This window comes from Dreissena polymorpha, chromosome 9 (assembly GCF_020536995.1).
Source record: "Dreissena polymorpha isolate Duluth1 chromosome 9, UMN_Dpol_1.0, whole genome shotgun sequence".
NCBI classification, from domain to species: Eukaryota; Metazoa; Mollusca; class Bivalvia; order Myida; family Dreissenidae; genus Dreissena; species Dreissena polymorpha.
The window spans coordinates 70,534,057-70,606,145 of NC_068363.1; the positions used below are offsets into that span (position 1 = coordinate 70,534,057).

Consider the following 72,089-nt stretch of genomic DNA (forward strand, 5'->3'; position numbering starts at 1 on the left):
ATATAATTACAATCAAATAAACTGGGAATGCAATGTTAATTCAATAAATCGCGCTCTTTGAAAATCTGAGTTTTTGTTTGGTATCGTCCCAGATTAGCACGTGTAATACGAATTTAATGATTGTTATAACTTAAGAGTTGTTTTGTTTTTATATTAGCTTAATAATTTGCTACTTCTAACATTTGCCTCAGACGGCGCGGGCATCTTTAACGACGTTTATACTATCACATTCGGATAGAGCATATACGACGTTGACAAGTCACAATTTAGATTAAAACGATAATCTTGATACCATTGAGATTGTGTTTCATTTTTCCGAGCAATAATTATTGTACATGGGTAAATAAAACTTATTTGAATAATGACGTTAACACGTTTAAATGGAATTTTTATAGACTTTTATATGCTTTGAAATTTGTCATTAAATATTTTAAATTGATAAATGTAAACATTGAGACTAAAACGCTTCAATCTATTTTAAGATTTTAAATGAAGAAAAAAAGAAGGTGTCCACACCTGAGCTCAAACAAATGACCCTTAGATAAAATTCTATCGCTGAAACCTCTCGGCCAATATCTCTTAAATGTATTCCGTATTAGATACTTTACATAAGCACTGCAAGTAAGGTCAACGAAGATAACGATAAAATCAGAACTCTCGAAATTATCAACCGTTTCGCGTTTGTAAAGGTTAATAGCTATTTTAGAGCATCGTTAATATTATGTATTGTTGTTTCCTCACAAATAACATAACTACAAGGAAAATGTGCAAATCTGTAACTTTTAGTTCAATTTCGTCAGGTTACCCAACCTGTGAAAAGGTCCCTTCTAGAATATCTTCAACACAGAGGTGAGATTATTTGCCAGTAAACACGCAGCTACACAGTGCGCGTGACTTCATAAAGTGAAATATGTTTCTATTTGACGTCACAGGTGTTTAGTGTTTGGCTATGATATTAATTTGTAAAAACATACTTTTGAATGAAAAAGAATCGAATTATAACGCAAAATCAACTTCCCTGAAAAAAAAACAATCGCTATAAAATATATATATATATAAAAGGTATTAAACTCAAAATCACCCGAAAACAGGGTGCATCGCTTTAAACAGCAAGAACTTCATCAATTGCGCAGCGATTTCAACGAACTTGCCCTTATTCAACGCAGAAATGAATTTCCTTTCTGGAAATGTACATATCTTGCAATATCCTGTAAATGCTGTGTCAAATTTTAAGAAATAACACAATACACAACTCGCGTGACCTAGTCGTCATCGATTAGACCCGATCGAAGACTGAAATCTTTACGGAGTAAAGGGCATTTTCCCTGCAAAATTTTACGGACCTAGGTACCATAATTCAATGAAACGTATGAAAAAAACATTCTTACCGATCTTGCCGTAACATTATACATGAAAACTTAGTGTCCAGCGCCTTTTGAAATCTGTGTTTACATACATATAAACTGGCCGAAACTTAACAGACGAGTGATTTCATTGGTCCAATGCGAATGTGTGTCTTTACTCCTGAAGATTTCATTTATTAATCGGGTCTAATCGCTGACGAGTAGGTCACTCGAGTTGTGTACTAGTATATATTTAATATTCCAATTTAATATAAGTAAAACATATAACGGATGGAGCGCTTTTCTTATTTGATTACAAGGACCAATCGACAAGTACATGTACATTTAAATTCAGATAAAATGAAGCATGTAGAATGTTAAAAAGGGGATAATTTTATCTCTTCCTTGTCAAAAACACTAAAATTAGAGTATATCCAAAAGTATCTTCAGTCTTAAAATCGGCTGTAAAACAGTTAAGCATCGTCTTTGTTTCTTCCTATTTTTAGAATAAAAAACACAACACTTCAATTTGGATTTTGTTGTCAGAGTTGGATAAACATTTGCATATTTGGCATTCGGAACGTGTCCAACTATCTGTCCCGTGAGAGAAGTACAAAAGGCCTGACACTTCTGCTAATGATGGTGAACATTAGTTTTAAGGTGTTTCAAAATGTAATTATGAATGGCAACGTTAAATTCCGAAAAAAAATCCTCTTAAGTAAATCAAGCGTCCGCACACGCAAACACACAAGATCATTGTGACTGATGTATCTATTTTTCCGCAAGGAGACTTAAGATAAAAAAGACGAGCCGTGAAACCAACTAGCATATAACAAATTCAAAGGGTTTGAAAGATATATGTGCAATTCTTTGTAACAAGTATTCGCGGAATTCGAACCCGTTATATTGCTACGTTTCGGCATGATTTAAGTTCCGTATAAAGTAAACATTTGACACATGTACGACTTACTGCGACTAAGATGCTGCCACTGTCCGTGTCTCATTAAAAATTAAAACCACGTGATACCCTTTTGGGTCTTTAAATAACAACGCGAGCGTTTGTGTTGCATTAGCTAAATAAACGGCATCGTCTGCAAGGAGTGAAATGAATACTTTTTGTTTTTTGATGACGGACATTCCGTCTTTGTGGTTTTGTTTGTATTGGAAGTTGAAATCTCTGATCATCTTGTATTTGCAATAATGTTGAAATCTTAAAGAAAAACACTGCCGTTAATTATAACTCACGCTTGTGTTCATATACTTCGAACTACGCTAACAAAACGGAAGCCAATATGTCCCTTCAGAAAGCAATGTGCGACACTATTTTTGTAGTTTGAAGTACTCGCGAGTTACAATAAATTCACGGAGACATAACTATGTTACGATGAGTAATACACTTATATTTTAACGTGACAAGCGTATAAATTAACAAACGAAAGTCGGACACTCTTTAATTGCGACGAATCGTATATTTGCAGAGCGTTTTTATCTTTAAGAATTAACAATCTGATTATTGACCGATGTGAATATGATACAATATTATCATAAAAAATGCTACAAATGGTTAAAACTTAAGATTTATTCTTAAGTGAGAATCATTTGCTTATTTTTAATTTTCTTTTATCCGTTATATAATGCTTTCTTCTACCATAAAAACAGGCACACGGTCCAATTTGGCCATTAAAGGTTGAATACATAACTTACACAACGTGTTCTATGTGAAACAGATAAGTGTCTTACACATTTTCGTGGATGGAATCAATAGTGTATTTTACACGGCCGATTGTGCTTGTGTGTCAGATCAAAATACTGCAGAAAGGTCTTATTGTAAGTCATTATGGTTTCCAGAAACAGGTCTCATTCCTTCCCACATAGATGCAAAATTAACGACAATTAGTTAACGCGTATCGATTTATCAAATTCTTTGTTGTAGGGTTGTTCATACCGTTCAAGAATCATACCACCGAGGTTCATAAGCTTTTTATTTCGGGACCTGATGTTTAGCCTGAGTTGCAGCCCCTTCGACTGAAACCACGGCAATCAGCTTCATCGTAACATCAGCCACTGTCGACTTGACCATTATCAACAGCAAAGCTGACACAACACTGAAGTGTAATTTCTGTTCGTACATATCTTCGCCAAGAAATGACTTCCAAGTGTATGTACCCATTGCGAAATTGGTATTTTGAAATGGTATTCTAAAACATTGGATAAATCAGTGTAACTACATTTGTACAATAATCGTATAACAATGTTTAATGTTGTTATATGTTTCTGCTTAACACGTGTCGTACTAAAAAAAATGTATTTCCCAGCAAAAATAAGTTTGAACCACGGAAAAAGCCATCATCAGCTAGAAATCACGCATTGGTTACATAACATGGATTATTCTTACGTGCATACTGTGTCTACGATGCGTTCGAATCTCTCGATATTTCGTTCGGCAGAAAAACAAACGTATTACTATTTATAATCATCTTGAATATCGATCATTGTAGAATTTCAACTCAGCACACGTGTTTGGGAATAGAAGTTTCATTATCTTAATACACAATGTCCATTTAAATCGATCGAAGTGTGAAACCATACATGTAGTTCCTCTGCGGCGTGCCTTGTGTATTGAATATTAACATATCTACGGAAACATTGCGACCAGGCTAGCGCAAACTTACAAAACAAAAATAAATAAACAAATTTGCAAATTTTAACTGGAACTTTTTACGATTTTTATTCGTTGCGCTGTACCTTAAATGTTGGAACAATACTCAACGGTGCTTTTCCAAGCGATCAGACGATGCTATGTGATATGATTTATGGTCTACAGGTTGCAATACTGTTATGTTTCGTTCAATACGTTTTATTTTCCTCGTCAAAGAGTGTGTGAGGTTCGAGGGCATCCCACTCCACACCGTACAGAGCTTACAAGCAAATGTATGCATATTAGATTACTTTTCATACTAATTAAAATTAACAGCATTACATTACAATATAAACAATATTTTTTAAGTAAATATTCGACATTGCATAACTTCCTTTGCCTCTGATCATAAGTACTTGAAAAAAAGTAACAATAGTTCTCATAATTTTATTTATCTCATATTATCCTGTGGTCATGTCTGGGGCATAGGTGGCCGATCAGCTTCATTCAGCCGTCTCGGTTCTTGGCGAGACTCTTCAGCTGCCTCCACATCCTGCCATCTTAGCATCTGCATCCATGTAACGGTGTTTTTTGCCGACCTCTATTCCTTTTGACTTGGGGGTTCCAGGTGAGGGATTGCCTTTTCGAATTGCAGGCTTGCGAAAGGTGCGGCCTTTCCGACGCCAAAGTCTCTGTAGGAGGTCTTCTTAAACGGGCTGCTGTTTTTTTATATATAATTATTCGTTTACGTTCTTGTCTGGCAAGCGGATCTTGAGGATCTTCCTCAGGCAGGTGTTTATAAAGACCTGGATTTTCTTTATGATGGTGGCAGTGGTTCTCCATGTCGTTGCTCCATAGCGGAGTTTTGGCTTCACGATGGAATTGATGTGAATAATCTTGGTGGTGAATCCGATTGCGTTAGATCCCCCGATATTCTGCAGCTTTATGGACGGCTGCTCGTGCTTTGCCGATACGGGTTCTAATATCTGTATTCGGTCCTCCATGGATGGACAGAGCGCTTCCGAGATAGGTGAAGCTGTAAACCTTTTCCAGCGTCCCGTCCCGGAATGTTATTGATGTATCGTTGGATACGTTGGTCTCGAACGCATTGTTTTTGTCTCTGTTGCTGGTGAGGACCAGTCTAGCTGAGCTATCCGATACTATGTTTGTCTTTTCTGTCAACGGTTGCTGTGTGTTGGAGAGGGGAGCCAGACCGTCTGCAAAGTCGAGGTAGACTTTATGTAAACTAAAAAATTGATCCAGTTCTGAATATGCGGTATATCGAATGCTTGACTGGTGCAGATGTGTTTATTTTGTCGCGAGGACTGTAAGTAAGTTTGACTAATCGGTCTTGGTAAAGCGAAAACCACATCCTAGCTACACAAAAAGGGATGTGAACTGCAAAAAACGTTATAAGCATAAATATTTATATGATTGTAATTTTTGTCAGCTCTAGAAATTTCTTGTCAATTGTATCATACCACAGCATTGATGTCTGCCTGACATAACGTTGCCTGATATATTTTATTATACCATGGTCAACAGGAAGTTCTTATATCAGTCAATATTTGGAGTTACGTGGGATATGCAACAAAGTCGACGACAATTTCTATCAACATGAATCAGGTTCAACAAAACAAACAATTTGATACCAAGAACGTACCTATTTTATTCTAGTTTAAAGTCATAAATCACAAAAACGTTTATTTTTTAAATATCACCACATCCCGCACTTCATAAGTTAAATGACGTCATCAATTGGACAATATCTTAAATATCGTTATAGTCATTGCACTCGCAAGTGTTTCGCTGAAATTCAAGACAAATGACTAGAAATGGCGCGGCAGAGGCCGACGCGCATCCCCACGCCGCATGTTTGACCCAGGGGCGCCCCATGGTTGGTAATGGGTCCATGCATAGTTGAGATTGACCGTATTGTCATACGAAAAGTTCAGTATCAATTAGAAGTGAATCGGTGTAGAAATGAAGAAATTATAGTAAAAGACAATTTTGGGTGGGTGTGGCCTATTATGGGCGGGGCGCCCCAGGGTTGGTAATGGGGCCATACATAGTTGAGATTGACCGCATTGTCATAAGAGATGTTCAGTATCAATTTGAAGTAAATCGGTATAGAAATGAAGAAATTATAGTAAAAGGCAATTGTGGGTGGGCGTGGCCTATGTGGGCGGGGCGCCCCAGGGTTGGTAATGACGCCATGCATAGTTGAGATTGACTGTATTGTCATAAAAGAGGTTCAGTATCAAATAGAAGTGAATCGGTGTAGAAATGAAGAGATTATAGTAAAAGGCAATTTTGAGTGGGCGTTGCCTATGTGGGCGGGGCCTATATGGGCGGGGCGCCCCAGGGTTGGTAATGGGGCCATGCATAGCTGAGATTGACCGTATTGTCATAAGAGAGGTTCAGTATCAATTTGAAGTGAATCGGTGTAGAAATGAAGAAATTATAGTAAATGGCAATTTTGGGTGGGCGTGGCCTATGTGGGCGGGATGCCCTAGGGTTGGTAATGGGGTCATGCATAGCTGAGATTGACCGTATTGTCATAAGAGAGGTTCAGTATAAATTTGAAGTGAATCGGTGTAGAAATGAAGAAATTATATTAAAAAAGGCAATTTTGGGTGGGCGTGGCATATGTGGCCGGGGCGCCCCAGGGTTGGTAATGGGGCCATGCATAGTTGAGATTGACCTTATTGTCATAAGAGAGGCTCAGTTTCAATTTGAAGTAAATCGGTACAGAAATGAAGAAGTTAATGTGAATTAACATCAAAAATGAGTAAAAATCTCTGACCCGGCCCCGCCCCAACCCCCATTACTTTTGACCCATGGGTCAGATAAAAATTCCGTCACTGTCAAGGTCGCACATATGCTCATAGCTACCATGTATGTAAGTTTCAAGGTTCTAGTGCTAATAGTGTAGGAGGAGCAGGTGGCCAGGACGGACGGACAGACGCACATCAATACAATATCCCCACTTTTTCTCCGAAAAACGTGGGGATAATATCTGTATGCTAATCCTCAACTATTTAAACAAACGATGTAACACGTTTATGTCAACATTGACACCATCATCAAAATGTCAATTTCAATCAACATCTCCAAAATGGCGTCTCCAAACTATTCGGTGAAGTGTGTTGGGGCCTTTTCACAGATTTTGGCATGTTTTGAAGTTTGTCATTAAAATCTTTATATTGATAATTGTTAACCTTAAATCTTAAAAGCTGCAGTGAAAAATTAAAAATAAAATTTAAAAAAGGAAAAAAAGTAGCCCGCAGCAGGGCTCGAACCAGTGACCGCCGGAATCCTGAAGTAAAAACGTATAAGCCAACTGAGCTATCCTGCCAAGCATAAATGACATGTGTATTTTATACGTTATGTTAGCAATTTTCGTAGTTTCACAAATTAAAACGACAACAACAGAACTCTCCAAATTATTCAATCGTTTCGCGTTGCAACGCTTTGTAATTTTTAGGATTTTAAATCGTCAAAAGATGCATATAATGGCTATATTAGACCATGGCAAATGTTCAGTAATACTGTTTCCTCACAAATATCATAACTAAACCGAAAATTTGCGAATCTTAAACAACTTTTTTCAATTTTGTCAATTTACAAAACCGTGAAAAGAACCCTTTAAAGCGGGTGTACTCTTCCCATTCGTAGTGCAAACAACTGTTTTTCTCGATACGATGTTTGAAATAAGCGATTATTCGTGTCGTCTTTTCGAACGCCGTTGCTACATGTATGTCAACGTGTAAAAGCCGGATAAGCAAAATCAGCGGGGATCCGTACATTTTAAATATGAAAAAATACATTGTTTTGCAGATTTTTAGAAAAAATGTGGTATGATAAACAGAAACACAGGTTACTGTCCCATCGTTTTGTAATATATCAGGCTCGGCACGAATAAAATAACAGCTTGGCAAGCCACGCCATTATATTATCCTACGCCTCGCCTGATATATTACAAAACGATGGGACAGTAACCTGTTATTCTCTATATATTCTGGTATGATATCTTGTTCAGTCTTTTTTTGTCTGATTTGCAACTTTGAAATATAATTACGCCGTCCCATATAAGCACACCGACACGAGGCACTAATACGTAGTAAATGCTTTCCGTATAGTGCCAAATGTAAAACAAATCAAATACCGCATATTATTGTGGTCGCTTTTCCATTTGGAATCCTTATTGTTGATATTTCCGTTAAGTGTGGTTGTATGCGCAGTAACAGAAACGCAAGAAATCACTGTACTGTTTCAATTAAAAAACTCACTAATCTCAATTGAGAACAGCACAGCGCGCATCCTTTTTACAGTTCACGACACGGACCTATGATTCGAAAACAGCAATAATGATCTTTTCCAATAATCAAACTTCCGTTACATATTTTATTTCAAATACGTTTTCAAATTTGCAAGATAATATTATTTGAATATCATGAGTACAACGAACATGTCACTAAACCAAAAGATATTTAGTAATGTAGTTTGAAAATACTTTATGTTTTTAACTAGTCCACCTGTCATAGGATTTGTAGTGAACCCATATACATCAGACGAATTAATTGACTTGTTCATAATAAACATAAACAAGTTTAAACGATTCATATATGGTTACGCGAAACCTCATTCATGTGAATGATAAGTACTTAAACACATTTCATCCGAGCAGTATGTCGAATATTGTTCATAGGACATTTGTGTAGTGTATGGTTGCTATATTCTGAAGTGTGTTTGTGTATTTTGGTGCATTGAATTGTTTTTTTTAGATATGTCCTGAATCGTCGATGATTGCTCATTGCCATACACACTTACATACACCCAAATAAGTGCGTACACATAATTGAAAGCACTATGATACACTATGAATGCGCCTTCATTTCCATTCCTGAAATGATAAACATACTGTGTACACAAAATCATCATGTCCATCTGTACGGTCAGCCACACAGTTATAATGCATTTAAACACAAAGTCGAATCCTTTATTCGGCACACAATAATACATGAAAACCAATTTGAATCGAGTTCATAATAAGTTGTTATACATAAGGTCGTTAAAGAAAATAATGTATAATATTATATATTATGCATCCAGGCTATATACATGTATTTGTGTTGTCTTTAAATAAAATCAATTATAAAATCAAAATACACCATATATTATGAAAAAGTTTATATTGGTCCATTTGAGCTCATTTCGTAATAATTATGCTCAAATACATGTAACTAGGTTTTCGCATTCTTGAAACGAACATTTGTGTGTGTTTCATTAAGCAGTTAGTTTTAACTGAATTCCTTGATAAATATACTATACCCACTTACCGAATAATTCATCCTTTAACATGTTCGCAGAGAATGATAAAACATGGGAATGCATTCTCGTTTTATAGGGATCCATCGATTGATATTTATCGACATACCGAACGATGACGTATTCTTGTTTGTTTATACAAAATAGGCCATTCCTAGCAAAGCGACATTTTTTATGAAATTGCGATTCTTACGAACGGACGCTATTGAGCCAATAATGACGAACATTTTATGAACAGATTGGCAATATGTAAGAATACCTACGTTTAATTATAACATACAACGAACCTGCCTTCTTTTATTGAAGGTTTCAAACGAAGTGACAATATAATTTGGCGCCATGTGTCAAATATTATACGAAAACAAAACGAAAACTAGCAGGAAACGAATGAAGCTTAAAACACAAGCATATACATTATTAATTTGAATAAAATATATCATTGATTTCCCATCGATCCAGTAACATTATATAAATGTCTCTTCACCTTTAATATTAAGAAAAGGTGTTCATTTGTGTCACCATAAAACCATAATTTAAAAAATCCCAATATTAACGTCATAGCATGAAAACCTGATAACACATACTGAATAAACCGTGAAAATATTCATATAAATTAAAGTCATATATAACTCATATTTCTATAAATGCAGTTATTTGCTTGTACAAAGTTTGCAATTATTGACAAAAATACAAAACCCATTTACATGTACCCTCAGCATGTGTCTGCAAATTGAGATCGGTGCTGTCGATTCAACAATAACATCCAGTGTTAGTAATTACTTATTTGATGTTGTTTGCAGATTTCCCTTTTTCTCAGTTTACTTTTGTACATATAAAGTTCTATATGTTCAAGTATAATAATACCTGGTGTAAACAAACGTAAACTGAAATTTAATAAAAGTAACGTAACGGAAAAACTCTATAAAATAATGGAGACAGCCATATAGGTGAGACAAAGTACTGTAAGCGTTTATTGTTACTGACTTAGGCTTTGACCATCAAAGTTAAGTAAACAATTTGTAAGTGTGAGTTATAATGTTTTCCGACGCTTCACGCATTAGCACTAATAATTAACAAAAAACGCATGAACATGAATTCCGATAAATTAAAGGCACAATTGTTTCAAATGTATGTTGAAAACAGGTAATGCTGTTTTCAAGTGCGGCAGTAAATGAAATCAGTTTAAATAAAACTAAATATCGCAATATCCTTAGTAGATTAAATGTTAACCAATTATAAATACAGTGTGTTTGCTTGTTATATGAACCATATATTTTCCTTCATTGACTGCGGCTGTTTAATGTGACGATTTCATGTTCATCACTTAATTCTTATCATTTTTGAAATTTATTAAATTGTAAGCATGCGCGTTGTGAGAGCTGTTGAACATTTAAGACATACGATTGTCAGAGGAATTGTATGTTTGCATTAATAATTTAAGCCCTTTCAAATACAAGCACAAACTCCTTATTTGTCTTCGTGTAATTATGTATAAGAAAAGACATGAGCGATGATAATAATGATGGTTTTGTTGATGATGGTGCTTTTTTCTATGGAATCATTTAAAGCACGTATTCACATAGTAATTTTTATTTAAGGAAAATGCTTTACCAACAACAGTATAATATTTGACATAGATGAAAAATGATTATACAATCAATGAAACAGAATCTTTATCTGAAAAATGATCTGAAAGCAAAATATGACATTGTCATGCTTAATAAACTGTTGAGGCTTTTAAAATCTAAAGTGATGTTACACGTTTAATAGGCAAATCATCGATGAAAGGCATCGTTTGTCAGAATGTGATTACTTAATACTTACCATTTTAAATCGACAAGACATGTTAACTCTTTTCTCAGTCAGAAGTATTTGTTTGCTTGTCCTTAACATAACATGTTTTGTAAGGACGACTGTTGTTGAAAAGTTGTATTTTTATTTTCAAAAAATAAATAAATCCATTTTACAGATTGATACACACACATTTTCACATATGTAGAGTTAAAGCTTCATTGAAAGCATTTTATAACTATTTGGACGATAATACCCGGTATTGCTTCACTGGGGTTACATTTTTCCCATAAGTGATGTAGTGTTTATATACATGTGTAGTTATATTTATAACGATAAATATTTATTATTTTAAAATAAAAAATGTTTTAATGAAAAATGAAAGCTTATTAAACAATCAACTTGGGTAAGTATTTGCATATAATGTAGATAATGGTATTTAATTAATGATAGCATCATTAAGGTATTTGTACTTTTAGTAACTGTTTGCACTAACTTTGAATTTAAAAAAAGTAAATTAATATAGCTTGCTCTTTAAAAGTGTCCGAAGTATTGATATGTGTGAGTGATCAGAACTTAACAACTTGCGACAAATTTTGATCAGTTCGTTGTTTTTGTTTTTGTTTTTACCAGAATAATTCAACATATATGCTCTTCTCTTTATGCTTATTTATCATTTCATATATGTTTTTAGTATTTGTTTTCTTTTTAAATCTTTTAACATCATTCATTACTTATAACAGAACACACACTTTTCTCACTGATAGAAATGTTACAAACCAAAGTCTAAACAATTTTTACGCATTTTTCTGTATAATTTGTTAAAACCATTTTGTTTGCAAATGAAACACATGCATGTATACAATTTATGTTTTAAAATGAATAAAAAAACGGAAGTTATAAAGAATGCTCACATGCCTATTTGTGTATATCATTTTCATGACAATGTATAATAGTATTATGCCTATTCGTATGATAAGAGAAAAGGGCTAATCCGTTGACATGTATAAATGAGTAAGTACACATCCTGCATTTATACCTGCATATACGGATACTATATTTTAATTATTTACATGTTCAAATGAGGGACTGAATAGATAAATATTATAAAGTATGCTCTGAATGCCTGTTTCCAAACTTCTTGCTTTTCTAAGCTGCTGTGAAGATATTTATTATATTGAAAAGGTATTGTTCAGAGATTTGCAAATGGGCAGTGGATTTGCCATATATTCTTAAATGAATTGATGTATTATATTCAACCAAACAAACTGAAACTAATGATTAAGACAAATAATCAAATATTATCGACACAATATCAAAAACGAGAACTATATGCAGAGCATTTCAATTACCATTTTAAATAAAAAGCCTGACTAGTATAGTTAGTGTAGATTCTTTCTAAATTGTACGACGATTATTAAACTGCAAAAACATGTGATGCTATATCCCGAAAGCTTTTTTTTAAGAAAATGTAGATTTTACTCGTTATGGTTTCACGTCAATGTGTCTCAGAAAGTTACGGCTCTGATACTCTGGTCTGTATATAATTATTGATTGTTAAATAATATAAATAAATAATAATATTCGAACTGAAACAAATCCGCTTGCATTTGTTTTTTATGTTAAAATTGATGCTAAAATGTTAATTTGTTTATACACTTTAATGTTTAATGACAGACCATTTTTTGGCCAAGGGTGAGATTTGAAGCTCCGTAAGACCGTTTTAAAGCCCCAGTGCTCTTCTATCGACCGTTACTATGCAGTGACCCCAGGTCTGATCTTGATAATGCGTGTGTTATGTGCATGCGGGAAACGGTTTGACTTAACTTTGCCACATATTGAGCTGAAATTCGTTGATAATCGTATTTTAAAGCCAATAGCGTATGTTTGGCTGACTCTATGCTCGATTTATACATTTTTAAATATAACTTTTTTTTACACACGATATTTTCTTGAATATGGATTTGACGATTTGGATTGGGGCAGACTTTTATAGCTGAGTCGACACAATGACATTCAGAACTCAATACATATACTTATACATAACCACTCGTCAATCAAAGTGCGAGGTTTCTGATATGCAACTGTTTATCGCTTATACGAGAGCAAATGTTTTCATCAAATCCTCTTTTGTGTCGTTTTTTCGAATAATTGGCGAAATGAAGGTCAGGTTTAACCCGTCTGTTATAGTCTTCTATCACAATTTGGACATTAAGAAATAAAGCGTGTGAAAGCTTTGAATCGATAATTCGGAAAACGTATCTATAAAATACAATTTAAAATAACCCATGATATCAACAGCCTTAATTTGAAATTGGATGCAAGAAAACACATTTTTTTTTCCCTAATATTTCAGTTTGTTATAAAATGTTGTTCTGTTTAATTTACAAAATTCGAAAATCTGATAAAAGGTTCCGTTAATAAACCATTTTCTTATTCAGTGAAGTACTGAAATAAACGACAATTACGAACATCTTATACCCATTTTCATCGGTAACCTTAAGTATTTATTAAACATTTGGTTCATTGGCATTCACTGAAACTTGTTGAATGCACTTATACATTTCACGTACTCAACGATAAAACAAAGACAATATTATACGCTCAGGCAAAATGCTATGATCTACGCTAAAAACCATGCAACCTTACTGTTCAAACGATACACATCGGCAGATATACCTTACGCCTTTGTCAATAAATACATGACTAAATGAACATATGCCACTTAGCTGTCATTAAAATTATAAAAAATATGGTCTGCATATACAAAGAAAGGTGGCCGATCAACACAAATTTACCCTAAAAACCGTGTATTGTTGTTAATTGGACATAGGGCAAGTACGTTGCATTAGGGTGTATTAGGCCATTTACAAATAAATGAGATTCTAGTAGTTCAGAATCCCATCACGTCATATATTCCATAATATTAATTAAAATATGTAAGGGATTTATAAAATGCAAACGCTGTAATATAGAATGAATATAAGCATTTTATTGTTAACATAGGTGGTAAGTTTCCTATCATAAAATACCATAGGACAATATGTTATCCTCCGATAATGTTACTGGACTTTCACTTTTTCAATACATTTTATGTATAAAGTTCCGCTTATATTGTTAGTTTTATTAAAATGTGTGAGCAACAACCTAATTAAAAAGGACTCGGACTCTACGAATATACAAATGTGTCGTATCGAAAGTCACACCGTATAATCTGATTTTTAATTTCAGAAAACTCATGGATATCTGCCTTTTAATGCAAACGTACCAATAAGTGTATACCATTGTATCGATTTAATTGTTTAATGTACATACATTACACAAGTGAATTGTTACACCTAAATCTAAACACATTGTAAACTATAATATGTGAACGCTCTGGGTAGTATATGAAAAACTTATATTGAATATACGTTACATCCTATACATCTGCGGATTGAATATTTTTGCAAAGTGTTTTGTTAGCATTAAATAACTGACTGTCCATGGCATGTTCATGTGCGTTATGTCAGATTCGGTTCGAAAACTGACATCTCTTAGCCTTCTTTGTCTTATTACTTATCAAAGTAAGCCATAATTGTGATTATGGGTGGTATTACGGGATTGTCATTAAAGTTCATAAATAATATTTCATGACATGGAAGTGTTCAGTACCTGTACACTATTAACCTTATTTATGAGATACTTAAATGGAGTGTACTTAATCTGGTAACTTGGTAACGTGAACCTTTAATACAATATTCATGGCATGCAACGTCTAATACATCGTATATTGGTGTTCAAGATTTAAATAATCAGTACCTTCGCGTAACCCTCATGCAAACATACGGGCCGGAGTTCAAGGGCTAATGTTATATAAATATATATAAATATGAATACATATATAAATTAATCTACGAATATCTTTAAACAAATCAATAACTCTTTAAATACGGTCAATTTTGAAAACTCGATTTGTTTCAAAACAGGGTTTGCATATAACCATTGAAAAGTTAAATCGGCATTACAATGTAATCTCTTTTATTGATTTCAATGTGTTTTTGGATGCAATGATGTTTATTTTTATGTGCAAGTATTTGTTTAATACATAACTGTGGGCCAAGAGTGCAAATTGGAGCTCCATGTTTTGCATTGAACATTTCAATGCGGGGACTCCAATTGTATTAATGTTTTAATGTGTGTGTTATGCGTGTCTTGATCATGTGTTAAAGTATAAGCTCCTTTGTCATATGTAAAAGTCCGTTTGCTTTAATAAGGTTTATCTCCTGCTGGTGAAGCTGAAGTTTCAACTTTTGTGTATTTAAAATGTACTGTATTTGTATACAAGTACTTCCATACAATTTCTATCAAATGTATAGCGAAGTTTGGTTTTAAACGTGTATTAACACTGCAACAAACTATGTACGATGTCGCCATGTTATCGGTGAATATCAAAATTTAAGCCTTTATCTTGTCCTTCTATGCAACAACTTGGAACACAAGTCAGTACAGTGCTTCGCATATAGTTTTTAATAATGATACCGACTTTATTAAGTTGACATGATCTTTTTGATATCACGTTTAATTATTTAGACGATGTCGTCATGTATGCAAGAGACTTGAATATTTACCTTACATGACAAGTGTCTCTTTGAATATAGCTTCAGAGTGTTTCCGTTCCTTTAAAACTCGTTTAATGGATATCTGCGTCGTCGATGGTCCTTTTATAAACTGTTAACATATTAATGCACGCGATTGATTTGATTTACAATACACGGCATGCAAAATGTAACATTTAAATTGAAAGTACAAAACACGTTTGGTAGACAAAAGAACCACACAGCTCCCATGAGTATTCCCTTTTTCGGTAAAATATGTACACTTCGAAATACTTCTAATTTAGACGTTTAGACAATCTGACGTTAATGTATGGTCAGCTTGTGGAAAATGTTCATAATGCTTGAGTATTGTATAATTGTTATCAATGACCGTGGCAATACAGATATGATTCCAATTAAGCGTTGTGTGAAAAGCAACAAGGCACATGCTCACATTGGCTATTTAAATGTTTTTAATTGTGTAATATATTTAACTGACTATCTGGTCAATCGAGGAGTTGTCATAAATAAATCTATAAGGAAAACAAGTGTGAGTATTTAGACTAAGCTTCGTCACGCATTACGGAAATGTATCACCTTTTTTAAATCAAAACAAATGCATATAGTATGTTTATATTATCTGTTTGAAACACATATGTACACATAAGCCTTATCTCATTTATTTCGTTACCAAATCTGTACATACTGTTGTTGTAAATTTCTTACTTAACGTACACCTTTGGTTTAACTGTTTTTGATTCAATAACAAACAATTATTGCAGACTTTCATTTTGTGTCACTTAATGTGGTTACTTTGTGTGTCTTTTTATTTATTCCTATTATAGGTCAGAGATTTTTCAAATAGCCCTTAGACTTGCTAAAATATAATTAAGGGTATTCCGGTGATTGTTCAAGAAAAACAATTATATATAATAGGTATATATTTATTTTTAATATTTAACCAATTAACATTGTTGCAGAAAAAACTTTGTCAAATATTATAATCATAACGGTATAATTGTTATGCAATTGTTCTGTTGTCATTACAACCGAATAATATATATATATATATATATATATATATATATATATATATATATATATATATATATATATATATATATATATATATATATACCAATACATAGTGCCAGTTACGCGGTCTCTGTAGTTTTCAGACTGTACTTACGAGGTCAATATAAAAAACGGGGTCTATATACAACCCCGCAATCTAGGCTCCTTTAATTACTATGAGGGGGGTGTAGGGGAGGTAATGCAATCAAATCTCACAATAAGGTCTTAAATCGAAAACCACAATCAGGTCTGAAATTGAAATTGTATATACCTCGCAAATAAGTTCGCTATATATTTCCTTGTATAAGACGTTAAATAAATGACGTATTTATATACAATAATAATAGTAGGTACCCCTATATACCTTAATTCGTGTTTATATCGGATAAAAAAGGGTATGGAGATACATGTATTTAAAGTGGGAACCCCATAACCTATTTCTAAATCAGAGACCCCGTAACTGGCCATATGTGTGAATATATATATATATATATATATATAACTGTTCCAACGTTGGAGATGTGTTGCGGTGTAAGTGTGGGGTATATAACTGTGAATGAAGCATCTTTTTGGGGATGGGGATTTCACAGTATGTCTCTGCAGTCTCCAATAGGAAGGAATATGTATGTCTGTTTGTATGTCTGTGTATCTGGTTGTTCACACATATCTTTCTCCATATATATATGGATCGGTTAATGATGTGTTTCTTTTTAAGTTGTGATAGTATTCATATGGTTATGGTAATATGTTTTCCCATTTGAGTTCGTGATTTATCGAGCAATTTTGCGTGCACCAATCTAGCTGATCGCCACTCAACCCAACATGAACTATAGGGGTGGGTGGATAATATGAGGAAGGAAAACTTATGCTCTATAAATACACGTTCTGAATAAACGTGTTTGAAAGTTTAAATTAATGATACAAATTAAGGACTGTCTAGTGAATGATACAATGCATTACTAGGCAGTCCTTAATGTTTAAGTATTTTGCTCTAAGATGTTATATTTTAGGATTCGATAAAAGGAAAGAACGACTTGCACCAACCAAAATAATATCGGACGCGATGGTGTATGTTCAGCAAGGCATTTCGAAAAAAAAAACAGGCGTTCAAATAGCACAACACATCGCCAAGCCTTATTGAAGCAAATATACGTAAAATTATATAAACGTAAGTTTATGTTAACGTGCGACCGGTTAATGCTTACATCAAAGTGACCGGAAGTTAAGTGTATGCTGGACATGATATTCTCGTTGGGATTTCGGATTGATAAGTGTTTTTCACATTTTAATTGTTTTACATTAATGTTTTTTTCCAAACTGTGAAAAACAGTGTAAGTAGAAACAATGATATCAATTGAAGTTTAAACGATAATGATCGATCTTATGCTAATGTTTAATTCAGTTTGTAACACTTTATTACTTTACTAAACAGGTTTAAGAGATGTATATTCGAATATTTAAATATAATACTTATAATTAAGTAAGCCAAACTATATATAATGTGTGTACTCTTCTTGAACAATGCGTGTAAATCCAAATTGCTTTAAGTCTTATAGATAGATGTCGATGTGTAAAATCAATGGATGTTTTCGTAATTCCTTATTGATGACATATAACTTGCAGTCATTATACAGTTTATAACTTTTTGAAATCAAATCATTTCGCTACGTAGAGTTGAAGACACGGGAAAATAGCATACGATTCCCAACTGTGTTATCCTGCTATTCCTACAGAGTGTGGTATTTTGTTATCATGTTGCACGGTTTAAGATATATCGTTAACACACACATTAATTCCCGTTGCTACAAACGAGAAGAATATAACTATGTCGCAATCTCAAAGAGTATTAAGAGTCATGTCATATTTCTCAAAAAGTGATCAGCTCTCAATATGATGAGTGCCTGTATCTTTCTAAATAAACAAAACCCCAGATAGAGTTTAAAGATACAAAAAAGAAACACGAACATCCCTTCAACAATAATTATTCTTCATCAGACAGACATTTTTTTTAATTCAATAAACAATGAGTGTTTACAAAGAAATGCTATAAGTATTTAAGTATCTAAGATATGCAATGCCAATTCGTGTGTGTATTGCCCACACACAATATTGCACAAATAGTTGTATTTGATCATGATGGGCTCCTCGTTTCATAATACAACTTATGTGTTATGAAAACATGAATACACTATTATAATGCGTAACTTGACCGTATTTATGCATCCAATAAATACACTATTTCCAATGTCTGCTGTTGTAAACGCTTTCAATAATGTAAGGGAAGTTATTCAGAACTGGTTCTCATTGAAAGGAAGCCTTGACTTGTCTCCCTTTTCTTGGTTGAGGAGGTCGGAAGTTGTCCTGCATGGGATTGTCATCTGAATCAATGAGACTACGAAGAGCGTTCAGCTGAAAGGCAGATTAAAGTGTGTAATTTCTAGAAAAAACGAAAATTAAACGACTCGCGTATATGTTGTTTTCAAACAATTGCCTTGGTTTGCAACTGAGTTCAAAAGCAATGAATATATATATATATATATATATACCATCTGTTATTGATCCTTTAACCATTAAAGGTTTGAGGCTCTATCATAAATGGAATTTTGAATGTTTCAGAACATGGGAGTTTATTTAAAGGAAACTTAATATCCAAGTCAGATCATATTATAATATATATATATATATATATATATATATATATATATATATAGGCTGCATAATGAGAGGGGCAGGAGTTTCCCAGCACTTCTACATAATAAACTTACTAAACCCACTTAAGTTGGAATCAAGCTTAAGATCATTGATTCAAATACAGCTATAGATGCATACCTGATCGTGAGAGAATTCCACGGGTTCCTTGAACACAATCCACCGGACACTTTCATAGAGTGGCGGGATTGGAACGGAGCCCTCGTACGTCCAGTAGTCGTCGATGTTGTCTGCAATACCGACGTAACGTAACGTGTGATAACGACGTCGTTTTAAAATATCTTACGTACACCGCACAAATGATACCACAGATAATAATAATAAGAAAAAATGATGTGTACTAGAAAGACAAAGGAGGCGAGGAATGAGAGTAATAAGAGAACAAGAAGACGAATAAAACGAAGGTAAAGACAATGATGATGCAAAAGAAAAAACTATTTCTTAGAGATGGATGATGATGAGGAAGAAAGAGAAGAGAGAGTCCAAAATAGTAATCGGAAGATACAGAAAGAGAAGAGGTGAAATACGAGAATATATACCGTACATGAAAAGGTGAGGTGATTGTGGGGTCATATGTAAACAATATGTGAAGGAGAAGGAAAAAAGACAAAGGAAAGACACAAAATTCCATTGTGAATTCGCCTGGTACTGGCTTACCTGGCAACAGGTCGGTAGGGTCAAGGGAGCTGGAGATGGTGTCCGTGCTACCAGGTTGGATTAACCCGTCTAAGTTGTCCGACACGACGGAGAAGCCGGGATGCACGTCACCGGACTGAAATGATGAGGAGGTAGCGTCAATTTAATTACCGGTGTGCTTGGAAAAGTAGTTTTTTCTACAACTGCATGCAACGGAAAGTACACTTAAGTTCAATAATAAATTGCTCGATATAATTAAATAACTTTAATTAAAGAATACAAGCATAACGCATATTTTTTATGTGTGTCCCGGTTTATTAAATTAGTTTTAATACTCTTAACAGATATCTACTTACCGCCCACCACTTTTTTTTTTACCTAGCAAAGTTATTGTTCTTACAAATGTTGGTATCATGAGCAATTTCATATTGTTATTAAAGATACACTGAATATTTTCTGTCACTTGAATTGGTTGAACAACATAACATTATATAGCATACAATAGTCAATACAATAGTATTTAAGAATATAAATACAATTTAACACAATCGATTGCAAGAACACATTGTTCTATCGGGGCGCTAATAAAATGTATTAAACAGTATTTTTTAGGATCGTATTTCTTATAACAAAAAGCTTCTTTTATAATTGCACATACATTCAAAATCACTGATTTGTCACCAACAACTAATAACTTGTGGAATTGAAATACAGATTGGTAAATATAAAATAAATACACAGTTAGAAACGCGCTTTAATTGCCGGCCACCACACCGGCTTCTCGTGCGCCACGTGCTACCTCGATCATAATTCCGAGAACGGCGAGTCCGTCGCTCTTGTCCACAGCCGCCGCGAAGCTGCCATACGTAGTGTTCCAGTGGACAATGTGAAGCTGCAATGGTGAACATATTTCGGAAATATTATGTGGTCCCATATTTTTATGAGAACCATGCTAATGCCACCAATTCCTGTTATATAACGTTCAAGTTAGTAATGTAATCAAATAATTGTGCAATACTAAGACAGGTCTGCATATAAGCTCTATACACAAATTTCAGCGTAATATCTCCAACCTACAGTAATTTGGCATTTCTTTATATTGTTTAATAGCAGTTATCTCGGTCTTGTCACAACGGACTCACAATATATAACAAAGTTCAAAGCTAATCTGCTGGTAAGTTACCAATATACAGCATTCAAAACAATGCCAAGCCCTCACCCCGAAACACAGCAAAAAAACAAGCCTCAAGTTATAGAGCGGGATTATTTTTTTTTTCGTAGCAGTAAAATTAACATTGAACTAGTTGATCAAAAGTCAATTTCAACCTTCGTATACATTTAACCGACATACATTTCAGCACAATATCCCTAACTTAACTGAAGTTACTACTCAGAAACTACATAGCTACATAATACCTTACATATACACAAATATTCAGTGTTAAAAACTCCGTCTAACCTAACGTTATTGACATTACCGCCCTACAATATCTAATCCAACAAAAAACTGGTTAAAATATCACGCCCAACGTACAATAACCATGAGTATACACAAGAGAAATCGGCAGATTAGTGAAACGATATAAAACCACGCCAAACATACAAAAAGTAATTAAGCAAAATAATTGTTGCTTAGTTTTTGTATGTTAACAGTAGTATTTTGGAAAAAGCCTAATTAAGATTCGTTAAGATTAACGATTCATGCAAGAAATATGTCGGCGAGTTTATAGTTCGGGATTCAAGTCACTGATTGTATTTCTATTTCGCTAATGTGCTTATGTACATAATCATTTTTTCAAGTAAGCTTGTATATTCAAATCACTAACGTTACATTAAAATGTTCTGTTTTCAAATATGTTTTATCACACAATTAAGTTTTGTAAAAGTATTATACGTATTCCTTGAAGACTTCGAGACAAACGGTTTCACAGATGTACCTCGGCTGCGAACGCTTCCCCGTCAATCGTATGCTCCGATCCCCGGGTGTCGTCTGCTCCCCAGTGCAGGTGGAATTGCGCCAACCTGAACTGCTGGTTGCCTACGGGACCACCGGTCAAAACTGGGGTTAGAAGGTAGGACAATTATGAACATCAATGACATAATAATAGCATCGACATGCACATTGATTATATTATATTCTGTGTATACATAACACTTCATGCGTACAATGTCAGAATAGTAATTTTGAACTTAAATACATGTAGTAATTTATGTTCACTAACCAAAGACCAATAACACAAGCCAAAGTCTCAATTTGTATACAAAAAAACCCGAAACGACCCCACTTAAGTTGAGTGAAACGTTCGCCATATATACGATTGTTACGTTAAACATGGCTACGCGCTTACACCCTGGCTGGGTTATCTGAATGTCTATGGTGTGCCCGTTGTTCTTCAGCTTGACCTCGTCTTCCGGTAAGTATTCGATGTTTAATGGTTTGAGATCAGAGTCGTATTCCGCCTTACGACTAACGATATTGATCGGCGATTGTCGGCGGCCCGTTACGGCGATCGGATAATCCTTTTTCCAGGTTTTGGGTCCTGAGTTGGAAAGTAAATTGGGGTATGAATTATTAAAAATGTACAAATTCCACAATAATTTGCTGTCAGATGAAAAGTAACATGCATTTTTCAGGAAGCAATATTCGGTAAAGGGGCGCTTGATATGAAAATTAAATTATATGCATGTCACATCGCAATGATTTGAAATAATTTTGTGTACACACTCAACACAATTACCAATATATAGAAGACATTTAGAACTTAAGAAAACACATTAACTGTGTGTATTACACAGATCATAAACATGCATCGTGTCTTAAAGAAATTAATGTAAGAAAACATACCATTTTCCTCGGTGTATCCCCAGTCTGGAATTTGCAAAAATCGAAATAATCATATACATGTATATGTAGTTTCAATCTTTAGAAATAATATACCGTTGCGCATTGTATGTTGACTTACGTAAACAATAATTATACAATAGAGGGATGTTTGATCAGTCTAAGCTAAGTCAGACGACTGTATCGACTCCTCGCAACAACGTTTAACTGCTGTTAAATGAAATATTACTACATAAATGTCAGAATTGCATCTAAATAACGCGTGTATTGTCAGAGCAGGACTAAATTAAATCCATGCGTCATAATATCAAACTATAAAATATTTCGTAAAATATATAAGGAACGAACGGTCACTATTACTTTTATGCTAGAGTTTGTTTAAAAAGAACAACACGAAACTACGGCAGGATGTATTTGATTTTTGTTGCGCTATACTGTCTAATATACACATGAAAATAGGTCACCCTTTGAAGGTAATATATTCGCCCAACTCGACAAGTATTTTATCTGGCTTTTGTAATACAGTTAATACATATATGATTTACTCGCATTTCTTCCGGACAATAAAGGAAATAACCTATTAAAATGAATCTAAGTAAACACGATTTACTGACCTTGGTGAAATCCATATTTTTGGGTAAAAGTAGGTAACATAACTAACCTTTGAGTAAAGATATCCAATGAGGACATAACTTGGCTGTGCTAATTACTCCATAGCCATATTGGTACGATTAATTACTCATCAAATTAATGTCACCTCTGTTGTATCGCAAAAAAGAACGTACGCTATCACTTTCCATACATTCTGATAACAGATTCAAACACATATAAATACTTTAAAACACATCCATAACAAAATATAAATCTCTTAGCGCTGCTTGAGAATTAAAAGCAATTGGTTTTATTGGGATAACGTTTTTGTTTTTTTTAATGTGGATAACTATATTTAAACGATTAAAATGTTCGACGACGCAAACATTATATACAATACAATCAGTATTGTCTTTTCAAAAAGCTGGCTGAACTTTAAATGTGCATTTTTAATAAAACAGCATACATTTCATAATATGTTTCAGTTACAACAACAGCTTGCATTGGTAACCAACACAAGACATAGTGTCTGGCGTTGAAGATGATGACAAGCATTGACGGCTTTAATGTTATTGGTGGTGCCGTATTTGTTTTATACATTCATGTATTTATTTATTTATGTATTCATTTATGTATTCATTTATTTATTCATTCATGTATATATTCATTCATTTTTGTATTTATTTATATATTTAAATATTTATTTGTGCATTTTAGTGTTTTCAATTTATGGATTTATTTCATTATTATCATTGTTATCATTATTATTATTATTATTATTATTATTATTATTATTATTATTATTATTATTATTATTACTTTTATATTTAATTGTTATTATCATGATTTTTTTATTACCATTTTCCGTAACGAAAAACTAATATTTTATAATCCCAATTATTAGTTTTATTAGTATTTTGATTTTATGCAATTTATGAAAATGATGACGAAGATTATAATTATAATTACCAGACGCCCAAACTCGACAGGAAACAAGCATATGCCCTAACATCTGGAAATAAATTTATAGGAATAATGTAGTAGACGTAGAAGTAATAGTAGAATAGTAGAAGTAGTGGTAGTGGTGGTGGTTTTGTTTTTGGTGGTGGTAGTGGTAGTGGTAGTAGTAGTAGTAGAAGTATAGTAATAGTAGAAGTAGTAGTAGTAGTAGCAGTAGTAGTAGTAGTAGTAGTAGTAGTAGTAGTAGTAGTAGTAGTAGTAGTAGTAGTTGTAGTAGCAGTAGTAGTAGTAGTAGTAATAGTAGTAGTAGTAGTAGTAGTAGTAGTAGTAGTAGTAGTAGTAGTAGTAGTAGTAGTAGTAGTAGTAGTAGTAGTAGTAGTAGTACAACTAGAAGTAGTAGTAGTAGTAGTAGTAGAAGTAGTAGTAGTAGTAGAAGTAGTAGTAGTAGTAGTAGAAGTAGTAGTAGTAGTAGTAGTAGTAGTAGTAGTAGTAGTAGTAGTAGTAGTAGTAGTAGTAGTAGTAGTAGTAATAGTAGTAGTTGTAGTAGTAGTAGTAGTAGTAGTAGTAGTAGTAGTAAAAGTAGAAGTAGTAGTTGTAGTAGTAGTAGTAGTAGTAGTAATTGTAGTAGAAGTAGTAGTACTTACATTAATTTCTTATTTAAACATTATAACGATAACATTTGGAGAGTCATTATCGACTATGAACCAATATTAAACTAACTTACCAGGTACGTTGGTAACTTCATTCCGAATTGTTCGTCGACTTGTGGCTTAAGCATAACAATTCTGAATTATACTATCCTTCTGCTCTGCATTTATATACTCACATCCAGTGTAATACGTCACAGTTTGTTATTCATCGTACTTTTTTCTACGAATACCGCCTATAACATTAACAAACAGTCACAGATGTGTTACATGTGATACTGTGGTGATCGGAAACCCGCGTTTTGCAAGCTTCACATTTACTGTTCATTACCATATTTTGTTTGACAAATAAAATGTAAACAATATCCAATTTTACTTTAAAAGTATTTCAATTTATTCGGATTCAATTTTAACGAGATTTCGGCTTTTATTTAAATAGCTTTATATTATCGCCATTGATGATGATGCATAAAAAACAATGGCGTTTACAAAGCCTGCGACTGAAACAGAGGGTTTTTTCCAAAAACGCACGACGCAATGATATGCTAGCTTTCAAATTAACTTTATAATATAAATCGATGAGTTATTATTTACTGTTCAAGTGTAATTATACAAAATTTAAAAATTAAAAACAACCTGTAATTAAACTATACAATCGTTTACACGACAGTGATGGCTAAATAAGAGTTTAATGGGGTTTGTTCTGAAATGTTATCAATGGAAGCATTTGTCTGTCTTTAAAATCATTTTCTGTCTGGTCGTACCACATTATAAAACCAATCATCAGCTTCATTGCAAATGTACATGCACATGTTTCATCATTGGAATAGAGATCCCAGATGACGCTCAGCTCATTATTAACATAAACTGACGTATTTAATTAAACGGTTTGTCGATATATTGACACATATTGTTTTTCAAATTCAACAATTGTATAACTTTGTATATTCATGAAATATCATTGTGCTTGAATATGGCTAGAAGTGCTTGAACATATAAATCTAAAAAAGTTAGATATAATTTAAAATAAAGCGAAAAAGCTCCCTAAAATATAATCAATAAGCAGATGTAAAAAAAAAGTTTGATTCGTACTCTGTAAAAAAATTTGATATTCGTCCCCAAGTTTGTTTCCACATTTTTGACCATTAGCCGAACACATTTTGTGTGACATAAATCGCTACTAGACATTTTGTGACATTGGTGACAACTATGTGATAATATCACAATTTCCTTGCCTTGGCAGAACAATTGGTGTTTATTATTGTTGAAGACAGTGATGCGCATAGTCCATTACAAGTATATCTCTGTTATAAGTTTGTTATACCACTTATACTATGTTTCATATGATTTTTTTACCGCCATACAAATAGTCTACGTGTAGTTTTAGACATCATACTTGTATTGCACGAGTTTGATTTTTACGCACTAGATTGCATGTAGAGAAAGTTTGTATTTTGAATGCATTTACATGTCATGATGACTTTGTTAAAGTTCCAGGAATATTGGAACGTGTTTCGACAAAAATTATGGCATTGTTATGTTTTTGCATACATGAACGTTTCATCGTGACGTTGTTGACTTTACATGAATATGCATACATGTACAGTCAAGCATGTAGTAGAGGCTTGTTTTTGCATACACGAACATGTCATCGTGACTTTGTTTAAGTTCATGGAATATTGAAACGTGCAGAGTCGAGCATGTTGCCATTGTATGTTTTAGCAGCCACAAACGATGTCATCGTGACTTTGTTTACGTTCCTGGAATATTGAAACGTGTATAGTCGAGCATGTTGCCAAGTTAGTTTTTTGCAAACACTCACGATGTCACTGTGACTTTGTTAACGTCTCTGGAATATTGAAGCGTGAATAGTCGAGAATGTTGCCAAGTTGTGTTTTTGCAGACACTCACGATGTCACTGTGACTTTGTTTACGTCTCTGGGATATTGAAAAGTGTATAGTCGAACAATTTTGCCAAGTAATGATTTTGCAGACATTCAGGATGTCATCGTGACTTTGTTGACGTTCCAAGAAGACTGAAGCGTGTATATATAAGCAGTCATCAAAATCTGGTCCAAACTGGCTTGTAACTTTAATTGGCATTAATCGTTAACTAGTAGTGCTGCAACAATACGCCAAAAACCGTATTGCAATATATTGTCAGTTCAAAAACCCGTATTGCAATATATCACAATATATTGCTAACTTGCACCAAAATTATAACTTGCCAATTACCAGATAATCCCGTATATTCCAGTTTTAAAGCAAATTCTGGTATATATTTACAATAAATGTGCTCAAGAATAACAAGAAACACAAACATTCCCAAATTTTCTTAAGTATCAAATACATTTTGGCAGTCGTTACTATTTAAAGATGTGATGAAATAACGTCCAACCGGGGCGTTTTTTTCCACTGAACACGCGTAATTCACCTGACGTGATGTTCCCGTTTTCATACAACACAAAATACACCCATACTTTCCATGCGACGTTCTACATGTCGGTATAATTTTCGCGTGCTTCTTATTGAGACAAAGGATAAAGCACTTTTTATTTGACGCTAGAATTTTTATTGTCGCATTAGCATTAAAAGGAAGCGTTTTTCCGAAATTCGGATTACAAATTTAATAATGCTCAATTCAGAATCGAACAAAACATTTACAGCTGTGCGCAATTAATTCAACGATAATCTGTTCAAAAGCATCGAACAAATGCTCCGATGTAACAACGCTTCTCCGTATAATACACTTTCAGAATACTATTTTACGAAAAAAAATATTTACATTGCTTTGTTTTGTTTACCTTGTTATCATTATTTCGGATGGATTTTCTGGACATAATGTGAATGAATTTTTGTAAAATTTTCGTACCGGTATGATAAAAATTGTATCGCAATACAATATGCGGATTGTGTATTGCGATATATACCGATAAACCGGTATATTGTTGCAGCACTATTAACTAGTACCCATCCGAATGATTTAATGAATGGACAGTTATCATTCAAAGATACAGACGTTACTTGGAGTCGACAGGTAACAGCAAAAATGAAAATGAGGATTCCATCGTGTCTTGTTAATTTTGTTTAATTATTGTAATTATTATGGTAATTATTGTTAAAGTATCAAGTAATAGGAAGTTGATATCATCGATGACATAATCAATCATACACATACCCCCACGCAGCATACAACGTACTTCATGTGATGTTATTAAAGGGGCTTGTTCACACTTAAATTGCATTTTTTGAAGTTTTTCATTTTATGCTTTAAATTCATAAATTTAAACATCGCAAATAACGTGCTCCAGTATAAATCAAAAATAAAGTTAAAATAAGAAAGAAAAAAGTAAGCCGCACCAAGGCTCGAACCACTGACCCTTGGATCGGTTTTTCCCCGACTAAATATAGATTTTAAATGTAAATTTAAATATAAACACGCAATGTGACAACAACAACAACAACAACAAATATGGCGGAATCTGTATTGTCAAACACGGAAGAAGAAGGTAAAATATGTTTTATATTGTAAAACTCAATAGTGCGTATGATTTTCTTTGTATAAAAGTAGATTAAAATAGTATAACTGATCAAATGATTCGTTTTCGTTACATAAGTATATGCATATACATCACAGAACGCGTAAATACTGATTCTCTCGTTTACACTTGAGTTACAGACAGAGACTAAAATTAAAAGCCAAGTTGAATACAGAATTAACTTTAGTATTCGCGCAAATAAATTAAATTTATCATTAGCCTTGGAGTACTGAGATTATTTAAACAGTACAGTATCTTTTTCTTTCCTCATAACTGACAGTGACAACATTATTTGTTGGCAGGCAATTCAAGATGCTGTGCATTAATTGACATTTTCATTATTGTGTGTTATATGACAATGACATTTATTACTAAGTAAAATGCATTTGAATGGTACTGGTAGTTTATTAATTTAAACCCAAAACTCATAGTTAACCCTTTAAGCGCTGGAACCAAATTTTGAAGGCCTTTGCAAACAGTTTGGTTCCAGATGAGACGCCACAGTGGCGTCTCATCAGGATCCAAACTGTTTGCTATTCTGATAGTATTCTTTGAAAAAAAATCGAAGAAATGGCTAATTTTAGAAATTCAGCGGATGACATTTAGCAGATGACAAATTTCCCAGCATGCAAAGGGTTAATGTATTTATATCAGTTTCTTCTGCACAGCTATTTTATAAATAAACTGAATAACCAAAATATTTTTGAAAATAGTAACACAGTTTAGTAATTCATGGCATCAAATGCATGTATCTGGCGCCAGACAACTCGCCCCAATACCAACTTGCCCCAAAACAAACTCGCATCAAAGATATGGTCACTCGCTCCAACCAAGAGACAACTCGCCCCAATTTATTTTCGTGCATCTTATTGTTTCTTTATTTAAAGTATTTTATCTTTATATTCTTTGTTAATTTAGCAAAGCACCTATATATTTTGATAAATGTGTATTTCAACAGTACATAGTATTTTGAATAAATCAAAGACAGGTCATCTGAAATGCATGTATCATTATATTTGTAAAAGCCAAGAATATTCTGGATATTCCTCTTTTTTAAATTGTTTTGAATATCCTCAAGATTTGATTTCCTGAATGTTGAAGAAAACTTATAAGATAATAATACCACATATTTACAACTAACTTTTTTAATAGAGATCATAAATAGTTTTAAAAAGTGGTTTAAATTGTGTATTTACTTTTTCAATAGGATACAAACATAATTAAACCAAGAAGTTTATGAAGAAGGGATCACTGGATTTTGTCACTTTGGTACAAGAAACAGAAAAGGTATACTTATTTAGCTGCATTTTTTTTCTGTTGATTTCATTTTAGAATATTGAAATAATTTGTAGATAATGTTTTCAGATATTCAGGCAAGCTGAGATTTCATTAATTTTTTTTATGTAATTTCACAATATTCTTGAATGGAAACAGAAAAAAACACAGTTCAACGCACTAATTGTTGATATATAAAACATAGTCTTTGGATGTAAAACTGTGTTGCTACATGAGCAAAGAATTTAAAAAATGATCCTACACTACACTATGTGAATATTGAAATTTTACAAAAAAATCTGACAGGAATGTAAAAAAATGGTGTCATGAAAAATAAAAAATTCTATATGTACATGTAGCTACATCTTGTGTCAAATTCTTAGCTTTATGTTCAAAACATTTATTGTTAAATGCAGAAATGTCTTTTCAAGGATATCATAGACCACCTTACTTATACGGAAGCATAGGAGCTGTTGAAGGAAATTGCTGCCAGACAGTCAACAGTTATCACTGACAGCCTGTCCTGGCCCAGCTGGGACCATCCTCAAGCTAACCATGATGATGTGTTTGCAAGAATTGTCCATTTGGTAGAACATGATGAAGACGAGCTTTGTTGTGGCATGGCCTGACAATACTGTACAAGCCAGAGACCAGTATGTTTACTGTTGTTGAATATGACCCATTTTTCATGTTTATTTTTCTGTGGGCCTGTTTCTCTGAATTAATAATGCACTTTATCTATTTCAAATATGTTATTTTTCTGTGGACTGTTTAACGGAATTATTAATGCATTTTATCTTTATCAAATATTTTATTTGTCTGTGGGCCTGTTTTACCGAATTAGTAATGCATTTTATCTTTATCAATTATTGTTGCTTGTAATATGAATATAGAAAACGTAAAACTACTCATGTAATTGTCTCAGCTTAAAATTAAAAGTGTAGAAAATTTAACTCATTTACTGTCGAAACAGTGGCCATTATGTTCCTGCATCTTAAAAGTTGGACAATAACAGCTAATATATATATATATATATATATATATATATATATATATATATATATATATATATATATATATATATAGATAGATAGATTTAGCAAGGGGTTTTGAGTTTTTTATGTGTTCATATTTTTCAGAAAAAGGGTTAAGTGGTGACTGATCCTCTCACCCTCCTTATCCAGGAAACGTTCCGGAACAACGTGTTGGCACTGAAGATGTGGAGGACACAGATTGATCACAGTACATCCTTTGGATACATGAACACCTTCAACGGGACGACAACAAAACTGTACCTGCCTTTTTTTTGAAAGGAAGTAGTTAATAAAATTATTGTTAACAGCTTTTTTAGTCTTGTTGTTTAAGAATGCTTGCAACATTTAAGTGGATAAACGGTTGTTTTAAATTTGAAGCTTCAGTAATGCATTCTTTATTAAATGATGTAATCTTATTGCTTTCAATATAGTGTAAATAATAAGAACATAATTATCCTTTGTATACAAAATGAAAACCAAGTTTACTGTTCTTTTAATCATTATTTATTTATCTTGTTCTTTTGTCAGAAATATTACAGGGGCATACATACAGTATTCCTTAAATAAAAGGGGCAGTTCTTAGAAAATTAACATGTATTTTAGCAATTCATATTCAAACTTTTTCCACATTTATAACCAGCAACAATATGTAAGTATTATAATGTAACACAAATTAATACTATGAATTTACTACTGATTTTGCAGTGCCTTTCATCAAATAAACATGTTTTACTGAAAGTTTCTTAAAAGATGTTATGTGGAATACTTAATCAATCATTTAATAAATATTTGAGCCTCGCTCTTGGAAAAGGGGGTTTAATGCATGTACTTAAGGTTGTCCAAGATTAGGCTGTGCAGACTGCATAAGCTAATCAGGGGCAACACTATCCGCCTTATCTGGATTTTCTCTCTCCCTTTCAACAAAAAATACAATAAAGCAGCAATTGTCTGCCTGATTGGTATGATCAGCTAATGTTAATCTCGTACGACAATTTACGCACATGCATTAAGCCCCATTTTCCCAGGGCAAGGCTCACCTATGAAGGTTTTAGCTGTCTATATGCTCTTTAACTTTTGAATCATGATGCAGTTTCATATAATAATGTATTATGAGTCGTTTTTAATTGATGCATATTCTTGTGTTCAGTGTTGAACTCAACATGTATTATAATAAGGTGTTCACTTAACATTCTTGCAGTAATGTTTTGCTGTGTAAAATACATGTAATAATAAATCAAAATTGAACAAACTAGCTTCTTATTTCTTCATGTTATTTATTAAAACATTTTAAAACAAAACAACGAAATCCATAACATAATGAACACAAAATATAATACTCTATATTCATGAAACAAAACTATAATTGATAACATTTTGAATAACTGTTTCCAACTTTCAACATTTGACAGATCAAATTATTACTGAATTCCACCAATTTTTTATTTATGGATAAACAGCACTTTATCATCTTTATGACAGTTTATGTAAGGCTATTACAATAAATGGTTGTTTATAGACTGATAAACAATGAAAAACAATACATAATCTATATAGCATTGTGCTTTGATGTAATTGTTAATGGAACATAAACAAATGTGGTGTGCAGCACGCACTCAACATTGACTATGGTAGCTTATACCTAAAAGAGTCAATAATTCCTTTTCATAGTCTTTACTTGTGACAAAAAATCAGGAAAATGCTGAGCCCAGTGTTTATTTAGCTATTTGCCAGACAAGGTTTTCACAAATTATTCTGTTTCAGAGTGACCTATGATCAAATACTTTGGATCCTCTATTGTAATAACAAAACAATTAATTCACCATGTTTGATCATGGGTCTCCCATAAAAAACTTAACACAAATCATGATACATAACACCTATAAGAGTCAACAATTTCTGTTAATGGTCTTGACTTGTGACAAAAAAATCTGGAACTTGGCCCATTGTTTATGTAGTTATTTGCCAGACAAGTTTTTTACTTATTCTTCTTTTTCAGAGTAATCTATGATTGAATACTTTGGATCCTATATTTTTATAACAAAACAATTAACAAAATTCACAATACTGTACACACTTTAAACTCAAATACATATTCTCATGGCATTTCAGGGCACTTGTATGCTATGTTCATCAGTATTTTATCAATGATATTTCTGCCCTATGTTTATAAGCAGTTCATTTATTAAAATCACATTTTATCACCATGATGATCACAGGACAGTCGACCATAATGTCACACATTTGGTCACGCCTTCATATTACACAAATAAATTCAAGCATCATTTCAAATACTAAAGTCATCTTCTGACTGAAAAAACAGCAAGGGTTACACATGCACTTTTATACTCAATGGTATACATCCTAGAAAACCATGCTGCCAAATTCACACAACATGTTCCTACCCATAATCATTTATCATTGATTTCAGCTTTGTCAATTTTTTAATTCATAATAATGGTATGTTGAAGTTAGTTAAAACAACATAGTTACATACACCATGTATCAATTTGTATGAGTAAATCTTCATATTGTTTCCGGGTTGCTTGCCCTTGACCTATTGGATATTGCAGCTCCTCATTAGCCGCAGGTGGATATATAAGGGGCAATTGTAGAGGCAATCAGCTTTGGATAAGCTGAATCAAAAAGGAACTTTGATTGAAGGGTTTTTTCCTTGATGATCTCTGTGTACTCAGTGCATGTACGTGTATCCCTTCTTTTCATTGATTGGCACCACCGTCCAATTGTTGGCTGCCTTCAATTTACTCTGAAATAACATATAAGCATATTTGTAATTTTGAAATGTACACTAAAACTTATCATGAAATTTGTTTGCTATTTTAAACATTATTTTATTCATATCATGCCAATCAGGTAACATACCAATACTTTTCTGGGCTACTTGATTCACCAGTATTGACTTATGAACCTACCAATACTTTTCTGGGCTACTTGATTCACCAGTATTAACTTTTGAACCTATCAATACTTTTCTGGGCTACTTGATTCACCAGTATAAACTTATGAACCTACCAATACTTTTCTTGGCTTCTTGATTCACCAGTATGAGCTTATTATATGATGAAGTTATCATACTTGAGTCACTAACTGACAATTACTGTACAACTAGAGATTGGAGGAGAATGGCATTGAAATAATTTCATGACCAATCACCATGCAAGTTATCTGAACGGTTCAGAAAACAAACCAGCTATCGGATATCCTCTGGTTTTCATAACATACAAAGTTTCTGGTAAAAAAATGATAAAGCAATTATATTACCAATGAACTTTAGGAAGCACATAGAATCTTATTGAATATAAATATATTATTTATCAATTAAAATATGCTTAGACAGGGTTGTTTGCATACTCTAAGTAAGCTGTTATCTCTCCAATTCCTGACACATGACCAGGTGTGGTACTTCCTTGTGACACAAATGACAGGCCAGGCGGGGGCTGATGACCGTGCATAGGTGAAGAGTTTGTTGTTCTAACATTATGCTGAACAGTCAAACTTGCAATAGTTTGGCCGGCACGTCTTCCTAAATACCTTAAAAAGAAGGTTTGTATTAGATGATAAAATTGATCACATATCAATTTAAAGAAAAAACAAAATTGATGTTAAAATCAGGGAATAAACTGTATAATCATATAATCATATCATGATAATTGATTACATAATATAACATATACATTTGCATACCAGTATATTTTATAATATAATATATACCGAGTAAATAAATCATTCATCATTTATTTCATGCTTCATTTGACTCGTGTTGGAGTGTTCCTTATAAGTTATAACGAATTCATTAAATTGATACGAACATCTTGGCATAGGGGCATAAAGGCTTATTTTAAAACGTGCAATGAACAAATTATGTTATCAGTGCGTATCTGGTTTCCTTGCAGAGTAAAATATCCATACAATAAAACTAAATACCTATCCAAACTTTTGCTAAAATTCTTTTGTAAACAGGCAACACTTGCCAAAAACTAATCGTAGCTTCTAAAATATGACTTACAATTCGTGTGTTTAAGCCATTACCCTGTCTTCGTCTCTTCCAACGAAACTCCTATGGTTCTGCAAACACTCAGTCTTGTCGCCTAGATTGAATAAATTCGAGCGATGTCGCTGGCTCCTGCTTTTGTTTCTCTTTTTTTATATTTTCGATCACAGAAATGAGATGCATTGTTTGTAAACCAAAAGCGGATAAGCGCAGCGCGCATGCGCAGGCTGCATTCTGGTATACTAGTTGGGATCCCATTCACAATTTCTGACTAAAAATAACTGATTTCGCGTCTGAGACGCTTTATAATTTTCAGGTTTTCAAATCGTCAAAAGTTGCATTTAATGGACATTTTAGAGCATGGAAACAATTTGGTATTTTTTTTAAAGCAAATATCATAACTACAATGAAAATTTGCAAATCCGAAACAATTTTTTTCAATTTTGTCAATTTATCAAAGTGTGAACAAGCCCCTTTAAAACACAGTAAAAGTAAACTATTATGTAATAAATTGATATAACTAGGGTTAAGACAATAATTATAATGATATTATGAGCAAATATTTGGCAACATAAAGACACCGTTTTTCATTAACTAAAAGGATACGTAAAAGGATATTTCTGCAGTCTGGCTGTCGGATCCCACAGCTTTTAGTCACCTGTCACCCTTAAGGACACTTCTTTTGGGTTTTAACCTTATTTGAACTATCGTGACTACAAGTCACAAATAGACTGACCAAGTGTGACTACAAGACACAACTTGAAGGTTAAAATTACAGTGTGACTATAAGACACAACTAGAGGGCCTAAGCGTGATTAAAAGACAGCTGGTTGATGTAACTCAATCATTGAACAAAGAAGGTTCAAGCCCTAATGATTCTTTGTTACCAGTCACTTGTACAGTAAATATCCTTTTCGAGCAGAGAAGCCCGCACAATTCTTTAATTTCTTGGTCCTCCGAGTCCTAGTGACAAATAGGCCCGTAAAACTGAGTCTCGATTTTTTTTAATCACAGGTATTCAAATTAAAACAGGTTGTAAAGTCTCTGAAGAGTAATGTTTTTAAATTCCTTTTGAAAATGTCTATTGAGGCGGAAGTCCGGATGCTTGATGGAAGGCCATTCCACAGTTTCGGACCAACAACTCCGAAACTCCTGTCCAAGAATGTTTCTCTTTGTGCGTTTCACATCATAACATCCGTTATACAAGACGGTAGATCGTAGGTTACGTGCTGGTACTTTTTCTTTTAAAAGTTCTGTAAGGTATTTTGGCGCGTGACCAACAGAACAATTATACATGAAGGCCAGTAATTCGAATGTTATCCTTGCCTTTACTGGTAGCCAATGAAGTTCATATAAAACATCTTTTAAACTGTCATATTTCTTTCGGCCGAGTACCAATTTGGCACACATGTTTTGGATACGTTGCATTTTGTTTATTTCGCATTGAGCTGTTCCATACAAGATCAGATTACAATAATCCAGATGGGATATTACCAAAGACATAACAAGTATTCCTGTTGCTTCTTTTGTTAAGTATTTCCTTATGTTTTTGATTTCAAGGTAGTTGTACATAGCTGTACGACACTTAATTTTGATGTGTTCTTTAAATTTTAGTGTTTCGTCTAAATATATACCCAAATACCTTATGCATTTTTCTGCTTTAACAGTGTCACCAGCAATATCTATTTCTTTAGATTGACATTTATTTAATTGGGGTCTACTACCGAACATGACGAATTCCGTTTTTGATGCGCGTTCATTTTCAGTTTATTCTCATTCATCCAGTTGTTAATAACGAGTGCACATGCACAACTTTCAAGTTTTTGAATGGCAGTTCTTTCAACAGAAGAAGATGTAGGTTTGAATCGCTTGTTGTCGGTGTGGTCGTCTGCAAAACCGTAGACTATGATGGAGGGAGGAACGACATCAAACAGTGTTCCAGCGTACGTCAGGTAGAGCCATGGGCCAAGACAACTACCCTGGGGGACACTACACTCCAAAGAACGTGCCGCCGATAAAGCTGAACTAACACTTATGCGACAGCTTCTTGAACGAAGATACGAGTCTATCCAGTTTAGTGCCGTGCCACATGCACCGTATTGTTTTTGCAACACGTCTAGTAGAATGTCATGTTCGACTGTATCGAAGGCAGCACTTAAATAAATGGCGATAAGTGCTGTAACCTCTTGTTCCTCCATACCTTCGAGTATATCATTAACTAGTCTAAGTAAGGCAGATTCACAAGAATGGAATTGTCTGTAGGCTGACTGATTTTTTGGAAGGAGATTGTTTTCATTTACGTGTATATTAAGTCTAAACAGAGCAGCCTTTTCAATCACTTTCGATAGAAATGATAATACCTGACGGTATTAAAATTAGCGCTATCAATTTGGATTTAAATGATTGAAGAAAAACACTGTTTTCGTATAGCAGGACGTCGGTATTACTTAAACTTTGTGCAAAATATATAATAGTATGGAATGCAAAACATATTATAATTTCACACTGTAAATAAATATTTTCTAACCGTATTTTAAGGTAAATCCGACATAAGGGCTAAGGGCGTTTCTGCGTTCATGATTTCTGACTGACGACTCCCTTCCAATCGACGTGGATATATATATATATATATATCAGGTTTCGACAATAGAATAAATATGCATGCTTATTTATTTTATCTGCCTTTTATGAGCCACACTTTACAATGAGACCTAGTATGTCCTTTGTATTTTTTGTGCAGTGGTCAAATGACATCATCATTTTGTTTTGATTCAAGCAAATGTATTATTCATTATTCAAAAGAGAATGTATAAACACATGAAATGTGTTACATCAACTTCATCGTATCATAGTGAAAACTCCTGATCTTTTAGGAAATAGCCTTTAAGGAATTTAAACATTCTTAAATGTCGAACAAGACGTACAAACTATTAATGTAGAAATTGTTTGCTTTCCATATAAGATACATTTAGTTTAGCATAGCTTTTAGTTATTAAAAAGGGCACGAACAGAAAAATGAAAAAATAAGTGAATATATTTGTCTAAGTTTGTTGTTCGATGTTTTCATATTAAACCTTAAATTAAACATTTTGTCAAATAAGAATGCATGCAATTAATTATTTTCAGGGGACAGGGGCTTTACCCGTTAGTCGTTCATGAAGTGGTGTTTCCTTTTCAAGAAAACCTGACAATGTTTTATGCATGTTGACAACTATTTTCTATCAACAGTTTTAATATAACTAAACTTATTTCTTCTGATCACATAGACACCACTGAAATAAAGTTTTGAAATATAGGCAAACCATTGTTCTTCATGTTTAATAAAAACACACCTGGCAACATGCTTGTTTATTACTGTTTTAAAACATCATTAGGCATGCTTTGCGCGCAATCTTAAATTCTCTCTATTCATTCGATAACAAGAACGTCAAACATTTGTAACTATAATGACTTAATAAATTCAAACAAAATGATTGTATCAATTCTACAAAAAGGATTAACAGTGTTTTACGATTATAGTATCATTCATGATCATTTTAAAATCATTATAATCTTACGTTTGTTGCTGTAAATCAATTTAAAACTGAATGGTTAGGTGCTTTACTCGGAATCAATAAATTTGTAGCATGTTGCCTTTGTTTTCGAATCTGTAAAATATGCTTTAAATTCGATGTATGTGATTGTTTGCTTATGTGCTTATATCAGTTACACGCCATTGTTTTTTGTAAACCTACCCAATGGAACAAAACATGTTTTAGACATGTCATTTCATGTTAAAGTATAATTAACATTTAGAAATAATCAAACTCAAGAGGGATTATAATGCGATAGTGGATTGTTACCATCAGCCAGTATAATAACTATATCAATATGAACCGCGTTCTAGGAAAACTGGACTTAATGCATGTGCGGAAAGTGACATCACAGAGAAGCGTGTAGTTCACACAGGCTGATAAGAGACGACGTTTCCCACTAGACTGGACTTTTGTTTAAAAACAATACTTCCTGTAAACGACAAATTATATAAAAGCTTTCCCTGATTATCCTGTGCGATCTGTATAGGCAAATCATGGATGATACTTTAGGCGCATATATTAAGTCAACCTTTTCCAGAATGCGGTTTATATGATTTATAAAGCACAAACATAAACCCTTACACTTAGCTTACCAGTAAGCATCTGTTCATATGCTGATGTTTTTGTTGCATTTTTGTCAATTATGCACCATCCGAAATATCTAATTTGTGTGTGATAATCACAAATGTGCTTGTGGTAAAATGAATGAAATCTAAGCATTTCATTATACAAAATCAAATGTGCCATATAAATATAAATAGCCCAGATGTGATTGCTTATAAAATATGATCAAGAAATAATGTATAACAGATAATGTTAGCAACTTCTTGATGCAATTGCATTGAAGTAGGGTGGTTCAGTACGGAATACCCTGAGGACCAACGTGGTTGCACATTACAATCCAGAGTGCGACAATGCGATAGTGCGATAGTATGAGGGCGACAATGCGGTAGTGCGATGGCGCCAATGCGATAGTACGATGACGACATTGCGAAAACGCGAAAGTACGATGGCGAAAATGCGATAGTACGATGGCGACAATCCGACAACGCGATAGTACGATGTCGCCATCGTACTATTGATTTGTCGCCATCGTACACTCGCACTGTCGCCATCTTATTGTGGCTTTGTCGTCATCGTATTGACGCACTGTCGCATTTTCGCATTGTCGCCATCGAACAATCGCACTGTCGCCTTCGTACTGTCGCTATCGCACTATCACATGGTCGCCATCGTAATATCGCGTTGTCGCATTGTCACCATCGTACTATCGCATTGTCGCCATCGTACTATCGCATTGTAACCATCGTTCTATCGCGCTATCGCATTGTCGCCCACTGGATTTTAATGTCTAACCACGATTGCCCTTACGATCTTCCGTAGTTCTCTCAAAACGTACCTTATCTACATATAACGTTTTATAATGACCACACATTTAATTATAATACAAATAAATAAAAATATTAATATAAAAATAAAGTAGGTATACAGTATTTGTCTGATATATAAAAAAAAACTGAGATGTACCGTAGCGGTAGTGTTGCATAGAATAGATATATGCATGCCTTTCAGGATAACATATTCTATAAACAAAATATTAGAGATATTAAATCGACGTATATCGGCTGTATTATCGATTTAGAGCAAATAATACTTTTCTTGTTCGAATACATGTTTGGTTTTTTAATAATACTAATTGCGAATAATCAAAATTGGTATTATAATTTTCTTTTGCCAAATGTCATGGAATTCATACGTTTCAGTTCTTGGCAACATTATACGTAAATATTTACGTAATTCTATAAATCTCTACTTCTAACATGGTTTCAAAATGCTTACGTTTGCAAAAATCGTTTCAATGGACATCTTACAGAATAAAATAAAAATAAAAAAGCAAATGTCAAATAATTACGATTTGTTATTTGCAAGTTAACAGTTTCTTATCATTCGATGTCTGGTGATCATACTTAAGAACATCGAGTGAGTAAACTAAATTTGTACCAAGCGTACCGCAAAATGTTTATTCTATAATAACCATGCTCGATTATATAAATAATTATATGCATGTCTTCTGAATGAGTCCTCAGTGGACCAATCATTTACAGTCGTTACAAAATATTGCCTTGTAAAACTGCCTAGTAAATGATGCGGCTTTTCATTATTCCCACAAAGTGCACTTGACGTAGTCTATACGCAAAACCCATATCGTCGTAAATTTCATGTTAGCACGTAAGGCAGTGAAGAAACAATACCATGGATAATAAAGAGTTCGTCCATACGAATTACCAAATGTGAATGTGATGTGGGTTGCTTGGGCGTAACTGTACACCCATGTGGTTACCACTTAACCGCAGAAATGCCATTTGTTTGTTCATGTGTCGAACGAAACTTGATTGAGCTGTAATCTGCAAATGCAATCTTGACTCAGTATCATGTATAACGGACACGTCGAAAGTCGGGCAATTTTTCGCAAACAAAACTTGATTCGCGAAATTATATCAAAGGCTTGCAGTATACAATAATACTAGTCAACGTTAAACACATTCATATTCAATCACTCTAATGATGTTTAATAACATCTAAAGGCCTTTAATGTTTTTATTTTTTGTTCAATTGTAAATGAAATAATATTTATATTTTAAAAACGAGTTTTCATTTGATGTTTTGTCAGGCGAATTCAACATAAACATTCTTGTTCACAACATGAAGCAAAAATTGTGTTTGATGATTGACTGTTGGTATACTGCTCGTAAGAAACTTGTTTTTGCCCGTCATGTTAAGAATGGCTGTCGAATCATGGCAGCATTTGATGAACTTAAATCATGGTATATCGAATTCCATACAGATGTTTAAGAATTTAATGACAGAGATGAGACAATAGTTAAAGTCGTTATTGACATTCAGTAATTCTCGGTTGTCACTTTCGATAGATACTGTTTAGCAATAACAGGTTGCATTACAAAAAAAAAATCCGTGACGCACAATAATAATTCTTATGCTTTAATTAATTATTGATTCTCTCAGTGCGAGTTTTTAACATTCCGTGAAGCGCGCTAGCGCTTCTCTGTAAATTTTCAATACTCGCCCTGATCGTTCATTCTGCATAAAAGCCCGAAAAATAATAATCAATCCTTATGTTTATATTGGTTCTTTGATTAGGAACAATAAAAACATATCCGAGCATAAAAAACAACTCAGAATTGTATGCTTTAAGGGAGAAAACACCAGTTGTAATCTTAGTTTCGGGAACAGCTACTACCCGCCCCTTTAGGTTGTGTTATTCATTATTCCTGCGCGAAGAAAAGCAGTTCTGGTGTTGTACTATTTACATGTTTCTTTGAACGTTTAGTATCGAGCTGTTTAAAGATAAATGTTATTTTTTATTGTAGTTCGTTACACAGATAAAATGGAATTCAACAATTTCATAGATCATTATTACTGTTAATAATAGTCGAGCTTCAAACACGCGACAAGAAGGTCACGGTCACTTGACATCAGCTTGAGAAGTTGAGTGGAAAGAGGTTTATATTTTACATTTTAAAGCATAATCCAATCATTGTGTATTCGCGAATTAAGGTGACAATTGGAGCGTTGATTAAAAGTAACTCAGGCCAAGGATGTTAATTATTTCAACTGCAATTTATTACAGATGTATTTATTCAAGACATTAAACAAGTTTAAGGAACTCATTTTAAATTTTAAAACAATTGAACAAGTTTATTCAACTTTTAACTTGCTAGTTACAAGTTTATCCAACTTTTAATTGACCTTTCGACAGCCGATTGATTGACAGGCTTATTAACCAATCAGATTACAGCATAGATTAGGCCCGTTACTATCCGCCATTTTGTCCGTCAAACTCGCCGTTGTCCGACACATAAGCTTATACGTAATTCTGTGTTTTAAACAAAGAAAATGGTTAAAAGGTGCTGTTATGGCACTTGTTATTCAGACACAAGGTATCCAGAACGGTTAAAAGATGGAAGTACGTTTTTTCCGTTCCCTCAACCGGGTACTAATCTTGAAAAATTCAAACGTTGGATTCGTCTTTGTGGTCGTCCACACGAACAGCTTAATCTCAACATATTAAGCGATCGCCCGAAAGCAAAACACAGTCGTTATAATAAGATACTACGCGAAAATAGAAAATGTAAGTTTTGCAACGGACATGTTATAAAAAAAAGAGTATAACTTTGTACTTGTTTATCCTCTATATAGACAAATTAGAAAGGAACATTTAAAACCATTTTTCAAAGGTGGCCAACGTTAAATAAATTTGACATTTTAATGCAGTCGGCAAATAAATAAGACATTATAAACTTTGCTAGATTTTTTTAATGCTAATGAAATGCGTAATAATAAAGACAATCAGTTATTATTTTTAATAATATCACATAGAATAAAACATTTTTTATTTCTTTCGGTTTAAGTCTTCCAAATTTAATGTAAGTTAAGAAACTATTTTAAAATGCGCAAGTAATTATCAATAGGGGCCAATAAGTGTCATTTTACACCATATGTGGGCTTTCTACTAATCCGTTATCAAAACAGATGCCGCAAACTGTGAATGACCCTTTGAAAACCCGGTCTGATTAGCGAGTTTTTTTGTACATGAAAATTCTTTCAACTTTTTATATTTTAAATATTGCAGAAGATAGTTTACGAGGAAATAATAATATATAATAATATATTGTGTATGTTACTTTTTTGACGACTTTGACTATGTTTTACGATTATAACAATGCTCATGGGTCATTTTGACCAAACGCATTGTAGATATGTGTTATATCGGATTTTAATAAAAACGTTCTTCGTCTTCTATTATAATAAATTTACTTACCTGTGCCACATTTGCGATGTTGCCATCGGTTGCAAAAATTAACGGCTTTTAATTAAAAAACTGAAACATCTATTACTCAAGGAAAAATATTGTGACTAACGAACAATTCATACTGTATGCGATAATTGGCGATAATTTTGCCGACTTTGATGATAAATTTAACGGCTTTTAAGTAGACTAATAAAAAAGTTTTGACTATTTAATAGATATGATAATTATATTCAGCACCACTATTCAATGATAATAAAAACTATTGTATGGCCTTTCTGGTATACCATGAGGCCTTTTTGGTTCACTTATGCGGCCGATTCGCGTAGCCATTTTTATGACGGACTTCGGCGGAGTGACCCCCCTTGAAATCGGTGGGCGTGGCTTCACTCTAGCTGTCGAAAGGTCAATTCGCTGGTAACTGTCAAGTTCAAAAACTTAAATTGTTCAACTTTAAATTTGTTTTAGATCTAATTGCTTTTATATTCAACTTCTAGATCTAATAGTCAACATTTTCTAGGGATAACATATTGTGTTTATTATAATGTGACTTTGTAATGTTAATATTGCAATTGCTCAATGAAGCTCCCATAACGAGTTCCATGCTGCAAATATTTTGTTCATAGCATTGCACTAATTGAGAAATTGCAGACATTATATCCCCGTCGTGCAAGTCCTGTAACTGCATTTCTAGGATTGGTCTCACGGTTTGCTCGCTCGAATATGTGGCTGATTTACACTTGCAAGTTGTTTTGCTGATTTACGAGAAGGTTCTTTTAGAGCTGACAGTGTGTTGCCCATCGACTTCTTCTGTGTAATATTGCAGCCACGGTTGTATGAACGAATGGAGGCCTCGTTTCGGTGACCACTCATGAACATGACGAGACGAGCTTCATTACCGGCATCAGGCATGGCTTGGATCGCTGTCGCTCGCCGTGTACCATGTAGTTGATGATTCTGGGTGAAGAATGGCGTTGTTGTCAAATTGATTGAAGAGCATGGATGCATTAGGACTTTGTTTTTCAATAAATAATTTCAGTATCTTCACTGGACACAAACATTCACCTGTTGCATAGATTCGCTTTTCAGACATGGGATTCGTTGAGTTTGCTCCACAATGGTGTTTTATTCTGTTTGATTTCTTGGTTTAAGACTATATACTGCGAGTCTGAATCCCCTTTGAAGTCAATGCTATTTTTCCTCAGTTGATGGTGCAATTCCATTGTCCTAGTAATAACATGCACTGAACTGCGAATACGTACCAGGCTGCTTCTCGTAATAAAACTGGAGAGTTTTCATACTTCTGAAGATAGGCTGCTGTTTTCGCCAGGTCTTCTTTTGTATTTCTTTATGCTGTGTAGGCCCAGCTTCTGTCCTTCTTTTTAGAAACCCGACAAAAGTGCGATTGCTCCGTACAAACTATATATCTCAAACTATATCAATGTTTCTGCAGATATCCTTAAGATACCTGTAAATGGCGCTTCTGATATTGACCAATGTGTTCCTGTGGTATTCATATCTGTGGTGCTCTGGTAGTGACTGATCTCTTTCTTTTTTCGTTGGGTTTAGGCGTGGCCTCGCAACTTGCGCAGTTTTTCAGCCGATTCTTCTTTTCCCACTGTCTCGAAATCTAAGTTCACGCCATATACAACCTGATTCCAGTCTGAAAAAATAGACACTATAATAATATTTATTTCATATCAAAATTAGGAAATTATTTCTTTTAAACACACACTGTGGTTGCATTCCCGACAGGTCTTAAAAGTAATTTTTTATCTATGAATTATTTTTTTTAAATGCTCTATTTGATACTGAACCAATTACTGTCAGATTAAAGGGGCAAATTGATGCTTCCTTTATAACGGTATTTTATTCTCAGAACCAACTTATTAGATGAGTTCTTATATCACGAACCATGTTTTTATGAATATTCTGTAAACTATTTATTTTGATAGCTGAAATTGAAAAAAGGACTGTTTGCACTTGTATGATGTTGACCAGTCTTCTTGTTAAACTATTGAAAATACATTTTGATAATTATATTGGTGCATAATTATAATCACCAATTTCCCTGAAACGGATTGATATTGAACGGACGGTTTCAGTTAAGTTTGATTTTTTATTTTAAAATTATTAAAACTTGTTATATTAACCTTGAAACAACTTAATGCTCCAGTGTGTGGTTTTCTTAGTAGCTGTTTTTTTTGTCTCTAAGCTATCAATATTCGCCTCTGCCAGACACTTGAACCTTTTTTCTGATGTTCATAATTAGATTCAGTCTCATTTTTTACACACTTAATGTCCTGTTTATGTATCTCAGTCTCTGATTTGCTGGTTTCTTTATTATTTGAATTAGATAAAGAATCATCAAACGATCCAAAATCGAAGTTTTCGTAGTTTGCATTAAATTCCGTCATTCGTATTCCTGCAAATTTTGAAACTTGCTGCAGACGAACGATTTAATTTCGGTTTTGCAAATGACCTGTATGTTTTGAATGATTATATATGTATTTATAGGTTTAATTTGATGTCGTTGTTTATAAATTTATTTTTTCTTCAATTTTGCTTTTGTTTAAATTAAACATCAAAGAAACACAAGTAAACAAACGGTTAATGATTATTCATGTTTGTTACTTTATTTCCAAATAAGTGCGGTCACGGTACTGGGTATTGTATAACTACGCGTCAGCGTCTTGAAACCATTGGTCCGATTTTAGAAGCTTCGCCTTCGAAGGCGGTATCGCCGCTTATGGGTTAAGCAAAATGAACTCGTTCCTTTGTCTACAAATTTTTTTAGAGTGAATGTAAATATTTCGGATATAATACTAGTATGAACTGTACTTTTTTACATTTATATTTATGTAGCGCAGTTACATACTTTTATTCAAGCCTTGAATGCATTTACATTTCCCTCCTATTAACACTGCACGTTATCAGTAAATCAGTCGGCAAGGATGCCCATTTTGTTTCACATGTCACCTCAACAAAACTGCTTATACTTAATGTATATATTTAATTTACTTCGAAAACACTAGATGGTGCGCATTATGTGTAACTTAAATAGCACATATCTCCCTGTGTATGTGACTTGATTTGAACACTCAATTTGGTCCTGAACGTGTAAACACCAACTGCTACAGGATGATAGCGGAAATACTATAAAGGTACACATTTTCTACTAATAACTGAACAAATAGTGAAAACCAGAGGTAAACATTGTGCATTTGATGTCAATATATGACATCATATAGTACTTTTGGTTTTAATTTCATATATATTTCCTTGTTAAAATCACCGGGATTTAAAAATAGGTTATATTATTATGTATGTGGTATTGTCACATTATGGTTAGAAATTATGGGTGGAATATATGGATTTACCTCATATAAAAAATATTGAAAATTTTATCAAAATGGCCAGTAAACATGACAGTCACAAAGTGCACATATGTTCAAATAAGCTTATCGATGAGGGAGAGATTAAAGAATAGTATAGTTGACACAAGGCCAGGTATGTTTGTATTGGTCAGGCAATAGTGTTTATTCAGTTAAATCTCTCATCAAAAGGTTGGATAAAGCTTGTAAATATTTTAGTGGTTTGTTTATCCCGTTCCCAGGGCTTCATTGATTCAGTATCTTAAGTAATGTATCCAATAAGAAACAACCACGCATAGAACACTGACCAATGGAATTCATAACTGAGTTTCACGGGCCGGATGTTAGAGGGAAACAAAAGGGAGTTAGCGTTTAGACTTGGAGGTGTACGGATCGAGAAAGATACGATCATGTAGCTATCAGACTGTATTTGTATAACCGAAAATATTAAGTATGTTAGACATTAAATTGGACTAGAAACTGATACATGGTGTTGTTGAATATTTTATCATGTATTATGCAGAGAAATTAACATAAATAGATAGAATAGACTTGTCCCACGCGCGGCACGAGAAAATGGGAGTTAATGCAAAACTCGTCATCTTGGCAATTCGCGCATGACGAGATATCGAATGATAGGCTACATACCGGTAATTTAAGAGTAATGAACATTGTTAGTAACTACGTGTCACCTATGAACTATGAACGATTACGGGACACAGGACGTTAAATGGTGCTCGTGAACCAAGGATTCGAACAAAGAAATACTACCACTTACGATTACGAAACCATGAAAAACAATGCGAAGAAACTCCGTTTCGGCAACTTCTGTAACCAGTAACAACAACCGTGAGCCGGGAACAACGACATCAGACCGCACATATTCTGCAACTTCCGGTGAGTGACTGTTTTATTTCCTAACGCTTGTATCAAAATGGCAAATCAAATAATCCCTGAATTATTTCAAAATTTAAATGAACAAATTAAAGATGTTAAAACGGCCATAAGCACTCAGACTATTTCACAGGTGGTACAATCATTTGATGGAAATTCAAAAGAATTTAAAAATTGGATTAAAAATGTAGAAAAATATGGAACACTTACCAATTTAGATGAGAATAAATTAAAATTTGTTGCTTACCAATCTAGTAAAGGGCTTGTTAGTGATTACATACAACGCTTTTTGACTGATGATCCGATAGGGACATGGACTGATTTAAAGGAACAGCTTAAATTAAGATTTGCAGAAATTCAAGACCCACAATACGCTTTCTCATTATTAAAGACGACTAAACAAAAGACCGACGAAAATGTTCAAATATACGCTGAGCGACTTTTATCTCTCGCGACTGACGCATACGAAAATATTGAAGGAAATTTAGACTATATTGAAAAACAGTTAGTAGAAATTTTTATCGACGGATTATCGCACGATTATTTGAGACTTAAATTAATGCGCGAAAATCATGCAACGTTATCAAATGCTTTAAAAAGCGCTATACATGAGCAAAGTGTCAGAGCTAGGTTTGAGTTACGATCACAAATAAATGGACTTGATAACATTACGACCGATAATATTCAGACAGATATCGATTATATTAGGTCATCTATCGTTTGCACATATTGCAAGAAACACGGTCATTCTATTGAAATCTGTCGCCGTAGGCAACGCGAGATAAGTGCATATACGGTAGGGCGGAAGGGTCATACGATAGATCAAAACAATAACAGGCACAAGAACGAATATGACAAAAATTGGAAAGATAAAATTGATTGTTGGAATTGTGGTAAATTAGGACACTTTAGTAGAGAATGTACTCAAAGAAAAACGTACATTAATCGAAAAAACTAGGAAATTCTTACCAAAAAGGGGTCTATGGTAAGAATGAAAAAGTCGAGACATATAATATCGCTTTGTGTGGTAGTCCAAATTCTTGTGTTATTTCAACAGGTGGTTATCAATTTAGGAGCTTGATAGACTCGGGCGCTCAAGTCAGCATCGTGAGTAAACGTACTTATGATATGTTAAAACAAAAACCCGCACTGATATTTCAAAAAGTAAATCTAAAGTCGGTAAATGGAAATTCATTACATGTCCACGGAAGTGTAAAATTGAGATTCAAAATAGGGAGCATATATAAAGAGCACATGTTTTTTGTAGTAAGTAACGTTAATAGAAATGTTATTTTAGGAAGAGACTTTTTACAAGATAATGGTGTCCGTTTATACTTTGATTTAGGATGTTTGAGGATTGATAACTGTTATGTACCTCTAGAAGAAGATGTACATCTTTCAACGATAGCGAGATTAACTAGGCATACTGTGTTAAAACCACAAACTGCATATAGACTCTTTGCTCAAGCTAAAAGAAAATGCATACGTTCGAATACGAATTATGAATTCAATGGAATAAGCAATTCTTTCTTTGATAATGAACCCGGTTTAACAATTGTTAATTCAGTCGTCAAGACAACGCGTGATAGACAATTTCCCATTTTAATTATAAACAATACGCACAAAACAATAAGGCTTAGACGACACTGTGCCATAGGGCGAATAAAATCGGTAAATGATAATGAAATATGCTCAGTACAAGAAGTTATTAAAAATAATCAGCCGAAATCAGGTTTATCTAAAGATGAAATCTTATCAGATTTACGTGTAGATGAAAATCAAAAAGAAAATATTCTACCGATACTCTTAAAACACAGAACTCTCTTCGCAAGAAATAATTTAGAATTAACACAAACTTCAGCAATAGAATTTACCATAGACACAGGGGATCATCCACCCATTAAATTAAGGCCGTATCGAACACCATTAAACAATAAGGTATTCATAGATAAAGCCATCGACGAAATGCTAGACGCAAACATAATAAGTCCGTCAAGAAGTCCGTGGAGCTTCCCTATTGTTTTAGTAGATAAAAAGAAAAATAACCATGACTCAAACAAAGATAATAAAGACGAGAAAAGGTTTTGTGTTGATTTTAGACAATTAAACAAAATTACAAAACCAATTGCCTATCCATTACCATTAATAGATGATATATTGGCGTTATTAGGTAAAAGTAAATATTTCACCAGTTTAGATTTGATATCGGGATATTGGCAAATACCTATAAAGGAAGAGGACAGAGAAAAAACGGCTTTCGCTTCGGGATTCAGGGGTCTATTTCAATTTAATGTTATGCCCTTCGGTGCCTCCTCCGCCGGTGCTATATTTCAAGAATTGGCTAATAAAGTACTTAAAGGTTGTGAGAGCTTCGCTGTGGCGTATCTAGACGATATTCTAATATTTTCACCTGACTTGCAATCTCATTTATCACACGTAGATACAGTACTACAGAGTCTCAGTAAACATAACCTAAAGCTAAAACTATCAAAATGTCAATTCTTACAAAGAGAGACTAGATACCTAGGCTTCATCATAGATCAAAATGGTATAAGGCCGGATCCGTTAAAAGTGGAAGCGATCCGACAATTCCCTAGGCCAAAGTGCGTGCGCGATGTACGATCCATCTTAGGTGCTGCAGGATTTTATAGGAGATTCTGTCCGTCGTATTCAGAAGTAGTCGAGCCTCTCATTAATCTAACGAGAAAGAATGTCCCATTTAAATGGTCGAAACAATGCGAAGATAGTTTCATACAATTAAAAGACTCATTTACGCAAATCCCTTATCTTTCATACCCTGATCCAAAAAAAGGTTATATACTGTATACTGATGCATCCGATAAATGCATAGGATCTTGCTTAACTCAAAAATGCGACAATAACGAGACCGGGGATTATGTGGGCGAAAAGCCGATATTTTTCATATCGCACAGATTAAGCCCCACGCAATGCAAATATAGTACTATTGAAAAAGAATGTTACAGCATATTTTACAGTCTAAGTAAATTGCACCATTATTTACACAACGCCGAATTTGTTATAAAGAGTGATCACAAGCCGCTTAAGTATTTATTGGAAAGTCCGATGCAAAACAAGAAAATACAATTATGGGCCTTAAGTATAGCGGGTTATAACTGCAAAATTGAATATATACCGGGAAAAAAGAATATTATTGCTGACTTTCTAAGCCGACCTCCAAAAACCAAAATAAAGAATAATCAATGCGATCAAACAGAACTAGAATTAGATATTAACGATAAACATTTGACGATCAGTTCGGAAATAAATGGACAAAACCAGACGCGCGAAATTAATGTAATTGACTCTACGCATATCAATCACAGGCAAATAATTGATAATATTATTACCCCGCAACCAATCCCAGTCGACGACACAGCGTCGAACAATAATATATCAGGGCTTAATATGCAAATAGAACAAGAAAAAGACCCTCATATATCTGAGATTAAAGCTAGATTAAGATTAGGGAAACAGAACAAGAGTGAAGATGATAGATATTTAACGGTTGATGACATACTGTACTACATATCAAACGTAGATGAGGAACCTACCCTCAGGCTGTTTGTACCTAAACACCTGACTGATTCAGTTGTCAAGCAATACCATGATGAAAACGGACATCCTGGGTCTCAAAGGCTTTTTCAGACACTAAAAGAGAAATATTACTGGCCTAAAATGTTCAAAGAATTGAATGATTATGTATCTAAGTGCATTATATGTCAAAGTAGAAACTTAAAAGCAATCAAAGCTCCCATATCGTCGGATACCTCAATACCGCCGTTTCCGTTTTCAGTTGTTTCCATAGATATATGCGGTCCATATCCGAAAACGCTTTCCGGAAATAGATATATAATATGTTTCGTGGATCAATTTTCAGGATATATAGAGGCATTTCCGTCGCCGGATAAATCGTCTGATAGCGTAATACACCTGTTAATGAACGAGATTTATTGCCGTCATAGTTGTCCTATAAGAATTATAACTGATAACGGAAAAGAATTCACAAGCACAGCTTTCACGGAAACATTAAAATCAATGAACATTGACCACGTAAAGACGACAATATATCACCCCGCGTCTAATGGCATGAACGAGCGTTCACATGGGACTATGAACAATATACTATCAAAACGGGTTCAAGAAAATGTACAACAATGGGACGTACATTTAAACATGTCTTTAGCGGCAATGAGATTTTGTACATCCGAGACTTCGAAGCACACACCGTTCTTCTTACTTTTTAATAGAGACCCTATTCTTCCAATAGACAACTTGTTAAAGCCTAGACGTAAATATCACGGTGAAGATTATCATAAAATAATATTAGAAGAACAACACAAATCATTTAAAAAGGTATGTGCCCAAATTCAAAAATCGAAACGTAGACAAGCTGATTATGCGAATAAAAATACGAAAGATATTAAATTCGAAATCAATGACCCCGTTTACTACAAAAACTTTCAACGAACAAATAAATTAGACAGTAAATGGAGGCCATATTATCGTATAATCGAACAAAAGTCGCCGTTAACATACGTAATAAAAAATCAGTTAGACAACTCAACTATTAAAGTTCACGCTGATCAAATAAGACACGCAAATATCGATGAATGGCCAGTGATAAATCAACCGTTAGCGCGCCCGATTAGAAAAGCAAATTTAGCCTTTGCGGACGACACATTATCTTCTGATAGCGATTCAAATACGTCAGTACATGGGTTACCTGTAATTACGCAACAGACCCGACAGATTAGAGATAACACGGATGACGAGGAAAACATACCGCTCGCTGAATTGCAAAAACATTTGAGAAACAAACAATTCGCGGATATACAGTCAAACTCCAGTGAATCAGATACGATGCATTACAATAACGGTAATTCACAAAACTCACCTGTACGTAGGTTTGAAAATGATTCTTCAGACGATCAGATGCAAATTGACGCGGTAGCGTTAAAACACAAAAAACGAAAATTGACAAAAAAGACTTCACGTTCAAATAACGCAATGAAGAAAGCAATTTTCACGTGCCTTCAGACAATGGCTGAACACATGTGAATGAATGGACTACAAAATAAAGCGAGATAGATGTCGAGACTTAAAGACCCCCAAAATTTTGTATATAGAGAAATATGTTTTGAATGTATATGTAGTATGTATGTAAAAACAGGATTATAGAGGACGGTATCGTCCGATTTTGATAATGTATCGTCATTAGCATGGATATACGGGTTTAGAATGAAATGAAAATGTCATACTTTAGTATACGGGTGAAATACCACTTATCCGTGCGCAATAGCAACCAGCTCTGAAACGTAATAAAACTTTTGGGAGATATTTACATAGACTAAGATCCGATTTAAGATTTATTTCAAGTATGAACACGAATACATTTACACCCAGGGTGGGATAAATAAATTGAAAAGTTCAATACCATACGTTAAGATTAGGAAATTGAAGGATTATATAACTGACAGACGGTTGATTAACGGAACAGGTCAACCTATTGACATATAGGATTGTTATTACATCATTTATCGTTGTAACAGTAAATATGAAAGAGGTCAACAGAAAATCTTATTGCCATATAAAATTAGTCAAAGGCAAGCACAACTTAAAGTTTTATGTCACACCGAATAATGAAGTTTGAATAATTTATTGTACAAATATGGTTTCATTTCTCCAATGTAATTCAATTATCGGGAACATCTGTTGATACGGTCATAGTTCTATATAAACAATTAGGCTCGTAGGTCAACGTTACTTCAAACTAATGAAATTTAAATAATTGATTATATAAGTGTGATTCCAATTTCTCAAGGTAAATAACGATACAAGTTCGGATTGAATGTATATCGGGATCTGCATAATTGATTATAAGAGTGTTCGGTATCGTTCCAAACGACGCACAATACCTGTATCGTATATCGACCTAATCTTATTGACCGACGCTTTCGTATGTTTGCACATAAGACATTATACAAATATACGCGTATCAGACAAGCTTATGACAACGCACTTGACAACGACATTAACCAACGCTAGCTTATGCCCTACAGCGCTCAGGTAAACAACATTTTAGGCATACATAACATTTTAATACAGTTTGTAAATATCCTTAAAAGCAAAGCAGTGTACCTTTTATTAGTATAATGTAAAAGATACAACTATATTGCTATGATTCATTACAAATTTGATACTGATCGAATATGTAGTTTATTCTTTTCGTTTCTTTATAAGAATACCTACATTAAGACAAGGGATTTTGTTTGTAAATTTTTGTTCTTAAGTAAATAAAACATAATAAAGCACAATGCATTTCATTGAACAGACAAACGCGTATAGTTAAAATAAAACATCATAAATTTGTGTCATGAGAATCGCGTTTCTTTAGCACATTAATTTTATTTGGGTATATCTTATCATAGGTGTGAATAGTAATCTGAGTGCTTATATAGCAAATTCCATTAATATGTAAATAAAAGGCCCGTTTATCATTTCATGTAATTGACCCTATAAGATTTGCCAATGCGATACAAGTTAAGGAGAAAAACAGCGCTCCTAACATAGTTGGCGTGGTTTGCCTGCAGCAACATGCGTTCATAACGCATTTGAGATCGTGATCAGATCTTAACACCCCGACAAAGAAGAAGAATATGTCATCGACATACCGATATCTTCGACGACGATGTATCCGTCGAGAATCAGATGACGTAACAGACGACTTCAATTAGGATCCAACATTGTCGACATGGATCCAAATTGTGAACCAGCATCAGTACCATACAACGAGTGGACTGTTAATGGACATTTCACGCGTCGTCGAAAATGATTTTTAAAGATACGATGATATGAATGGACTTGATGATGAAAAATCGCGCGTACTTTGTACATATATTAGGTGAACATTTTATCGTCTATGAACTTATATATATATGTGTGTTACCTTTATTACATGTACATAAACACTAATTATAATACTACAGTCATGAATGCAGACATTCTCCAGAACTAGATATAATAAACGTTTGAAGTATTCTAAATCGTGCAACAGCCGAGGACCAACAGCTTCTCCGACCGACCATCATCGTCTTCATTCGGAAGCCGTCGTTTCAATCGACTGCATGTTACCATCTACAACCAGATGTCAAATACTCTCCAACCGGACGTCTCATCTCTTCACCTAGACGCCACATCGCCTCCAGCAAAGATGTCAAAAAATGGACACTATTCGTATCGGATTTCCCAAATCAGTGACGCATTCCACGTCATTGTGATTGACATTGACTATTTAAATATTCCGACGTTTTATTATTTCAGCAGAAACATTCGATAAAAATTTAATTAATAATATGCAGATTTTCATCATATATATGTTTTCATGTTTGCGTGTTTGATTTTTTCATCGTATGTGTTAATATGTTTTCGTTTACTTCCATACTTAAATTCTTAAAGATTTTTCTGTATCCTAAAATACATAAAAATCAAATTGAGGGGATAAGTTGTGTCACATTATGGTTAGAAATTATGGGTGGAATATATGGATTTACCTCATATAAAAAATATTGAAAATTTTATCAAAATGGCCAGTAAACATGACAGTCACAAAGTGCACATATGTTCAAATAAGCTTATCGATGAGGGAGAGATTAAAGAATAGTATAGTTGACACAAGGCCAGGTATGTTTGTATTGGTCAGGCAATAGTGTTTATTCAGTTAAATCTCTCATCAAAAGGTTGGATAAAGCTTGTAAATATTTTAGTGGTTTGTTTATCCCGTTCCCAGGGCTTCATTGATTCAGTATCTTAAGTAATGTATCCAATAAGAAACAACCACGCATAGAACACTGACCAATGGAATTCATAACTGAGTTTCACGGGCCGGATGTTAGAGGGAAACAAAAGGGAGTTAGCGTTTAGACTTGGAGGTGTACGGATCGAGAAAGATACGATCATGTAGCTATCAGACTGTATTTGTATAACCGAAAATATTAAGTATGTTAGACATTAAATTGGACTAGAAACTGATACATGGTGTTGTTGAATATTTTATCATGTATTATGCAGAGAAATTAACATAAATAGATAGAATAGACTTGTCCCACGCGCGGCACGAGAAAATGGGAGTTAATGCAAAACTCGTCATCTTGGCAATTCGCGCATGACGAGATATCGAATGATAGGCTACATACCGGTAATTTAAGAGTAATGAACATTGTTAGTAACTATGTGTCGTCCATGAACTATGAACGATTATGGGACAGTATTACATGAGCCTATGTGTACTCCCAACATTTACCAGTTTCAAAATTACATTTAAAACAAAAATCAATATTTCTGTTTGTCGTAAATGGTATGTCGTTAAAATGATTAAATTATGCAACGTCATTTTGACCGAAACGAAATAAATGCTCATTCTCAACAACATGAAATGAAGACTTTCTGAATGTCCTCAACTAGTTCACGCCGGGTATGCGAATACTTCGTTGACGGATGGCACTTCACTAACAGAGAACAACAAACGTCACGCGCGAGAGGTAAGTTCCTCTGTTTTATTTGAAGTTATACCCTAAAGATTAGTTTTTTCAGACAAGATACATGGTCGAGTTGATAAATGGTGTATCCTTTTGTATTGGGAATACACAATTTCACGGAAGAATGGTACAGTTTTGCCCAAAAATAGAAAATTCGATCGGAAAACAGAATAAACTGGATGAACAGTAAACATTTTAACAAAATAAAACTACTTAGAATTATTGCAAGAAATTGATTGCTATTCCAGCATGTAGAGTAATCACTGTGCTTCAAATACTGAAATTTTGATAGTATTCAATGAAATATAAACAAAGATAGTGCATGTTGTAATAGGTGGCATACATAAAGTTGCAGGCACTTTGTTTACCGATAAAGGGCACTTCAGATTACGGAGACTTTCAACAAAGCGGGCACTCTAATAACTGAGTTTTATCTTCTACCTTAAATGCATTTATTTATATTATGGCTATTCATACGAAACATTTTGAAAATATATTTTTCAAAAATCACATTGCTATTAATTTATACTGTGTTTATTATAATTGCAATTTTCAAATAAGATAATATTTATTATTAAATAAATGTGTACATAATGAACTTGTTTTTTTATTGGTAACTTGAGATTCAGAGAAATGAAAATACAACTGATAATGCGGATCAACACAATCGTGTTTAATTTTACTTATAGCAGGGCTCTAGATAACGGTAGTGAAGGGGTCTTTATGAGGAAAATACACATTTGTTCTTCATAAAATCCTATGTCGGTTGTGCTTATTTGAATCGCATCATCAAGACGATACTTATGCGTAGCAACAAAATTAAAAAGAGAATGGTAAAACACCCTTAATTTTGAGCCCTGCTTATAGGGAGCACTTCCCTTTACGCAACGCTAACGTTTGCTCGAAGTGCGATTCACCTGACCCTAAATCACTGTATTGGTTGAGTTTTAAGAAACACGGGTAAAATTAAATCGTAAAAACAACTGATTCTGGAAAAAAGGAATGCGTACATAAAATGTTTAAATGTCATATTATGGAGTCAGTACTTAGTATACCCCCACAAACGAAGTAACTTAATGTCCAACAACGAACCGTCGGCGGCATTCATAAGCTTCGATTCACTCATCCTGTAATAAATAATTGTGTCACTTATATGCAACTTCATATGCAGCATGTGTTGTGTTCATATTAAAAACAAAGACGGATATGCATAACTTTTTACACCACCGTCGTGTGATTAAATCGACCCCGCCCGTTCTTTTATTGCTATTTTCGTTTACTGGCATTGAGCCAAAAAGTTCGAATAGAATTTCGGACCTGCATCGCTGCTGATATTAATCTCTGAGAGGCAGTTTAAGCAGAGAGATTATTCATGACATGCTATCTAATATATAAGTAAATAGCCTTATTACCTTCATTTGGACATAAAGATAAATGCTTTAGATCAACCGTTTAGAACGTAATTTAAAATATATGGGTATATAGATTTTACTCATTAGACATATCCAATTTGTTTAACATTTATCTTTCATATTTATACCAAATCATTATCATATTTCAAAGGGATAAGAACATGCTTCGGTAATTCATTTTTTATTTGCGTACTAAGTCAATACATTTTTATTTATTGCCTGCTTACTTAAACAGTATTCCACAGCGAATTCTGCATTTTTTATTCACAAAAAAAACGAGTGTGTTATATCTGGAAAAAAGTGTCTAGATGTCGGGAAACGAAGTGCCCTTGTTTTTTAGATGATCGGTAAACGAAGTGCAGATGAAAAATGTGCATGCGACTCTTAAAACATTTGAATTTTCTCAAAAACATTAGTAAACTAAAATGTAACATGTTGTAACATTACTGAATATATTGATCTTTTATTTCGAATAGTAAGCACGTTCTTGATTTATTTCCAAGTATGTTTATTTTGTTAAAATATGTACTGATCATTCAATTCATGCTGATTATCGATGGAATTTTATCGTTTTTTTTTTAATAATTCACCGTTTTCCCGCGAATTTCTTTCTTCGCATTACGAAGTGCTATACCATTAATCACCCAAACAATGTTCTGTGTCTAAAAACCAAATAAACAGAACATAAAAACAAAAAAAGCTGAAGAACTCACCTCTCGCGCGTGGCGTTTGTTGTTCTCTGTTAGTGAAGTGCCATCCGTCAACGAAGTATTCGCATACCCGGCGTGTAGTTTGCCTGGTTTTTAAATCAAAATATGCTTTATTCGTTTTGCAAGGCCACATGCACATTTAATGTTCCGTCGCGAAGTTTGAAAACAATAAACTGTTGTCTCTTGTATAATACTACGTCAAATAAAATTTACTAAATCGTGTCAATAGACGGATCAATAAATAAGATAACTGAGCACTATAATATAAATGATGGTTTTCTTCAACTACACAAACATTTAGTTTCTCTGCAGCAAACACTCCTATTGACGTTGCCATTATTTTGCTTACATTACACGTCTCGAATATCATCATGTGTTCAGTAATAAAAGCGGGGATTTCATCTTGTGCTGTTGTCGGAGGCAGTCATATTTATTCCCATATGTTGTCAATTCTTAACAACACTATTTTCACAATATTTAATAAATATTAAGTTGAAGGGTACTTATATGCTTCATGCAATTTAAGGTATTTCGTCCATTCTTGCAAATCGCCAGCTTCCTTACTGTTTTATTCCAACCCCATTAGCTATTGGTAAATGTCACTATGCAGCCCAATTGTTTTAGCTTAACATTATTTGTACACACATACCATCACAGTATAAATATTTAATATGGTGATTATGTTACCAAGAAGAATGTCAAACAATTGTGTCAAGAGTAGGTAGTTATCTCCCTTTGACCATACTGAAAAATGCTACAGTCTTAAACAATATGTGACATGTTCTTTCTTTTTTAATGAAATATTGGTCCTTCAAAAATATGTTAACAAGGTAATCTCCACCGATCTACGTAAATGAGTATGCATTTAATATTTAGTAATCCGACACAATCAAAACGGTGCGGCGAACGATCCATCTGAAAAAAAAACTAAACGAAAACGTATCATAGTTAATAAACATCTAGTTGCCTGCAATCTACAACGGATAGGATGCTGAAACAACAAGAAAGTAGGTACTCATGATAATTGTTTTGAATGTTTAATTATGATTCATTCATCATTTTGGATCTATGTTAATGTAGTTCATCATTGCCATTTTGCAAATCTGTTCATAAAGCCCGTTTTAACTAAAATCCAAAAAGGACTGTCATTATTCTATACTTTATAATAATATATTTAATAGAATGAAGATTTCAACTTTTACCATGTATACATAATAAAATCTTTCGACCTATTAACATTGGTTAAATACATGTTTTTAAATGAACTGCATTACTTATGAAAAAGGTATCTGAAAGGCTAAATGCATTAGGTAAAGTGTATGTATTTAGCCGAAGTAGAAACCACAAATCGATGAGAAACACAATCAATACGTTTCTTTAAACTAGCTTCTCATCTTATTGATATACACATGCTCGTTTCGTTTACAGTGTTCGAAAAGTGCACATGATAGTAGTTTCGACTTATCATCAAAATTGTGTGTAACGAAACACTAAAACCAATTTGAATAATGCCTTCATGGTTAAAACACTGTACTAAAAGACGTTAAATGGACGATATTATAAAGACGTTAAATGGACGATATTATAAAGACGTTAAATGGACGAATAGAGACTTATTCTAAAGAAAAACGGAATATATATTGCATTTGTGTGGAAAATCAAGTATTGGAATTATAGGTTTGTTTATAAATGCACTTCAAAGCCGTTATTTCGAAGTCGTCGGGACCGTTAAAAATACTTCGGATAAACGATAATTCGAAATAAACATTTGACAGAAGGTTATATTACACTTATTCCGATTCTCATTGGGTCCCATTCTAAAACTGACAACTTTGAACGCATTTTTCTTGCCTTTCCGACGTATCAATTTTTCCGAACCTGGTATCAATTTATAGATGGATCTGTCCTTTTCCAATAATTGCAATCAAAAACATACCATCTCTAAGAAAGTAAATCGCTGTCGAATGCACCCACCGTAGAAAAACGTGTTTCGGAAGCATAATTTCGACAAAAGCCCCACACAATAGAAAAGACACCCTCACAAGTTCATCTTTTAAGTTAGCTTCCATTCCAAGGCATCAAAGTACTCCAGATACAGGATAGTACAAATAACCACAAAAGACATGTCTCACATTGTTAAATGGCTTTTATTCAAGAAGAGAAAAGGAACTCTTTAGTAATAGGCACTACTTTCGAATGGCCCACGAAGGGATACACAATGATTTAGTGTAATGTAACCTTTAAGGGAACTCAACTTTGTCCTATCTCCTTCAAACTTTCTCCACATGAGATTTAAACCATTTCCACACTGAATATGCATTAAGTTCATTCTGATTGGCGTAAAGGCCTTAAAATGGCGTTTGAAAGAGGTGACTAAATTGGCCGCAGCAGAGTCGAAATGCATGAATTTTAGTCTAAGTCACGACAGCTGATATCTTGGCCCCAAAAATTATTACACGTAATTTTTATGGCAAAAACTGGTACCATTGCATGATGATTATAGGCACAAGTTGAAGCTTTCAAGCTTATACAAGCCTGCTATACAAAATTATCACTTAAAAAGGCGCTAATTGATTCTTCAACAGCTTACGATGCAATGTGATGTTTGTTGCACGTCCAGATAGTCTCTTTCCTATATATAAGTCTTACAAGCTACATTTCACTCAGTGTTCTAACTAAACCCAGTGGTGAAAGCTTAAGTTGTAGCAAAAATGCCCAGAGTCTCTTAAAAAAAGCATGTTTTCTAAAGAATTCCTATGCAAAGGGTCACACTAGTGTCATTATGGCGAAGTCATTTGGGTATGATTCCTCTGCAGTTCAGCGTTCATTCGTTCTACTACCTAGGGATGGCTATCAGGATCGAATTTCCCAGCTTGATGAAGTGTTGACCCTTTAGGATGTTGATGGATCATCCACAAGCGCTGCACAACTGCGGCCGCGACTTATTAACAAATACAATTTATAGGCCCCTGGAACTTGGCATTATGTTCAACACTGAAATAAGGAAACACATAGAGGAGAAATCATGCCATGGCATCCTCATGATTGACACGGCAAACTCGAGGAACTAGGGCTCTAGTGAGCGCCTAAAATGTTACTCGTGCTCGTATGTAAGCCCGTACTATAGGATGTATGAGGAGTTGGAAACCGGCAAACGGGGCGGAAAATCTGCCAAAATCAATGTTGGTTTACAAACAGGTCTCATGACCACTCCCATATCCAATACTGACATGAGTCGCAAGCTGGCATACGCTTTTATTGCCCCCCCCCCCCATGTGTCCGCGATGCATCGGGCAGCCGGTAACGTGTCTGAGGCTATGGTAGCTCTCAATGAGAAGGACATGCATGGCATAAGGGAAACGATTAAGCAGGACAATAGGCTATGTGGATTCAAGGATGAAACCAAAGGGAATGTGAAGGGCAACACGTGCTATAACAAACCACTGTTCAACTCTGGACACACCCCGTTCCAAGGTATTACGATTGCGGTTACAACCATGTTGCGAAAACAACACCCGGTCCAAACAGATCATTGGTGTTCACGTCGCTTACAAGTTACGCATGGTTGCCAGCCGCCTTCGTAACCAGGAATTGCTGTTGAGTGTCCAAATCATGACGGGCAATGTACGGCAACCGTGTCTGAGACGGACGTTATTGGGAACGAAGAAAAGTGGAACTAGCTGGTAGCTCGGAAAATGAACACAAATCTGAACATAGCCTCATTCACCGGGGATGGTGATTCCAAGGGCCACAGTGGGGATGATAAGGCTCAGGTCCAGCCAACAGTTCATTTCAAAGCTTTGAGGCACTTAGGTAACTCTTTTAGGAGGGCTATCAATAATGCTCAATTCAGTATTGGAATGTTTGCTGGACACGCTTCGAAGAGAGCAAACTTTCAAAACAGGTTTGCTCTATCAATCCGAGCAAGGTGCATATCTGAGTTGAAAAGAACACACAAACAAATAAAAAGGAAATAAAAAATCATATGCCAAAAAGTATTATTTTATGCTACAATGGTTACTGTGGAACATATTGCTCAAAGCATAGTTTGGCCTGTCGTGGTTCTGCTGGCAAGTACAAACCAAAGTTATATCTGCCAGAGAGCTATAAGCTTAAGATAGAAATATCTGATGAAGCACTGTTTAAGGCATGCATTCAAATTGTACTTGGTCCAGATAGCAATGACAGCACCAGGCTTCATACCTCCACCCAAAAGTGTGAGGCTGTCAATCGTGCATACCAGACCGCAATTCCCAAGACAGTGACTTTCTCCCGGAACTGCACAGGCCGCATCCACAGCACAATCCTTTAGCTAAATCATGGTCTGACTGACTCTGGTATAGTGAAATCTGAATTTACAGGTGCTCACTTGTCTAAAGGTACTAGGGTAATTGCCTTCTTAAAAGCAAACATAATGACATGCTAAAGACGTAAGGCTGCTCGATACTTGGTTCGGAAAAGTCGCTATGGTCTTCACTCTGAAATTCATTACTCTAAGGGCTTGACAGATCCAAAGCCAGATTTCAGTGTCATCTCACAGCTAAATGACCACACCTACAGCTAAATGTGCTGTATAAATAGAAAATAAAGTTATTTAATTTTCTGAAGAACTAGTGCTACTAACTCATCAGCACCATGTTTCTCCACTTGCCGCAAGTAGTGTATATAAGTAGTCTACTGCATGCACCGCACCACTATGTCCACTGTCAATACACACCTTAGTTAGAACTTTTACCAGAAAAAAAGAAATTCGTGTTTAAATTAAACAATCAGGATAATGACGCCCATTGAAATCATGTCCAGTGCACCTGTCAGAGCAAGAAAGCCGCTGATTGTTCACCATCTGCGGCTCAATGTACAAATGGTCAGGCCTACAACAAAGAGAACAAGGGACAAAATTGTCACAAAACCAGGTTTTCATTGTGAAAAAAAATCTGATAAAGGGAGACAACTCAAACTGAACTTTTGAAATGAACAAACAAAATTAACCCCCTTTGTAAGTTTGTTTTAAAATAAATCTATTTTTAGTCGTGGCGACCTTGACATTGGAGATATTGACGTGATTCTTTCGTGCGACACACCGTCCCATGATGGTGAACAAATGTGCCAAATGATTTTAAAATCTCATAATGAATGACATAGTTATAGCCCAGACAAGCTCATTTCTGGCTATTTTTTACCTTTGAACTCAAAGTGTGACCTTGACCTTGGAGATATTGACGTAATTTTTTCGCGCGACACACCGTCTAATGATGGTTAACAAATGTGCCAAATGATTTTAAAATCTCACAATGAACGACAAAGTTATGGCCCGGACACGCTTGTTCCGCCCGCCCGCCAGCCCGCCAGCCCGCCAGCCCGCCAGCCAGCCTGCCAGCCCGCCCGCATTCGCCAATCTAATAACCAGTTTTTTCCTTCGGAAAACCTGGTTAAAAATGGCATATACGAGATACATGCATGTCATTTGGCATATATTGCATCTTGTGTTTCACCTGAAACTTCAATCTATGGACATAATAATATTTACTAACAAGATCAGTTTAAAATTTAACCCTTATCCTTCAATACCGAGTCCCCTTCCCATCCCGAACAGTACCAAACCACCTTAAACACCCCTTTCGACCAAAATATAGACATCTTTCATCAATTCTTGCACCCAAATCATAAAAAAATCATTTAAACCCATTTGCTACTAATCTTGCATGCAGACGAATCTTTGTGTCCTTGACATTGCAGTAAAAGTGCTTTTTCTTAGGTTATATTACTGTGAAACCATTATTAATCGTCAGGCATTTATTTCGTGTATTACGTCAGTCGACCAATTGACGAATTCAAGATCCTAATGAACAATCATGTCCCATATTTGAACAAAATTAAGACTGAATTACCGAAAGCATGATGCATTAAAATCCAACGTAATCCACGCAAACATACTCCGACTGTTTCGTAATCAAGAAAATCCGGTTTGGGCACAAAGAGGTGTAGATTACACAGTGTAATAAAACTGACACGAGACATTGCTGTAAAACGCAAGTGCAGTGAATTGATACCGATGACTACGTTTATGTATGTATACGTCACACAGGTGTACACACATGGATTTTTACTCTCCAGAAATGTTGTGAAATAATATGGATTTAACGCGAATATCAGGACAATTTTTGGACTAAAATGTTGCCAATGAAATAATCTAGATGTCACCAAAGAGGAATAAAGGAACTAACATAACAAAAGTACTAAATCAAGCAGAAAAAGAAAAACAATATCTCCAATTGAGCCTGCCAAAATTAGCACGGGATTCTGGCATGAGAAAGCCGGCAAAACCAGAATAGATGTAAACACTGCTCAAAGTACATGTAGCACGAACAATAAAGGCAAGGAATCGCAACCTTTAAACTTGACCACAACACTAACGGCTTTCGATTTCAATAATTGTACAACAGACGCCTTTTGGGCAATGAATTATAACGCTGGAACACCATATGTTGGTCAGTTCGAAGTCTCTTCTCCACCATTTAACTAATTTGGAGGCGCCAACCAATCGTATCAAAACAACATGAACCCACCACCTTGGTCCGCGAGCTTTATAGAGGATATCAAAAACATAAAACAACAAGTAGCAAAAATTGATAAGATTGAAGACTCAGTAAACAAAACAACGCAAAAAGTGGAACAACTGAAATAACAAGTTGAATGCATGGAGACCAGTTGCAAATTCATCAATGAGCAATTCGATGAAACAAAACATAAAATTAAAAAATCAGATGATCAAATCAAAATGTTTAACGAACAATCAAACAAGATCGAAAAATGCATCGAAAGCTTTAAGACAAAATTAACGCAAATTGAAGATGCCAACGACAATCTGGAATTCCATAGCCTACGAGAGAATCTGCTCTTTCATGACATTAAAGAATCACCTAGTAAGCAAGAAAATTGCGAAGAGCTAATCAAGACACTCATTCAAGATGTATTACAGATCGAAAAAAACATCGAACTTGATAGGATCCATCGAATTGGCAAGGAAACACCGGGCAAAACGAGACCAATAGTGGCGAAGTTCCATCATTATTCCGACCGGGAACTCGTTCGCAAAGCCTCAATTGAAAAGAATCCAGATTTAAGGGCGCTACAACAAGGCGTTGGGATACAGCAGACGAAGGCTATCCTGGAAAAGCGACGAAATAAACAACACATAGTTGACCGGGAACGAAATGCAGGCAGAACAACCAAATGGGCAGGATCAAGACTTCTAGTGAAAGTACAAAACGGCGGCTATCATGAACTAAACAATTAGGACAATGGAAAGTTAAAAATTATTCATTCGTCTTTTTATAAGGATCGGAGTTAGTGTTCGTGTGTCGTATGAATAGATAGCATTGCAGGAAATTACAATGATCCGTAAAACTTAATTTAGATTCACATCGTTCATGCATGATATACATGCTGGCGAATTCGACTGTACAGACATTTTCGATTTCAGAATTAAATATCTGACTTATTTCGAATTTTTCGACACATGTTCTTCTTAACTTTTATTTTCATTTATATTGAAATAAATGCATAATTAGTTTTTTTACACATTTTATATAAATTCATAAATATTTGACAAAATCGTATAATCTCCCTTCAAAATATGTTGTCGAGTAAGGTGTAACGCTAATCCCGACGTATCCCGGCTTTTAACCTGATGAAACAGTTTACTAAAGCGGCCAACAAGTGTACGGAAATTTAAAAAAAAACAACATTCGTCTTTGTTGCAGATGATTTAATGATGCAGACCGAGAAAACAGTTCAACATTAAAGTTTCACGTTATATTGGAACACGAACACTATGATAATTTTATTCGAATGTAAAAGTAGCTGCATGTGCAGCTCTTACAAAATATTAGCATTATAAATCAGTATTAGAATCATGATTCTTCATAGTGTGTTTTGAAAATGCACAAATATTGATACCAATTCGGGTAGGCAATATCTCCTGGATTGAAACTACAGGAAATGTGATTATTATTCATCGTGATTCAGTTAATTAAGTGTTTTCATAGCGACCTGGAGGCCACGCATTTGATCCTCAGTGTGGGTGCGTTAATACACTAAGTTGTCCATGTAGGAAAAAACAAATGTACAATTGCAACACTCAGAACACGCTCTTGTTCACACCAATAAGTACTTTGTACATGTCAAAGTCAACAAAAAACGGTGTATACTTTATTGCATGTGCAAATCAATTTTGTTCTTAATTTTGGGAATGATTCATATAACCCTGTTAGTAAACTTTGTTTCAAAATGAAAAATACTTTAACAAGACTATTGCCAAGCAATGCAAGTCCCCTACCTACCCAGGATCCACCATTTTCAGCAATATTTGTAGTTTATTTGTTGCCATAGCAAACAGAATTCTTGACGTAGGAACACAATGAAATGACGGGCATAATCTCCATATTGCCATCTATCCATTTTCAAGTTTCATGAAAAAATATGAAGAACTTTTCAAGTTATCGCAGGATCCACCATTTTCAGCAATATTTCTAGTCTATTTGTTGCCATATCAACTTGAATTCTTGACGTAGGAACAAAATTAAATGACGTGCATAATCTCCATATTGCCATCTGTCCATATTTCAAGTTTCATGGAAAAATACGAAGAACTTTTAAAGTTATCTTAGAATCCAGAAAAGTGTGACAGACACACAGAGCGCAAACCATTAGTCTCTCTCCGGTTTTAACGGTAGGGGACTAATGAAGAATAAATAATACTTGTTATAATATCTGTATTTTCAATTGGCAAAAAATGAACACATTATATCATACAGCAGTAAACTGTATACATGAAAATGTCTGTAACAAAACATATCTTAAAGTGGGATATATCGTCTTTTTTAAACAATCTACTACATTTTTAACAAGTTAATAGTTGTGATATTACTGTTTGACATTTGATCATATAAAACGATACATACACAATATCGGTGACCTACATTGATCGATAAGTATCAGAGCATTGACAATAGATAAATAAATACATATGTATTTGTTTATCTGTGTATATTTTTTTATAAATTCAAGTATTGAATGTAGTAATGGAATAGTCAATACCGTATTTTGCTCATACTACTTTTTTTAGCTTCCGCCTTCTGTCAAAATCTTTAATAGCCAACAATGTTCTAGTATTGAAATGAACTATCGAAAAAGTTCATTAACATGTGAATAGATAATTGTATTATTAGAACATATAAATAACAAATGGTATATAAAAAATACATGTGATTATACAATTTTAATCAGATGAGCCTGGCGATCCAACATCCACTTATGTTTTGTGACACAAGATCATTCCGTTTTTCAACATTTATTTCTCTTATTCAGTCACTATTTACTCCTCCTATCGTAATGCAAAACCCGATAGAATTATATTTAAAGAACACATTTATCAACAACACAGATAAAGCAGAACCAAGCAAGTTTCATTGCATCTCATACCAAAAATATTGTTGTTGTTTTTAAGTAATTACTTTTTAAACAGTAAAATATCAGGCATTAAACTCTACCGATATGTTTTTGTTTGTTTTTGATGAGCATGAAATAATTAAACTCTTTCAGTCTCCTGAATTTTCAGTTGTTCAATAATTCAATATACCTCTGCATGAATTGGGTCTAAGGGACATAATTATTTCCAATCTAAATACAAATGAAAATTGAAGTCAGTATATCAATATTGTATATATTTTTATATAATTTTCAAAGGTATTTTCAGCTTGTATCGGAAATACCGGATTTGGCTCTAAGAATCTCGCGAATCTAAAGTAAACTTTGTCCACCAAATCGGCATATTTTTAAAAGATAAAGAGCAATACAGAATCTGTAAATTCATAAAAATTAAAACTAAAAACTATAAGCTCAGGCGCTATATTTGATTTTCACTACAAAATATTAATGCTGAATATGATTTAATTGACATAATGCTGTCTGTATAAGTCACTAAACTAGTGATTTGGAGAATCGAAGTTTTTGGTAATTACTAAAGTCAGTATATATGAACCGTAATTATATATGTGCCGTAAAAGAATCCCTTTTCAATGAAGCTTATAGCATCAATAGTATAATGTGTCTCTGAAATGGAAATGGTCGTATGTTATCACAAGGGAAGCTTTCATCTGTAAGTCAGAGGCTTGGATACAATAAAGCACGTTGCATGGTTTGCAGGATATGAACTACACAGTCTATAAGTAAAAATTCCCGCGTCGCATTTGAATGGTACGTTAAGTAATGTTTTGACTTAAAATAAATCTGCAGTATCCATACAACATCAGCCACAATTTTCTCCGTAAATTGCATTCAAAACACTTGAAACGTTTTGGCGTCTTTTATAAAGTGTTACTTGCCTGATATTTAGCTTAAATCATCCCCTTTAAGGTTCATTAACTTGAAGGGTGTGGTATAAATAACCAAATGATCATATAATTTAAATTTAACAAACAATTTAAACAATTCCAGTTCATTTCACAATAAAACTTGAAAAACATGAACACAAGGAAAGGAAAAATGACTGCAAGGCACGACATAGTAACGTTGCTAGCGGTTCTAGCATCCAATTTTTAAGGCCATTTTTTAAAGCATATTCCACAAGATGTAGTTCAATATTAAGGTTCATGGGGGGGGGGATAAAATTCATTAAAACTTCGCTTTGGTTTTTCTTCATTGAATGTGGTACACTATGGTCAAACTATATATCATTTTAAAGCTTAAGACGGATAGAATAACATAAATACATTTTTGACAGTCAATATTTGTGTGCTTTATTCATATTTTGGTTTAAAACCAATACATTTTTACACTAATTTACAAAATCTCAATCTAAAGTTAGGAAGGATATGCACTACTTTAAGTTGAATAAATACAAAGCTATATACATATACAAGGTCAAGTTAGCAACATTTCACAGAAAATTATTGTCATAAAACAACACATGAGTTTTTATTCAACTGCCTTTTTTGGATAAATATCCTAAACAAAGTTCTAAAAATAACTTAAACGTAACTACTTTCTAAAAATCCAGGTACGGTGGATAATACGAGTCACAATTCTATTTCAAAGGCTTAACAATTTTGTTATTTACCTCTCAACCAAATTGCAAATTTTAAACCATCTCAAATGGAAATAGATTGCAGACGACATATAAAATTGTAAAGGAATATAAAGAAATTAGCAAAACGATTGATTTTATATTTCGATTCCTTCTACCCATTTTGAAAGCGTGGCCATCGCTGTGATCCGTAGAAAAACGTGCAAAACAAATCGGTCGAAACCACGTGCAGTGGTGAGAAAACCGGGTATGTGTATACACATACCTGAGAAAACACATACTTAGTTTGACAGTTGGGTGGCAACTAGTAAAACAACTATTAACATTAATCAGCAAGAGATCGCACTAAATAATAGAAATGACCACGTAGAGATATCATCACTTACCTTATTACAAATATTTTCCAGCTGAAAATTGTCCCCCACACGTCTTTTTTAGTTTATTTGTATTGTTTTTCTGGAGCCGAAGTGCATCTCACAGAATATCCATCCAACTTCCGTTGTTTTCACTTACGTTATTAAAAACTCCGTTTAAAAGAATTATTTCTACTTTTAGATTGTTAAAGCGATGTATTATTATATATTATCGATAGAATAATATTCCGTGATGAATTGAACAGAGTTACGTATCGATCTTTCTATCAGTCTGTAAGCGTACTATTTTATGCGCAATAATATATGTCGTGTGATTCGACAACGATTGTAAACATTGGTGAAATGCTTCTTACATAGTTATTCTTTTGAGTGTTTATGAGGTCTGATCGTGCAGTTTGCAAACATCAACGGAAAGATTACAACCCAATGCATTTGTCATCGTTAACCGTTTGGAATGTCAATTAGGCGATGAGTGAGTTTTTAGCATGTTTCTTTCTATTTTATTAATTTAAAAATGGCTGCCCCCATGGTGATGAAATGACATGTGTTCGAGTTTTGATATTTCTAGATATGTAAACATTTTTTACTATTTAAGCGTAACTTGCCCTCGTCAATGTCAATATTATTCACTAGTTATAAAATTTCCGCCGAAATACGTGGAATAAACATGATTCAGATTTTTGAAAATAATGTATATTTTGGTGTTAAAATCGCTTTGTATTTTGATTGATTTTGTGGATGTTATGATACGTTGATGTACAAAATTGGTAGCAGTTTGAAGGAAAAACATCCTTTAAAGCATATATGTATACATTTTCAATGTGGCACTCTTCCTTTAGTCAAATTTGAGTTCAATGCTAGGGGTCCCACATTTTTCAAAATGAAGCCTCTACATGAACCTTAAGGAAACCATATTTATAATTACCATATTTAATCTAAAAATGCCTTTATATATATCAAACATTTCAACAGTTAAGTAGTAGGTTCATACACATTTTGGCTCATTTATTGTTTGCAGACTGAATACTTTTGCCCAATAGCCCCTGTCAAGCATGTTCTCATGTTGATTTCAATAAATCATGTCTACTGATTATCTAGGTCACCAGAGCTCAACATAGCTTTTATTTGTGGTATACTACATAAGATACAAGCCCTGTACAAAGTGTGTTCATATAAGGCCCATTGGGTCGAAACTGGCGGACTTCCAGGTTTCACATTTTATGTTAACGTTTCCCGTAAATGACTAACAAAATCGTCTTTTAGGATACTACTAGTCTGCGAACTTTAATTTTGGTTAGTAACATTATATAATGGATCTTAAAGGAGTTTTTCGTTTCATAGGGTAAAAACTTGTCGTCTTTTAGGTTCAAGTGAATTATAAATATTTGTTTTGTGATTATACTTTTTTTTTGTAAAGTCGTTTTGTCTGAAACCGCTACGGTAACAGATTTGATACCTTTGATTTTTCAGATCATGTCCACGCGGTAAAAACTGGCAATACCCAATGGATCACATGATTTACAAAGACTTATTAAGCATAATGACGTTATAAATTGTGTTCTTTTAATGATCAAATCCCACAGGTTTGATATTTGGTATGTGACATTAGATTTTTCTCCGCAAAGATTGTTACAAACATACCCTTGCGTTCACAACGGGAAAAACCACATTAAACTGGTGAATTGAGTAGGCCTATATTGGCCCGCTGGTAATGTATGATGCGAGATAATTGAAGTACACATTTTCACGGACAACAAACACAAACAGATTCCACATGCAAATTGTATTAAGAGGGATTGAGACTTGGTATTAAGACTCAACACAATTGATAGTTTTGAATAAATGCTTCTTCCTGAATAGCAAGAAGATTGTATGATTACTATACTAAACTATATGATGCTATGTATCGTAAGCTGTTTTAATCAAATACAAAAATTAAGTGATACTCGACTTTTTTCTAACATTTTCTTTCAAGAACATTGCTTACACCGTTTTTAGTGAATTTGTTCTAAGACCGTTTAACGTTAAAAAAAACTTTCTTAGAAACTAAACATATTTCGTTCGTAAAACAATTATATTATTGGCAAAAGCGAGTTATTTTTACAAAATTACCATCTACAAGGCAAACTTAAAAGAACAACGTCCCTTGCAAACAAAGGGAGACAATTATATTACATCATGCGAGGCAGGGGACTTTTATTGCTTTGCAATAGTCTTGTTCTTCATAAAAAATCTTGTTGATAGCCTTCTACATGTTCATTCAGACAACTAATCCTTTAACATTT

At 34.0% G+C, this 72,089-nt stretch overlaps 1 protein-coding gene and 2 long non-coding RNA genes across 3 annotated transcripts; 1 reads left to right on the forward strand and 2 right to left on the reverse strand.

The window, feature by feature from the left end:
* Positions 1-18,762: 18,762 nt before the first annotated feature.
* On the reverse strand, positions 18,763-26,880 carry LOC127846145 (carbonic anhydrase 2-like). Its single transcript, XM_052377320.1, has 7 exons — positions 26,826-26,880; positions 22,448-22,639; positions 22,037-22,158; positions 20,899-20,991; positions 20,121-20,235; positions 19,584-19,693; positions 18,763-19,163 (listed from the first exon to the last, which is right to left on the reverse strand). The coding sequence occupies exons 1-7, from the start codon at positions 26,878-26,880 to the stop codon at positions 19,056-19,058; spliced, it is 795 nt and encodes a 264-aa protein (XP_052233280.1). The 3' UTR covers positions 18,763-19,055.
* Positions 26,881-28,599: 1,719 nt separating this feature from the next.
* Positions 28,600-32,176, forward strand: LOC127845096 (uncharacterized). The gene is made up of 4 exons (XR_008033051.1): positions 28,600-28,648; positions 29,886-29,965; positions 30,385-30,606; positions 31,093-32,176. It is a non-coding gene; the product is annotated as an uncharacterized LOC127845096 (long non-coding RNA).
* Positions 32,177-32,928: 752 nt separating this feature from the next.
* Positions 32,929-35,055, reverse strand: LOC127845471 (uncharacterized). Its single transcript, XR_008033230.1, has 3 exons — positions 35,012-35,055; positions 34,357-34,536; positions 32,929-33,751 (listed from the first exon to the last, which is right to left on the reverse strand). It is a non-coding gene; the product is annotated as an uncharacterized LOC127845471 (long non-coding RNA).
* Between the last annotated feature and the right edge of the window lie 37,034 nt (positions 35,056-72,089).

What these genes read in the sequence shown, in the direction of transcription:
- LOC127846145 (XM_052377320.1), bottom strand. Translation starts at nt 26,880, where the DNA reads ATGACATCGTTTGTGGCTGCTAAAACATACAATGGCAACATGCTCGAC. An exon ending in CAACATGCTCGACTCTGCAC is followed by an intron (nt 22,640 to 26,825) that starts GTTTCAATATTC and finishes TTTCCAACTCAG; the next exon opens with GACCCAAAACCTGGAAAAAG. An exon ending in GGGAAGCGTTCGCAGCCGAG is followed by an intron (nt 20,992 to 22,036) that starts GTACATCTGTGA and finishes TCACCATTGCAG; the next exon opens with CTTCACATTGTCCACTGGAA.